Below are 62,586 nucleotides of genomic sequence, written 5' to 3'. Positions count from 1 at the left end.
ACTTATAAATATAATAATAAAATAACTTAACATATCGATATATCGATATTGATATCTTTATATAAATAGATAGATAGATAGATAGATAGATAGATAGATAGATAGATAGATAGATAGATAGATAGATAGATAGATAGATAGATTAAAAAAACTAGTATGGAGGACAAAGGAAAGCGTTTGGATGTGTTGTAGGGCAGCTGATCTGGACAAACCTGTATGTCCTGTTATACTTTTGCTGGCAGGTTGTTTTGCATGCAGGTTTATTCATCTTCAGTGTCAGTGGCGTTTCCAGCAGATGTGGCATGGGCCTCACATTTTAACAAGAGAAATGAAAGAAAGAGAGAGATGATCTTAGCAGATACATCACCGACAAGCAAACATATCTGCCTAGGGACTTTCCCATCCCCAGTGATCAATGTGTTACCGAGTGACACACTGCAGGCAGACATGAGGGATGAGGGAAGGTCTCAAGTTCTCAAAGCCAGTGACATAAAATTATGCTACATTTTCATCAATAGGAGTTTGATTTAGTTAATTTTAAATAAATCAATATTTTCTTTAACCTTAAAATGTGTGCAATGCTATATATATATATATATTTTTTTTATATAAATACAAAATATATTTAAAAGGATACTCCTCAATTAAGTCATTTCTGAATATAAAAACTGTTCTCATGTTTAGTTTGCCATTTTTATATATTAAAATGGAGTATGTTTTAATACCCCTGCTTTATGTATCTGGGTCACCCATTTTGTTATTTTGCATGTTGTGTTTGTCTTTAAATACACAGACAGTGTTTACGGTCATGGTCATATTTATATTTAGTAATAAAGAGAAGAAAAAAAAGCTTTCATTTAGCAGATGCCTTTTATTAATAAGGACATATTTACAGTGATAATCCCCTTGGAGCAACCTGGTTACATGTACAAACAAAATGAGTTTTCCGCTATAAGGATAACGACTTCTGTTGTTTTTAGATTAGTATTAGTTAGTAGTTCTACCCTAATTAAATGCACCTCCAGCTAATCATTCAATCAGGCTTGCTTGAAAACTATATGGTTTGTATGTTGGAACTAACTCTGCAGGTCCACCAGGAACTGAGTTTGACACCTGTTATTTATTCCACTCACTACAGAAGCAGAGGCAAAGTCCTTGTTAAGTACATCTTGGCTAATACATTTTCTGATTTGAAAGTTGTGCAGTTATTCCTGAATTAATCTTTTCCTTCTCAATCTAATGCCAGCTGTTTGCATGATTGTAAACCTATCAAAACAAGTTGGCTTAATGCAGTCCATGCTCAACCTTTGTGACTCCAAGGCTCCCCCTTCTGTCTAAGACAATGTTTGAAGGGATATTTCTGACACTTCTGGTGAAATGACAATTTGCTTGTTTTCAAACTTTACTTACTGAAACTAGGAATGGTATTATGTTAAATTAAAACATTTTTTGTCAATTAATATAAATTATAACAAATATATTTATTATAAATATATTAATTTCTAATACTTTTCCAGGGCTATAAAACACACTTCTAAAATGATAATGGTTAGCCAAGACCATGAGAACCATGATTCATGAAAATGTCAGTTCAGGGAAAAAACAAAACAAACATTTGTTCAAAGTTTATATTTATATATATATATATATATATATATATATATATATATATATATATATATATATAAATATTAATGGAAAATACTATTTTCTACTTCCGAATTTCACATTTCTGTTACAATTCTGTTTTTCTGCATTTCAGCTGACTGAAGTAGTACACTGATTCATCTAATCAATGCATCTATTCCTTTGATGAATTCCACTGGTTCCCAGTTTATCTCTGCAGGGACAGACATATTTTATACTATTACACTGAACTAAATGCTACAGAACAGACACTGAAGCAGGGGGATTTGGAGTTTGTTTATTGTTGTAGTCGACATCAGAGGTGCATCTAGGACATGGAAAAATAACTATCTGTAGGTCTCTCACACAAACCACACTACAGTACTCCAGTCCTTCATGAGCTCGGTCACAGAGAGGCTCTTCTGTCATGACCATTCACCATCAGATTACAGTGTGCAAAAGGGATTATGAGGAAATCATGGGAAGTCTTGTCCACAAGAAGATGAAGGGACAAGGGAGAAGTTCATGTTCTCACCTTATATTTAAAAAATAGCCATCTCACCATATAGGCTACAAACAGAAAATGCGTCAATTCAAAACTAGACGATTCTTCACAGGAAAGTTTGTGTTGTTTATCCTCTAAAATTCTTGCAAGACTTCGACAGAGATTCCCTATGTTCCCGAAATGCTTCCAGTTATGACACATTAAACATGAAGAATTTAACAGTGGAAAGATGTTCTTTTAAAAAAAAGGGGGAAAAAAAACAAATCAAATGTTTACAAGTCAAAGAAATCAAACAGTCTTTTTTGCCCTGCTGATCATTTCCATGCACTTCACTTGAAGTTTAGTGACAGGACAGAAAAGCGCTTTATTGTACAGCAGTGCAAATCAAAAGTTTCTAAGTAGCAGCGACGGTATTGCACCCACGCAAGAGGCTGCAGTACAGGCTACAGACAAAGAACGAGTTTGCTTTATTTCCACCATATCTTAGAGAGATGCAGCAGAGGACATGGCCAGGCCGACTAGCTGCCTACAGTATCGCACGCAAACATTCATACACATGTGCAATCATATGCGAGTGCACACCTGGACACAAGGGTCTGGCCACAGTACTAAAGCAAACACCACTTGCTACATTAGATTAGAAACCAAAGAAAGTGCACTTCCTCACTCGCACAAACACAGTCGCTTCAGAGGGACAGATATTATAGAAGGTACAAAACATCCTCTTAAAAAAAACAAAAAATAACACAAAAGACAGTAAATAATACACACACACACACACACACACAAGCACACTATTATGCTGCAGTTTGTTCCTGGGCTCCGTTTTCATCTATTTCAACTGCACTACCATTCTCTTTCTTTTCCTGCTCCTTTCCTTGATCTGACTCTTTCTGGAAAATAAAACACACACACACAAAACAACAACATTAGATGGAAGACAACAGCTGTCTGGTGGGTCAATCTTTTGTGCAGGGACTAAGAGCTAGTAACCGTAGACACTTACTTTGGCGTCTCTCTCTGCGAACTTCTGGAACATGTTGGCATAGAGGCGTTTGTCCTTCTCATGTTGCTCTTTGATATGTTTCTGGCAGAGCACAATCTGGCTCTTTGCGGCCTTATTGGCTGGATACAACTGAGTGACCCGCTGGAAGTCTGCTCTCGCCCGGTCGAACTCCTTCATGACAACCAGTGCCTCTCCTCGCCTAAACAAAGCCTTCTCGTTATTTGCATCCAGCTCCAGTGCCTTTACACAAAATACAGGACGCAAAAAGAAATCAGGAGAAATGAGAACAGTTTGGCCTCTTTTTAAGATTCAAGAGTTAATATCAATAAAGAGAAACTCTGTCCAGTGCTTTTTTTTCTTCTTTTGCTATTAAACTTGCTAATGGTGATGAAAAGTAAACATGAAAGGTTTAACCGAAATAGAACATTCAACAATAAATAAGTACTAACATAAAAAAAAACTTGTTAACCATTTTAAATGAAAGACATTACAAATCAAGAGTTATTTATTAACATGTTTAATAAACGTAATCTTTTGACTTTTGCAGCCATGAAATATGACTGTGCAAGCATGACCATGAGCAAGCTTAAACAAGGTTGTTCATTTTCTACCTTGTCACAGTTCTCGAGGGCAGGATTTGGTTCCTGCAGCTTTAGGTAGCACATAGCTAGGTTGAGATGAGCAGCCAATCGCAGAGCTTTGGCTTTCTCTTCCTCATCCGGCTGCATAGTAGACTCGTGCTCCAACCAGGACACAATGCGTTTGTATTGCATGACTGCCTGCTTGTATTTCCCCTCCTGTGCACAGAAAACACACTCCAATTCTTAAATGTACTATTAGATTAAAATGAGACGTTGTGGATGGATAACATGTCAGTGTGTATGACATTTCTGCTACCTTAAAATACTGAGTTCCTTTTTCTTTGACGATGGCACTCTGTTCTAGTTTCTCAAACGTGTTCATCTCCCAGGATTCTTTTGCCTGTATGAGAGAACAACATATTAAACTCATATCCATTCATGACAATGACTGTGTACAGACATTACTGCTAAGCTGATCACTTACAGACTGTAATTAATCTTAAAGCATGATAAAAAATAAAATAAAATAGCGATTTCCTGATTTCCTGAGTGAATTCTGCTGGTTATTTTGGAGCACACACTGACCTTCTCAAATGCTTTCAATTTGATTTTGTACTGCAGTGTAGCATTAGGTGGGATGTTGAATTTGTTGCTGCCAGCAGTTCCAAAGCCATACCTAAGATAGATGCACACGCATAAATAAACTAAGCATGGACCTCAACAGACACTGCTTGCAGTTGTAAGAAATGTGTGTTTACTTTGGTTTGATGGTGAAGAGCGCCTCTTCTCCCTGTTCCATCGCCTGCAGGGCTCTCTCCACACCTGGAGGCAGACCCAAACTCTCTCCATCTCCCACCTCAAACTTCAGCTCACGCTCGTCGAAGACACGGTCCTCGTGACAGCCCTCCAACCACACTAACCCAAAGAGATAGAAAGATTAACTACTGCAAATACTGCACTAACACAGAATGAATAAAGGAATAGTTCACTGTAGAAAGCTGCGTATTTTCGGGTCAACTGTTTCTTTAAATTAGTTTTGTTTCATTCTTCGGTTTACATTTGCTGTATTTTTTAATTGAATTGCTCTCCATTTATTGACTGTTGGAGGAATAGGAGCGGTGCTTTACCTTCCACAGATGCACCCTCATTAGGCTTCGTGTAACCCTCCCCCTTAGTGATGATCCTGCGAATAATCCCACCATCTTCTTCACCTGTGATGTCCTCCCCATGAAACTCAAACAACTCCACCTGCCAGACAAACAAATAGACACGTCAATAAATACACAAACTCCTCACAGTTTTTTTATTGATACAATACAATATTCTGAATATCCTGTTCACATGCATCTTGACCTCACCTGGAACACAAGGGTAGCGTTGGGTGGGATTTTGGGTGGGCTGCCAGCGGCTCCATAGGCATACTCAGGTTTGCAAATCAGTTGGCAGATCTCGCCAATCTTCATCGTGGCCACACCGATGTCCCATGCTTTGATCACCTGACCTGTGAGACAGAGCAAACAATGGTTTAAAATGGTTGACTGGCATGCTAGACAATGTCTTAACTCTTCTGTATTTTCTAACTACATCTGTCCCTAATCCCTGCAGTTCCCACAATGCACATGGTTAAGTTCAAGATTGGTTTAAAGTTGGCATGTGTGAATGCATGTTGTGAACGATCAATTCATGTGTGTTACATTTTTTTTAACCTAACCATTTTTAATCAATATGTTGATGTTTCAGTGAAACGACTGACTTCTCCAGTCATCCCGTCCATTTAAACCCCAGCCCTTCCAATACAATCAACTGCAAGCTCGTGTTAAGATCTGCCTCCATCTGATCAACAAGCTATGCACTGAACCATATCCTCATAAAATCCATCTTTTTTGATTATTTATTTCACTCAAATGTACAACACAATAGGCATTACATATTTCTGAATGCAAAAACCCGTAAACAAGTTAACATTTTTGCATATCTGGTTTCCATCATCCCCAAGTCAATGTTTTTTTCTAAATGGATTTTTAGTTAAATGCCTAAACAAGTCTGTGGTTAACACAAGCTCAAGATATTTTGACATTTGTGATTTTTATAAAGCTTTTAATTGTCATGAAAATGGTTTTTGCAAACAGGTGTTTAAATGGGACTACTGAAAAACAGTAATTGGGAACATTAACGCATTTACTCAATAAGCGCTTTTACATCCTCATTATGTTTATAATGGCTCTTTTGCTAATTATTCTAACTCGATGTAGTTTGACGTGATGAAGTTTGTATTAAAACGTATCGGTGTACTAATATGTATTTATAGCCTATGTTTAACTTTTTTTCTTATGCAGACTGTATTTAGGGTTCAACATTTTAAAGTTCACAGTGCTTATTTGCTGCAATAATCCAAAAGCCAATGTAAAATCCTACTGGGGTTTCATCAAGGGGGATAAAAGGTGATAACTTCCAGGTTGGCAAACAAAAATACGTCATCACGGACGTAAGAAATTATATGTCACTACTTACATCAAATCACTACTTTAACCAATTACAACAGGTGTTATTTCCATATAAAACTACAGCACCAACACCCTGTTTAAATGTCAGAGAGGGTAGACAAACATTCAACCCACTTTACTCTCACAACACCCACCTTTGCCCAGCTCAAAGGAGAACTTCTCTCCTCGATCACGGCTGGAGTCGAACTGCGTGCCATCAAGCAGCGTCCCAACATAGTGTACAAATACTTTATCACCGGTCATAGGCAACTCAGTGCCTGTGCCTTCCTTCTTGACCATCTGCAGAAGAGAGAACAAGATTAATCATCGATCTGTTGGTCACTCTGCATTTCACCTGTGATCTGTCAATCTTCTTCAAAGACTGCAATCAGAAAAATGTTTGCGCTTACATTCATGATACAGTTACTCAAAAACAACAAATTAATCTACATTTGCATATAATAAATTACTTTTAATTCGCATAGGTGTCATATTGCGAATTATAATTACAGCTCATTCAGATAAATGTTTTTAATGCATTACACTGAAAGTGTTCAATTATCCCAAACAAGTAATTCCTGTTTGTATCCGTTTCCACTGAGAAGTTTCCAGAAATTACATGCTGACCTGCAAGTGCATATAGACTGCCACTCATTTCATTACATTACATAAACGTGTCACTTGCATAGAAATGCAACATAGACGACATTTGAATGTTTGCTTGACATTACACATTGTTAATCTGTACAAATAAAACAACAACAACGAAACACACCTAAAGAAAAAGTAAAGTTAATCTAAAAATAAGATTTCTATCATCGTTTATTCGCACTCATGTTGTTCCAAACCTGAATGACTGTATTTGTTTTTGTCTATGGAACACAAAATTACAATTTAGAACTTATGAAAATAACAGTCACCATTCGCTTTCGCTGTATTAGACAAGACTGCAATGAAAGTGAATAGTGACCGGAGCTGCCAACAACTAAATATCTAATTTTGTGTTCCACATAATTCTCAATTTAAAAAAAACAAACAAAAAAACAAAGTCATGTAAGTTTGGTTAGATATTCAGATAGTATATTAAGATGAAGCTGTCATTTTGTTGGGTGAACTGTCCCTTTAAACAGAACAAGCTAGCTTAAACAGATCCAGCAATCCTGCAAAATTAGCAACAGGCGGTGTTTGAAACCAATCAGCAATGTATGAAACCCATTTATTCATATTTCAGTGCATACAACAGCTAGAGCTGCAGTAAAGTAATCTAACACTGAAATATTGGCTCTAACATGCATTCAGTCAAGTCACACCTCCTTCATGGAGTCAATGCGGCTCACGGCACTGCAGTATTTACCTTTAAAACACCTCCATCTTTCTTCGGGGTGATGTCTTCACCCTCGATGGAGATGCTACAGCCTTCATTCACCACCTCTTCTGCAGTCATCTTTGATTTGATCCTCAAAACAGCCCCAAAAATAACTCCTTACAGAGCGTCTAGTATGAGGTCTTTCCTTCACAGAAATCACTGGACACTCGACGTCCGCAGGGCTAAATGGAATTAATATCGCGATTAGGAATGGATTTGGTGATCCACGGTTAATATTTGGACGCTCGGGCTTGTTAAATGTAGTTTTTGAGTCCGGGGACGAGCTGTGAGAGGCGTTTATATAACAATCGGCCCGCCGCTGGAAACTGAAGCGACTCGACTACGAACTTTCCAGAGCTGCGCGAGATTGAGGAGATGGTAGCGTCTAGAATCAGGGTTGCCAAGTTTTTACAACAAAACTCTCCCAATTTATACTCAAATTCATCCCACTTGCGTTTCGGTGGAGAGGTCCTGCAGTAATAATCGCATTCCGCTGGGTAAACTACACGTTTTTCGGCGTTGTTACCTTGGTAAAATTCGCGTTCTAAATATTACGTTATTTGGATCGCTTAAGGTAGCCAATTTACGCGGTAAAAACGCGGACTTGGCAACACTGTCTAGAACTGACTGCAACCATAGGCACCATCGCTAAACTATTAACCACATCCAATAACTAAAAAATGGTTACGCGCGTTTCTATGGTAAAATTTTTATTATTATTAGTAGTAGTAGTATTATTAGTATTATTATTATTAGTCTTTATTCATGCAACTAAAACATATAAAACAGTAAATTTATAGTAAAAATTGTAATTATAAAATAAAAACCAAAATAAATAAATTTTTTGTCTAGCAAAAACAAAGCATAGCAATTATAGTCTACCAGAAAAAAATGACATTAATGGATTCTAACCCCAAAAAATTGATTTATAAATAAAAAGTTACCCAGAATACTAAATTAATAATACATTAACAATGTACTGTACACACCTTTTATATATCTTTTAACAATGTTTAAAGACAGTAAGTATATGTTGCCTGCTTTACTATGATAATGACAATGTTTATTTCCCCCACTGTATAATGTTTTAAGTTTTGTTAAAGTTTTGTTAATTATAATAAATTGAATAATACAATTTTGTTTTATGATACACATTAGTATTTATACTGCACACTTTCAACTTTTTTTAAATGTGAACTATTATATTAAAATATGTACATGTATTTATATTGACCAAATTATTTAAAGGAGATAGACAGATAGATAGAGAGATAGATAGATTGATGATAGTGAAAATCAACAGATAACATTCATAAAAGTAGTGCTGTATACTGTTAACAAAAACTAGTAAAAAACTTAATAATACTTAAATTATAAATGTAAATTATACATATTATAAAATTATAATTATAAAAACAAAAAAGACAAAAGCACATACAATTACTTTTACTCATACAAAAAGTATAAAAATAAAAACAAATTAAAATATGAATAAATACTATAATAGTAGATTAATAGTACTTGTTAATAATTAACAATAAGATAGAAACCATAAAATACAGTAAAACAGAATTATTACAATACAAATATTAAATATAAAAAAAATTTTTAAATAAAAGAACTATAGTTCTTGAAAATCAACAGAAGATTCTAGAAAGGGTGAAAAATCTGGAGTTTCTTTTTTCGGTTTTCATGAAAGATTGACATTTGATCCGGGTCCCTGTCCTGTGTGAAGGTTTCCCTCGCTTTCATTGGCTGAAGCAGAATACTGGCGCGAGGCACATTCGTTCGAGAAAGTTTACGCTGTCAGAACGAGTTTTTCTTTGATGTTAAATTACATGTGATACAGCCATCTGTGATGTCAATATAATTACACCGGAATAGCGGTAGATATACGGACTTAAGTCATGTTCCGTTAACACTGTGATGAGTTTTTTTGTCAGTGTGTAACTCGGCCAAATTCAGTTTGTGTGGTGTATGCAGCAGTCTGGCCTGATCATGGAGAGCAAGAGCAGTCGGTTTCCTTTCCCTTTCCAGCCCTATCCCATCCAGGAGAGCTTCATGGAGGCCCTTTACACTGCTCTGGATCAGGGTAAAATCGGTATATTCGAGAGTCCCACAGGCACGGTCAGTCTGCGCTCGAGATCCGTTCATCTCGCTTTCTCAGGTGGATGGTTGAGCTTTCATGTGTTTGATCCTGCAGGGAAAATCTCTGAGTCTTATCTGTGGTGCGCTGACATGGCTGAGAGACTATGAGGAGCAGAAGAAACTGGAGGCTGCTAGACTCTTGGATGGACCGGAGAAGAAGTGTGATGCTGTGAAGGAGAACAGCACCGGCCAAACATCAGAGCCAGACTGGGTGTCTGAGTTTGTGCAGAAGAAAGCAGAGAGAGACATGGTGAACAAGTTAAAGGTATGAGAATTTTGTGCCTTTTTTTACAGGTCATCAGATCAGGTCATGTGCTTCTAAGCGGGATTTTAAATCTAGGTCCTATCTAGTGTAAGAAAAGTGATGAAAGTGAAAATGTGCAGTGTAAAAATTACAAATAAATAAACAAAAAGAATAAAAAAAAATGCAAATAAACTAATAAATAATACATCTAACAGTAGTGAGCAGAAAATTTAATTATAGTTTTTACATAGACAAAAATAGCAAATAAATGAAAAATAAACAAATTTTTCACACACACAAAAATAATATAAATAAATATTACATCTAACTGTATAGTACTATAGAAAGTAGATAAATTAAAAATGCAAAGAAAAAAAAGTAAATATTTAACAATTACTATTTCATTTAATTATTTATAAATTGATGGTGATCATTTGCACTAGGATTATCATATATTTATAATATTTATAAAAATTGGAAACCTATTGTCTTAAGTGGTTTAAAAAAATCATGCTTTTTCTCAATTTCATTCAGGATGAAGAGCTGAAACGGAAGAAGCGAGAGGAAAGACTGGAGATGATCCGTCACAATGCCCAGCTCAGATATGCCATGAAGAGAAAAGTGAGTGCATGAACAGTATTATTGATTGACCTGGAAATAAACAAGGTTTTATGATTTAGAAACATATAAAATAAAATTAAAAAGAAAATAAGAAAGAATATTGTTAGTATGGATCTGCTATTCCAGGTTCCGCTATTCTGCTGTACTCAGACAGACATTACATTTAACCAGTAAATCAGGTTGCTTATTTTACTTTTAACAGGCCAACGAAGATGATGAGGCTGTAAAATTACTGCAGCTCAGCAGAGAGGGGGCGGAGTCAGAGACATTCAATCCGGAGGAGGAGGGGCTTATTGTAGCAGAATATGAGAGTGATGATGAAGCCACGCCCAAGAGCAGGTATTGATTGTGCACAAGTTTGTGTGTCTTTTCCAGCCTTGATTTCTCATAGGGTTTCCTCCACAGGGTGTGTGATGAGGACGATGATGAAGATCTAGAGGAGGATCACGTCACTAAGGTGCATGTTTAAACTTCCCACCCTGCATTAGTGAAAAAGGTGTTTGTGCATGTTTAACAATCATTATTTTTTTTTTACATCTTTAGATTTATTACTGTAGCCGAACTCACTCTCAGCTGGCTCAGTTTGTCCACGAGGTGCAGAAGAGTCCATACGGGGCCGCTGTTCGCTTGGTTAACCTGGGCTCCAGACCGGTAAAGATGCCCACAGAGTTGTTATTGGGATTCTTTTATCCCTATTAACACTTTAACAATTATTATACATGTACCATGTAAATGTACCACCGTTTAGATTGTGGTCTTTTAATGTTTCTGAAATAAGACTCTTAGGTTCAACAAGACTGCACTTGTTTAATCAAAAATACAGTAAAAACAGTAATACTGCTTAATATTATTACAGTACAAAAAACTGTTTCATATTGTAATATATTTTAAGATGTCATTTATTCCTGTGGTGCAAAGCTGTATTTTCAGCATCATTCCTCACATGAGTCACATGATCCTTCAGAAATCATTCTGATATGCTGATTTGCTGCTCAAGAAACATGTATTGTTATTATGGATGTTGAAAAAAGTTGAGCTGCTTAATAGTTTTATGGAAGCTTTATAGTTTTATAGAAAGTTTAAAAGAACAGCATTTTCTTGAAATCAATTTAATGCATCCTTGCTGAGTACAAGTATATATCTTACTGAGCCCAAACTTTTGAACAGTATTATATAATAATATAATATTTTATATGATATAAAACAATTTTATAATGAGTGTCCATAACAAGAATTATGCTTTTACGTGTTTTTACATTTTAGATTTGGACTTTTTTTTGTTTTGTAGCAAATGAGTGCTGCCACAATGCTAGGGCAAATTTAAACAACAAATTCTCATGCATCCATAAAAGAGCCAATTAGATGAAGTGTCATGTTGTCATTTACAGAACCTGTGCATTAATCCAGAGGTCGTCCGGCTCGGAAACGTCCAAATGATGAACGACCGCTGTTTAGAAATGCAGAAAAACAAACACGGTCAGAAACCCCAACACAATCTCTGCCAATTCTTAAAATGACCCAGTGCTAACATAATGACATGAGCTCGATGGTGAAGGATTGACCTCCATCTGCAGAGAAACAAGAGAAGGCGTCAGACTCTGAGACCAAACGTCGGCGCGGCGCTCCCAAGGCAACTTGCCCCTTCTCAGGTTTTGAAAATTTGATGGCGATGAGGGACGAGGTGCTGGTGAAGGTGCGAGACGTGGAGCAGCTCCTGCAGCACGGCCGGGAGACACACACATGTCCTTACTACAGCACACGAATGGCAATACCTGCAGCACAGGTACACACACACCTGATGCAACACACCCTCGCTCATATACACCCTGTGCATTCAGTCTTTCTCTCTCTTTCTCAGGTGGTGGTGTTGCCGTATCAGTCGCTGCTCCATGCTTCCACCCGTAAAGCGTCTGGGATCAAACTAAAGGATCAGATTGTGATTATAGATGAGGCTCATAATCTGACGGACACCATCTCAGCCATACACAGTGCAGAAATCAGTGGAGCACAGGTGCACGGACACACTTACTCACTGATCAGATCTAGCGTAGTCTGATCAGACTAGTTAACTGATGTGTGTTGGTTATGTTTCAGTTCTGCAGGGCTCATTCACAGCTCTCTCAGTACTGTGAGCGCTACAGGTAACACACGTCAAACATTCTGTGCATCTAATTTAGAGGTAAAATTTATTATTTACTCATGATCAAGTTGTTCCAAATTCTTATGACTTTCTTATTCTGTGGAACACAAAAGGAGGACTTTTGCAGAATGTTCACACAATGAAAATAAATCGATCTGATGCTATCAAGTCTCTTGTGCTACCAAAGCTTGTTTTAAAAATGCATTCAAAACAGTAATATTGTGAAATATTATTACAATTTAAAGTAACTATTTTCTGTTGTAATATATTTTTAAATGTCATTTATTCCTGTGACGTAAAGCTGTATTTCCAGCATCATTACTCCAGTCTTAAGTGTCACATGATCATTCAGAAATCATTCTAATATGCTGATTTGCTGCTCAAGAAACATTTCTTATTTTTATTCTGTCAAGCTTAAAAAGAGGAAAAACAAAAGTTAATTCAAAGTGAAATTTAAGTCTGCTATCTACTGCTACTATCTGGGATTTAATGTAAATATCATTGTGTTTTATGGTTGCAGAAGTCGATTGAAGGCCAAAAATCTGATGTACATTAAACAGATCCTCTTTGTGCTGGAGGGCCTTGTGCGCACACTTGGAGGTCAGCTGTGTGACATTGTTTCATCTTGTTCCATCTCATTTATCTAGCTGATTTATTGCTGTGGTTTCCTGTTAACAGGTAAAGTGGGTCAGAATCCCAACACTCAGTCCTGCCAACCAGGTAAACAAACACAATCCGCATGCAAAGTTTAGTGTTTTATTTTTTTTTCATGAAGTATATATTTTTTTTAATGTTATTTTGTTTTGTCATTTTTTTAAAACAGGAAGTGAGCTGCTGACTATCAATGACTTCCTATTTAAGGCTCAAGTTGATAACATAAACCTTTTTAAGGTACTTCACGACTTCATATTATTTATATATTATTATATTTATTCATATTTTTAATTTGCTTATATTTTTATTTAATATTTCAGTTGAATTCATTTTGTATTTTTTATTTAATATTATATTAGCTTTAAAACGGATTACTCACATATTTGAACATAGACTTTACAGTGCACGATCCAAACTTAAATTTTTATAATTCATGAATGAAAACATTTTGCAACATGATATTGATGTACCATTTACATGGTAATGCAATGTCTGATTTTAAAATGGGTTTTAAAGGATGAATTTTTAGATTTTAAGTTTTCAGTTGATATATAATTTCTGGTGATTTCTAAAATGTGATAGAGAAAAAGGCAATGAAGAAGTCTTTTAAAAAAAAAAAAAAAAAAAAAGGTCAGAACTCCTGTTATAATGTAGATTTTTGAGGGTGCACTCTTGTCAAAAATTAATCTATTACTTTTCCTACATAATTCTTTACAAAAAAACATTGGTAAAATATATATTTGGGAGACTTAGACCTTTCCAACGATATATAGTTTGTCAAGATTAGATTCGATTTAATTGTAATATAGTGAAGTAAATGTAGGTGTCCCGTATACGGGACGGGGTGACAGTTAAAGGGTTAATATATTTTTATTTCAGTTTTAGCAATTTTAGTAATTCAACTTAAACATTTCATTTCAGATATCCGCCAGTTAGGGCGGATATCTGAAATACATTTCTCATTCTCATTTGTTTTGTTTTTTTCATCTAATATTTGTATTAAATTTTATTTCAGCTTTTTTCAGTTCAAAAAATATATTTTAAAATAGTTTATTTTTGTTGACAATAGCAACACTGCACCAACTTCATTGACTGTTATTATTATTTTATTTTCATTTTTCAGTTAAATTGTTTTAAATTCATAGCTTTAATTTTTTATTAAATTTTTTGTAATTTTAGTACCGTAATTAAACTAAAACTTAATTTATTTCAGACAGCTGCCAATGCAACATTCTCATTTGGGTTTTATATATACCGTTAGTATACATGTAAAAACATGTATTAGTATTAATTATCATTAAAGTGTATTATTATTATTACGTTTTTTTTTTTTTTTTTTAATTTGGCATTGGTAGAGTTATTAATATGGATGAATCTTTTTTTTGTAGGTTCAGAAATATTTTGAGAAGAGCATGATCAGCCATAAAGTGAGTACGAGAACACACTTATGACTCCATTTCTACAAACACACACTGATGATCCGTGTCCCGTGTGTAGCTGTGTGGGTTTGTGGAGAAATACGAAGGCAGTGGTGTAATCACACACTCGGGAACTAAGAACAAAGAGAACCGTCGCACAGAAGGACTCGGACGCTTCCTGCAGACACTTCAGAACAAACCTACAGGTACAGCCCGGTCTCAGTCAACATCTTCTTCCTGGTTTTACACCGAGCAGCAGTCAGTGTGGATTTGATGTTCTAGATGTCTCAGAGCAGCAGATGGCAGTAGAAGACAAACCAATCATGGCTTCTCCAATGATGCTGGTTGAAAGTTTCCTGTTTGCCCTCACTAACGCCAACAAAGACGGACGAGTCATGATACAAAGGCAGGGTTAGTGAGTATCCGATCGCATGCACAGAGATGAACACATGAAACGGTCCTCTCACACATCATTCTCCTTTCTTCCTCCAGAATGTCTTTCGCAGAGCAGTCTGAAGTTTCTCTTGCTGAACGCCGCAGTTCACTTCGCACAGATCGTCCAGGAGTGCAGGGCCGTGATAATCGCCGGGGGAACCATGCAGCCCGTCAGCTCACACACAAACACACACACACACACACACACACACACACACAGCTGTCTCAGTTACAAAACCTTAAACAGACATATTAAAGACTTTCAGAGTTTAGAAGACTGATTTATGTTAATGCTTTGCAGGTTGCTGATTTTAAAGAGCAGCTTCTATTTTCCGCCGGGGTCACAGAAGACCGTATTTTAGAGTTCTCATGTGGTGAGTTTACATTATTGTGCACATTTCTTCTTGCAGTTCATCTTTTCCAGTGTTGCTGATTATGTGTGTTACTCTTGCATAATGGCTTCAGGTCATGTCATACCCCCTGAGAACATCCTACCCATAGTCCTTTGCGCCGGCCCCTCAGGACAACAGTTGGAGTTCACTTTTCAAACTAGAGACACGCCACAGATGGTAAAACTACCACAGTTGGTTGCATGCAAACACAACATTATGGCCACAAAGTATCATCAGTAAAAAGTCTTAACTTGTCATTAAAAGGCCTTAAAAGTTCTTAAATAGGAGCAGAACGTCTTAAATTCATAGTCATGGCATTAAATGAATATCTTTATCAATATTTTTGTCCTGTTTTCCAGTACAAATATCTAAACATCTTTAAAACAAGATACAAAATGCAAAATGAAGATATAACGTCAAGCTGAAATCGAAAAGAGTGATTCTAAGTTGTAATAATATTTCACAATATTACTGTTTTTATTGTATTTTTGATCAAATAAATGCAGTCTTGGTGAGCACAAGAGACTTCTTTCAAAAAATATAGAGTAGAATGGGAAACAAATGTAAATAACCCCAAAATATGTTCTGCCTGATCTTCGTACCCGTTCTCTATATCAGATGGAGGAGACGGGTCGTGTTCTCTCAAACCTTTGCAACATAGTGCCGGGGGGCGTGGTCTGTTTCTTCCCCTCCTACGAATATGAGAAGAGGATTCTGGGACACTGGGAGAGCACTGGCGTCCTTCAGCGGCTCCAGTCTAAGAAGAAGGTACACAAACGCTGCAACTATCATGCCAAGTCAGTTTATACTCGAATTAAGGTGCTCTTTGCGTTTTTCAGATTTTCCAGGAGCCGAAAAAAGCCAATCAGGTTGAGCAAGTGCTCGGTGACTATTCCAAGTGTATACAGGTGTGTTCGTGTGTGAATAATACTCTACTAAAAAGTGAATTAGCTCAGGTCAGGCTGTTTAAAGCTACAGTTAATGACGTGTTATGGTTTGTTATGTCAATGCAGCGCTGCATTAATGCCGGAAGTGGCCTGACAGGGGCGCTGCTATTCTCTGTAGTGGGAGGGAAAATGAGTGAAGGAATCAACTTCTCTGATGACCTGGGCAGGTAAAAGAATAGCATGCCAAACTATTTTTGCAGTATGCATAAATACCCCAAAATGTGCCATGTATAATGAAGCACCCTACGACATGACAACAATATAGGATGTTTCATTGCATATACAATATAGCATACATTACTATTATGTCCATTAATTGAAACTAACACTATTTAAAAATATAAACCGATACTCATTTCAATTAGTTATTAAAAAATGATCTTGAGTGGTTGCAACATTTGCTTTTTTTTTTTTTAAGTTTCAATTACTAAAACTAAAATAAAGAAAATAACTGAACTAAAAATAAAATAAAAAATAAATCTACAAAAAAAAAAATCAATCAGAAAACACTTAACACTTTACAATAAGGTTCATTAGTTTACAATCCTTTAGTTATTGTGAACTAAGAATGAACAATACTTCTACAGTATTCATCTACAGTATTCATCTTCTACAGTATTCAACCTTTTTCTAATGCATTATTAAAATCATTATTAAAAAAGTGTAAAGTGTTACCAAGAAACCCAACAAAATTGTTTTTTTTTTTTAAACCAAGATAAAAATGTAAAATTGTAATTTATTAATTCATAATTTTATAATGATACTACAATTTTAAAATCTATCTTATTTTATTTCAATTATTTGCAAAGGCAGCTTTTTCAGTGTCTGTTTAGTTTAAGTTTTAAGTACTTTAATGAAAGAAAAAACTAGAACTGAAAAAAAGTTAAACTAAAAAAAAAACATGAAAAACAACTAAAACTTAAATAAATGGAAAATATAAAACTACTACTAATATAACTAAATACTATATTATACTAAAAAAATGCTTAATGAATACTGCTTCACTTTCTGTTATTTAAATATTTCGTGTATTCTGCACAGCATGTAAAAGGGTATTATTTTGCATGTGTGTTTTTGTTTAGATGTATCGTTATGGTTGGAATGCCGTATCCCAACATAAAGTCTCCAGAGCTGCAGGAGAAGATGTCTTACCTGGACAAGCACATGGTGAGACTAACTACAGGATGGTGCATATGGGAACTTACGGGACAAATCTGCCGTTTCTAACTCTCTCCCATCTGTTTCAGCCACACATTGGTGGTAAAAGTCCTGGGAAGGCACTGATTGAGAATCTGTGCATGAAAGCTGTCAATCAATCTATTGGTAGGTGGAGCATGTACTTCTGTAATTCAGTGCTGTGCTTAACAGATGCAGATTGTTTGATTTTAGAATAGCATACTAGCATAATTCATTTATTATATGTAAGACTAGTATGCATTCAGCTTTCTAACAGTCTTTGAGATGTGTAATAGTGGAGTAAATCTCAGTTTCTCACTTTGTTTTGGCCTGTTCACCTCACACAGGTCGTGCGATCCGTCATCGTGGTGATTATGCATGTATTGTGCTGTGTGACCACCGGTACGCCCGATCAGGCACGCTGCAGAAACTTCCAGAATGGATTCGATCCAGCACGCACACGCACACAACATTTGGTCCCGCCTTCGCCAGCATCAGGAGGGTAAGCGTACTGTGCTGTATGAATTATATACTGCCTATTTAGTTTTTTAGTTTTTAGTTTTTTTCTACTATTTAGTAGAAACAACATGCAACACTTTCAAACGACTGGTCAAATGATTTTTTTTTTATGTTGCATGTTTATACAGCAAGTGTCCTGTTGTTATCTCAGAAATTAATATTTAGCATTTTCAATCCAGTTTTTGTTCAAATGTCTTAATATTTGAAAAAAGTAAATAGGATTTAAAATTGCAGTTGATATCACTTACAGCTCATTCAGTGGAAATGAAAGGTCAAGTCAAGCACATTGCATTGTGGGATACCAGTGCTCTGTAGTTAATCCAGGAATTCTATGCATACTATGTACATTATGCATCAAGGATGGGATTTTTTCCATATTTAAATGGATTTTCTTTTTTTTTTTATATGGATTTTTGTATTTTGTAAATTATTTTCCTTGAAAATAAACAACATTTGAAATTAAAGAAATATATAATTTTTTTTCTTGTATAATTAATTCATGATCATAATGCATAATGCAGTCTACATTGAAAATGGGATGGGTTTTTTTTTTTCTATCTTCAGCGGATCACTTGCCTGATGCATTCAGCTTCATTTCTAACATAATAGACAGAATGTCATTGTGATAGACAGGAGCATGTGAAGTGTGAATGAGAGCTCGTGTGCGTGTCTTTTAATGAGACAGACGTTCTCCAGCTGTGCTCTCTGTAAGCAGGTCTGTTCTAATGACAGGAAGTGAAGGATGACAGGATGAGGATGATTTATTAGCCATATGCTCCCGGTCTGATCCTGTATTTGATTCCGCAGTTCTTCCTGGAGAAGCGACAGAGACCGCCGCTCTGAGGCCATCGACTCAACAGGGCTGTGTACAAATACTACAGTGTGTCCTGCATTATGGATGTCTGTCTGAATACTCTGGCCTTGTGAATTATTGAAGAAGAGTTCTGCTGCCTCTGTCCTCGTGTTCTGTGTTTCAGCATGTGTTTTTGGTTCAGTTGTTGACTTTTATTAAATTAAAGCTGATTGTTTACAAGATGATTGGTTTCTGTGTGTTTAATCTAAAATGTGAAGCCAAAAGACTCGCTCAGATGGGCTACAACAATCATAGTAGATTAGAGTTTATTGACTATACTGAAGCTACTAATAGCAGAGATGTTTTAGAGCATGTAAAACACAATATAAAAAAATACAGAATTTTTACATTCTTTTCTTCCTTAATGGAACATTAGTTATTTCACCATCAACTTGTCACATTATTTTGAATGTGCAGCGAGTACTGAAAATTGTTCATTAAAAAATGCAATTCATTATTAAATCAACATAACCATAATGTGTATTTAAAGTAACATCAACCAGTTGCTCGTGTGAATGAGATGACATCAGATGAAAAGGAAAGTCATTTAGCTACAACATTTTGATGGAAGATTACAAAGATGCATCTTGATATTTTTGATAAATCATACATAAATGATCTGAGTGTGCAGTAAGATGAAGCTCAATCATTTAACATTTGAAAGCCAAGAACCTAAGACAGTCAGAAATAATAGTATTATTTATTAATAATGTAATGTTTTGTTGTTCTTTAAAATAAATTATACTTATTTATTTTTTATTTTACAATATAATACTATTATTGTAGTATTATTATATAATATATAATATTATATTATAAAAATATTTATTACATTTGCTTGAAAGATTGCATTTTCAAAATTTTTGAAATAATTTGCACTAATTTGCGTTGACTTTAATAATATAATCTTCCAGACTATAAAGGATTTAATGACATATAGAACACATCCTCTTACACTTTTGTTAATTCACTGACCTTCAGGATACAAAACAAGAGAGCAGACGTCTCACTCGACACTATCTCCAGACCCCGTCTATGAGGATTTCAACTCTCCAGTCTTGAGTTTCGCACTCAACTCTGAGTCACAATGGTTACGCCTCCCAATCACCTTCATCGTCTGCAGTGGGTTGCTGTGGCGCTGGAAGGGGCGGGATCACATCTGACATCCTGGCGAACGCGCCATTGGAGTTGGCAGGAGCTTCGGATGAATCTCCGCCCGCTGGGCCCTTGCCAGAAATCCCTGTCAAATATTCAAAATGAAAAATGCATCAGGTAGGAACAAAACACGGAGACTGAGGCTAAAACCAAGGTTTCAAATGCACCTTTCCTGCGCATGGCCAATTTATTGAAGAGGTCAGACATCAGGTCTCCACCGCTCACCGCTGCCCCAACTGGAAAAAACACAACTGTTAGGTCATGCAACGAGAAAAATTACTATTTTGTTGTTTAATGAATGATGACCTACAAGGATGCAATAAATGTATCAAAAGTGAATGTGCAATGTTACTAAAGATTCTAATGATCAATTAATCCTGAAAGAAATGTTTCTTGAGCATCAAATCAGAATATTAGATCGACCTCTGAAGGATCACATGACACTGAAGACTGGAGTAATGATGCTGAAAATACAGCTTTATCATCGCAGGAATAAAATACATTTTGTAATAATATAATTTTTCAGTATTTTGGATCAATGGTCTTTGTCATTTTCTGCAGCAAACATATATATGCATATTTCAGGAGAATATCAAGTAGCAAAGATTATTACATTGCACTGGTTCAAATCTTAAGTGTGGCACCTCCTCCCAAGTCCTAAATCATTAGAAATCACCTCTCAGAGTCGACAAATTCAAAAGACCACAAAGTTTATCCATCAGTAATAAATCAATGAAGAATCTGAAATATCCGAGACTTTGTGAGTCCAGAGCCAGTCGATTTCAGAGCAAATGTCAAGCAGATTTAAAAAGGCTTAACCGCAGATTTAATGAAAGTTAATTTCTCTTTTGACCTTTCCAAATACCACAGCGCTCGTCCTTATATCAGCGATACTGGAACACAATGAATTCCGCTTGCTTTAAAAATGAATCCTCTTGTACACTTAATATGCTCACCTTGCAAACTAACTGCATGAACAGTTTTACATATATTCTGAATGGTTGCCAGGGTGTACCTATGTGGTTACTAGGATGTTGCTTACTGGTCCAAGGTCTCTACATATAGCTTGGCTTTTTTAATGCTACCATTAGCAAACACTACTAACAAGTTTCTTACCCTAATAACAGTTACATAACAGGGCTAATGTTAACACCCTCTAATTGACGCTGTTTGGCAGAATGCTTTCAGAAGAGTGTAAACACTGCTGGCATCTGACCTTGAACTTGCTCCTTCTGTTTCTTCTTCTCCATCTTCCGCTCTTTACATTGCGGAGGTTGGCTTTGCCGATACCGCCGGCGTTTCGGATCGACTCCAGCAAACTGGCTCGGCCGTCTGACGGCTGTAAAACTTCAGTAGGGGCGCCCTTCACCATACCTGATACACACGAACACAAAAGACAGTGGTTAAAATAGATAACGGTTATTATACAGTATTACTGTTTTTAATGTATTTTTGACTAAATAAATGCAACCTTGGTGAGACTTAGCTACCACCAGCCTAATGTTAGTGTATATGGACAAAAAAATATTTTTGAACACTCAGCCATCGCTAAAAACACTGTAGATATTTCTGAAAATGAATCTTTTACCTGTGGGAGGGACTTGACTTGTCGTGGCATCAGTGCTGTCTGCTGTGATAGGTGGAGGAGGAGGCGGAGGGGGCGGAGCTGGAGTTCCAGGGGGCGGGATTGATACGTGAGTTGGCTCTGGTGGAGGAGGAGGTGGCAGAAGGGGCGGAGCCTCAAGCCTAAAATGAGAGTCTTAAAAACAACCAACGCTTAAATAATAACAAAGTCAAACGATTAATCATGATTAAATCGTATCTTAAATAAAAGTAGCATGCATATATTTCAGAAAGATATGTTATGTTTATATATTAAATATATTTATTTATAATATAAATTGTAGGAATATAAATATTTTCAAAATATATACTATGTGTATATACATAATAAATATAAACAGAACACACATATATTATGCAAACAAAACTTATTTTGTATGCGGTTAATCACGATTATTATTTGACAGCATTAGTAATTACATGTATTTTAATATTTTAAAAAAATTATATATAATTGTAATAAATTTTTTAGTTGAATTACATCACAATATAAATTTTTCTAAATTACATAATTATAAATTAATTTCTCAAAAATAATAAATAATGATCCCACCGCTAGATTCATCGTGCTCTGTGCCAAACGAAGGTAGTTCAGGGATGCTGTTGCTGGCAGGAACAGATGGTGCGAACCCTGGGCCGAGGTCAGCGCTGTACATGAGGTCATCAGCGATGCCAGGTAAGTCAGGCAGGTAAGACGGCACGTCGATCTCAGGCACTTGCCCCAGGTCTGGCACATAGAAATAATTCTCTGCAGTCTGAGAAGAAAGCATATAGAAATACACGTAATCAGCTGAGCTTGCGTCCTGTTTTCAGTGCATCACGTCATTATAGATGTGACTGAACAGCTCACCTGTCTCTCTAGCTGCTCTCTCTTGGTGATCGACAGCGGCGCATCAAACGGTTTATCTTCCTTTTCCGTCTCTAACGTGGTGTGTGTTTTAGTCACGGCGCCCGCCAGAGGGTCAAGAAACACATATTTCTTATAGCTGAAAATACACAAACACACACAGTGATGATTAAATGAGCGTTAATAAGGTTGCAACGGCAGTGCAGCATTCAGTCAGTATGTGTAGGAGTTTGGATACTCACAGGTTCTCTGTTGTGTTGAACAGCAATAAGGAGCTGACTGAGTTGACATTTCTCGGCAGACTTCCCAAACCCTCCTCTGTCTCATCCTCAGAGCGCTTCTTAGTGTTGACGCATACTGGCAAATACATCAGCTTCTCCTATGAAACACATTTGTGGGTCATTTCAGTAAATATTTGTAACATAAATTTGAAACTACAAAGGACTTCTTATAAAAAGAATTTGATGCTGATAGTTTCACAAATATCCACAATTTATAATAGTTAAGTGCTTGTGTGGCAGATAAAATCCAATGGCTTTTTTTTTTTTTTACTTGGATGAAGCAAATATGTAAAGCATATAACATAACAATGAAAAGCAACCTGCCAATGGTTTATCAAAATGAAATTTAAGGTATGACATTAAACATTTTTAAATAACATTTTAAAAAGATAAAAAAATTATTATAAAATGTATTTAAAATTGTTACAATTTTATTTTAATTAAATAAATTAAACAGTTTTAAATAATTTAAAATATTTAAATTTTTCAATAGAAAATGATGTAGTAATTATTTTAACTGCATTTATTCCTTCATTTTATTTGTAAGTGACACTTTCAGTCTTCCACAAAATCGTGGTAACAGAGTTGATATTGTAACATTACCATGATTTTTGGAAATACAACGGAAATAAATCACTTTTTAATAGACAAATTAATAGACATATTTAAAAAAATTAATGTTTGAAATTTTGTTAAAAAAAATTTTTTTAATAAGCCAAATAAAATAAAAAGAGGAGAGAATCCTGCATCTGTAGTGGAAGAGCTGTCTTCTTCCTCTCATTATGTGTGATTTTTTTTCTTTCTCACTTTCTCTCATTATGAATTTTTTAACAAAATATGAGCCATATACACTTAAAAGTGAACAGAAAAGAAAGTATGAGGATAAGGAGCTGAAAGGCAGATGACTAAATTTGTTCACCTGTGGGGTCTTTTCATCCAGTGGGCGGAGTTTGCTCTGAACTTTAAAGCGAGGCCGCTTTTGGGAGGCGGGATCTACTGCACCTGTAAAGATAGACGAATAATCCTGCAGTTTTTCTGGAGCGGGGTATTTGGCACTGGAGAACACCTACACAAACACATCAGACATATAACCACGTTATCCGTACTGTGCAATAATTATTCATTAGTCATTTAGTTGGTGCTTTAATCCAAAGTGACTTACAGTACAATTATTATAAGAACAAAATTTCAGCAGTTCAAACAGTAGAGCAGTACAAATCTCAATAATAAAGTGCATTTTCTTCATTTATTGTTTTTTGTTTGTTTTTTAGTCAAAATACGACCCAGACATTTTAACCATTAGCTTATGCCCACCCTACAACTCCAAATATATGTTGCAGAAATTGTATCTCTTCTACACTGTGTGAGTGACTGTCAGATTCTCTGTGTCTGAATCATCTGCATCACCTTTGTGGCTTTCTTGCTTCCTTTGATCTTCTGGACTCTGGCCTGAGCCAGTTTGATCCGGTCTGTGACAGACTGAAGGTGTACACGGTTCTTCTCCACGCTCTGAGACACCCTGTCAAAACCAGACCAAGTCAAACTATAGCAGCAGAATACAGGTGAACACAGTTAGATAATAACTTCACAAAAGTGTAATTCAGTAAAAAAAATTCAGGCCTTTCTCAACTAATTTGTTGGTGATTGAAACCGTTTCATAATGAATCCTGTTTAAAGCAGTATGTTTGACTAATTTTGACATCCTCAACATTGACAATTTAATCTTCAAAAAAAAAATAATAATAATTAAACATTACATTTCAAGATTTCTAAATTAAGTCTATGTTAATACTGCATTAAGTAATTTAATTTAGAAATTTTGTGTTTCATTTGCTATGAGCAATAAGTGGATAAAAAATTATATCATTTTTTATAAAAAAAAAGATTTTATTTCATATAAATACTGTTCTTTTTATATTTCTATTTAAAGAATCCTGAAAAATGCATACTGGTTTCCACAAACTATGATCATGTGACACTGAAGACTGGAGTAATGAGGCTGCAAATTCAGCTTTGCTTCACAGGAATAAATAAAATTTTAAACTATATTCAAATACAAAATAGTTATTTTAAATTGTAATAATATTTCAAAATTTTACAGTTTTTACCGTATTTTTCTTTTTTATATATATATATATATATATATATATATATATATATATATATATATATAAAATAAATGCAACCTTGGTGAGCATAAGCGACTTCTTACAAAAACATCCTCCAAACATCATGCTGAACAATGGTGTACTGCAGCACATTAATAGCAGATGGAACAGCAAGTATACTGTGACCTTGGTGGCTCTACGTCAATGCCATTTGCTTGGCTGGATATTATAATGTCTTTTTATTATACCTATTGTAAGCCAGTCAGTGTTTACCAGCCACATATCTCCTTTGTTTGTCCATTCTACACTGTTTCTGTGGACAAACATTACAAACAGGAAAAAAGATCCCTTGATTACAGGAGGCAGCTACAGTACGCCAGCCTGAAAACATCAACAAAATGCAGCGGGAATGAGAGCGTAATCGTGCATGTGTACAGTCCTATCATCACTTCTGAGTCAGTGTAGCCTATGGCACTACACGCTGTCTGAAAAGACCCTCTATTAGAAATAAGGGAAAATGACAGAAGAATGACTAAAAGAGAAGGGGGGGAAGGAGAGGCTTAATGGAGCTGACCTAGAAACGCACTGCTTCACCACACACACACACACACTCAAATATGTTCCCTGGACCCCTACATGCCATGTTGTCATGGTAACACTGTGGATGGTTTTTGAGCCTGTTCAGCTGGAATTAGCAATTTTGAGCACTCACTCCCTCACAACTGCATCTCATGGAAAACACACACCTTTTATTGTGTTTCTCTCCTTTGTTATTTTGAAACGGTCTAACCATGCTCTCTCCATCAGAAGCCAGGTGCAACAATATGGAAGGCCCAGGGTTTTTGGGCCAGTGGACAGAGCTGTCACTTACCTTATACACACACCTTGTTGACTGCATCTTATGTTTGTTGATCATGTGCATGTGTTTTTATGCCTTGCACGAAGAAATATTTACTATGTGTTATTCAATAAAATTTTGTCAATTGATAAGATTTATAATATTTTAAAAGTACTTTATGCTCATCAAGGCTGCATTTATTTGATAAAAAAAGAATTTTAAATACCTGTTTTCTATTTTAATGTATTTGAATATTTGAATATTTGTCTGTGATCCAAAGCCGGATTTTCAGCATCATTACTCCAGTAACTCCAGTAGAGTCACATGATCCTTCAGAAATCATTTTAATATACGGATTTGCTTAAGAACCATTTATTGGAATAGAAAGTTTGAATGCTTTTATCTGAAACAGAAATCATTTCTAACATTAACATTCTAAATATTTTACTGTTGGTTTTGATCAATCTAATGCATCTTTGCTGACTTAAATTTTTAATTTACTTTTTTTTTTTGTTTTATTCTTTTATAATATATATATATATATATATATATATATATATATATATATATATATATATATATAAATTATAAAAAAGCAGTAGTGTATATAAACTAGTATATATAATAATTTTTTTAAACATTTTTTATTTAACATTAAATTATATATATTTTTTATAGTGAATATTTGTTTGGTAAAGAACCTAAGAATAAATGTGTGTTTACCTAGAAAAGATGTCTGTTGATATCATCTCCAGGTACTGTAACGCATCAGTGATCTGATGCACAGCCTCCTCTCTCCTCAGATCCGGCTGGATGAGCGGGACAGAGTACACCTGTCCCTCCAGGTAACGTTTCTGAATCATCCTACACACATACACCAACACAAACCAAAGAATCATTCAATCAGCATAAGTAAATTAAAAATAATTTTCAATTATCTAGTGTTAGCATTTGCCAAGGTAATAGATAAACTCATAATATAACACTCAAATACTCTGCATACTGAAGTTGTCAACACACATAACGTTACTGTTTATAATGCATTGAACAGTGTATGAAAATGAAAATTTCGTATCCTTTGGAACAAGCCTCTCTAGTCAAGGTATCTACGGTATACTTGGATCCAATCTAGAGACTCTGATCTAATACAGAAACATGGCAACTAAAGTGTTTAAACAGAGGTTTTTAAACCTAAACAGAGTCTTAACCGAATGACAGTCACATGATGACTCGCACATGGATTCGGATAAAGCTGAATTAACACTGTTGTGCTGTGTGTCGCAATGCAAACCCTTTAATAAGAGAGTATAATAATAATAATATGACAGTTATCTGAAACAAACTAACGTTAGCGGATTAAGACACGTATTATGATTTGATATAACGTTAGTCTACACGACGAGTTCCTCCTTCTATCTCCGATGGAGAAAACACAGCGGCCAGAAGCTCAAATGGATGATTATTAATATATCTATGAAATATCGCAATGAAAACAGAAAGGAAACATTTTACCTGACCATTTATATGTCAAAAACACAAACGTTTATATGATCGAAGGCGCTCAGACTTTCAGGATCAAAACTTCCGCACTCTCAGATCACGTGACTCCTAACGTCGGCGCGCAACAACAGTAAAAAAAAAAAAAAAAAATTAATAAAATAAAATAATACAACATAAATGTTTAGTAATATTAATGAATTATTTAAATATAAACTCATAGGAATAATAAATTATTAATATTAATAAAATGTTTAATGTATATCAAAAGGCTAAAATAACTCGTGATTGAGACATAATGACACTTTTGAGCATCTGTTTAATAATTTTGTTATTATGATTTAATTTGTATTGTTTGTATGTGTTATAACTGTTGTTGTAGTAGTTGTTGTTCTAATATCACTTATCATTATGTATACATTTGTTTAGGTCGCAAGAATATCCAGCTTTCATAAGTAGTTTGTCTTTGTATAATCCATGTAGGCTATATACGAAAGCGTTTTGATCAGATTTGTTAGTAGTGAACCATTCCCATCATTAACTTTATGATTTTTGCCTCGTTTTCTCTATTATTATTATTTCTTGTTATTATTGACGCTTTGGCGAAACAGTCATACTAATAATAAACTCTGAAAATAAGGTGGAAAAGAACATTAATTTGGTAACTAAGCAACAGAAATCTAAATTTGTAGCAATATAATAAGACACTAAACATGTTTCATGTGTGGGAATGTTATTTTTTATTGAGCGTTGAAAAGCAAACAGATCCATGTAGAGGTAAAAATATGTAAATAAATGATTGATTACAAACAACAAATCTAAAAAAGACATAAACTAACCAAACTCTGTTATTGACGTCACTCGCGAACGCGGCCCCGCCCCCTTCAATCCAGTGTTTAGACATCCTCGCCTCAGCACCACTCCGCGCATCCCTTCGTGCGCGCTCTGGGCACAGAGGTGGAGGTGGAGGCGGAGGCGGGGGTCTCTCGCTCTTTCTGTCTCTGTCTCTCTCTCTCTTTTCAGCCGTTTAAATATCAACCCGTGCAACTGGTCAGGGGTTCTGAATTCAAGACTCTCCGCTTGGATCGGATCATTTCTCTACTTTTTCAAGAGGAGCGTCGCACCGGGATGTCGAGCCTCCTGGAAAACCCTCTGCAGGCTGTGCTCTATTTGAAGGAGCTCACCGCCATCGTGCAGAACCAGCAGAGTCTGATTCAAACCCAACGGTACCGGATAGACATACTCGAGCGCCGGCTGGAAGATCTAGCGGTTGAGAATCGGCAGCTCCGGGACTCCAGCAGTCATCACCGGCACCCTCCCCGCTATCATCCGCCTCCGCCTCCCCGGACCTCCAGCCTGCCCCGAACCAACAGACCCGGGACGCCCCCGGTTCAAACCCAGCAGAAGCAGCAGCAGCAGCAGCAGCATTCCCCCCTGGACATGCAGCTCGTGCCTGCGGGACCCATCAATGCCAGTCCGGACTCTGCTGATGAAGATGATAATGACGCTCAGGACCCCTGCTGTCGGTCCCTGGTCCCACAGACACCTGCCACCTTGTGCCGAGCTGTGGGACTCCCACGGGCATCTGAGTAAGTTCTCATCACACGTTCAACAAATCAGTCTTTTTTTTTCCTCTAGGAAAACACGAGATCGGTGAGATGTTGAGGCAGATTACATGCGCAATCAGGATTACATAACAGAGGAATTTAACTCTATGTAGGCCACAGTGTATATTTCATAATCACATATTGCACATCAATAACATCACAAAAAGCATGATAATGCATTTATCAAATCTTTCATCAGTGTCTTTGCAGGAGTGTGTGTTGCAGTCTTAAATAAACTTGACATTGTAAAACGGAAGAAAAAAGATTATAGGTCATCATTAGTTCAGCACATTCACTCTTTCCAGGGCAAAAGGTCTTGAGCAAGAGGTTTTTAATGCACCTGATTAATTTGCAGCAAGAATGCATTTTAAAAAGCACTTAAAAACACTTTATCAGCATGCAACTCATGCGCACACACAGATTTATGCGTAAAGTGAGGCTTGAAGTGACATTCCCATAGTGCATGTGAAGTTGATCCGCCAGCTGGAATCTAATCCAGAGTAAGAGAGAGAAAGAATGGGAGATTGAGTGGGTGAGTGAGTGTGTGTGAGTGTGCGTGTGTCTTGCCTATTACGACTGCTCATCTGCTTCAGTGCACATCTCATGCTGCATTTGTAGAGTACTCTGTGTGTGTATACCACAAGCAAAACTGAAATTATACATTCTGCTTTTATTTGTTTAATGGGAGCATTATCTAGGGTACCAAACACTTAGCCCTGAGTCTGAGAGTGTTACCTTGTTTTATGTTATTTATTTGATATTTTTTTATGGCAGAATGCACTTAGTTCTACTGGAAGTATGAGATGCCCATTGCCAATGAGTTTAGGGCTCAATTATACTCATGTATGCAGCTCATTAAAGCTAATCTCACATCACTTTGGTTTTGACAGGTACATTCAGAGACTGTTGCATCCTTATTAGCGAGTGAGACAGAGTTTTGGCACCAGACACTTTTAATAGTTCACAAAAAAATGAACATATGCTGAAAAATTACTCACCTTCAGGCCATCCAAGATGTAGATAGCAAGTTTTTTTTTCTAAACAGATTTAGAGAAATTTAGCATTACATCACATGCTAAACAATGGATCCTCTGTAGTGAATGGGTGCCGTCCGAAGGAGAGTCCAAACAGCTGATAACAACATCACAATAATCCTCGAGTAATTCAAACCACTCCAGTCCATCAGTTAACATCTTGTGAAGTGAAAAGCTTCATGTTTGTAATGAACAAATCCATCATGATGTTTTTGACTTCAAACCATTGCTTCTGGTTAAATATAATCTATCCATAATATTGCTTTCACCAGAGATAAAATCATCTCATCAAATGAGGAGAGACATACAGATCAGATATAATTTACAAGCACAGAAATTATTTTGGTATGAGAGGACAACAGGGGACAGACTTTATCACAGCAGGTAGCATTATTATGGAATATGGACATTTCTATATATTTCATGCAAATTGGCCAGAAGTGAAACTGGCATGAATTTCTTCTGTTGAGCATAAAAGAAGATCACAAAAATGTAGTGACACACTTTTTTTTAACCAAGGAAGCAGCTGGGAAATTAAGACAACAGAATATTACATTAATAATGAATATTGCATAATAATAACAATACCAGGACTGCAGGGAAGTGATATGCAAATACGATAATATTATTAGCACTTCACATTCTCATGTTATGCTTGAGCATGAAGCAAACGTATTTGATGTGCTGTCAACAATGGAGGGCTCAGAAAAAACTCATCTTGAGCTTTCAATTTCCCTGGACTCCTGAATTAGAGACTGAATTAATATATATGTATATATATAAATAGATTATTAAAATAAATCAGGAAGGAGTTCTTAAAAAAATTATAGCAGCCATTGCTTTGTGATTGTCAGGATGAACTGTTCTTCTAAGACTTCATTTAGAACTTAATAAATGAAACAAGTAACAAACTGATTTCTATAGTAGCACTAATAAACTAAATGTGTTTTAAATACACAGTAACCAGGTTTATATATTTATCATCAAAAATATACAATTCGTTTCAATCTCCTACATTTGTTTATTTAAATTCAATTAAAATAGATACAAATAGTTAATAATAAACTATGCCATGATTTTTTGAGTGAATAAATCTCACTAATTTCATGTATGACTGACAGACAAATATGCATCAACAAATTAAGTTTACTAGTTTATATTAAAACTGTGTCTTCCAATTGGATGGACATTCTATGTGCATTTCAAATACATAAATATGAAATTAATCACTAAATACTTTTTGTGGGTATTTTTGAGTGCCAGTAATGTGGATTCTGAATTAAAACCAGTTGGGAACCAACACACTAAGCTACAGCAATCTCTATAAGTGATCAAGGAACTAAAATTAAGTAACGTGTAAAGAGTATTGCATTGCATTTAATTACAGTAATGTGGATTCGAACCTTTACAGGAGCCAGACCATCCTGCACCAGTTCTGCTGTCCAGCACCTGAGGCTCCAGAGGGAGACTCCCTAATCTGCTCCAGGTGAGGATGTCATCTTCTGTAATGAGAGTTAGTCTTTCTACATGCCAAACAAATAATATGTACAATATGAGCAAGTGATGCAGTAAGGACAGTGTGAATCTACGTGTTTACAGCAGCTGTCTGCATTAGTAAAGTATTCCATTCTTGAATGTTAGTGGTTTCTGTTTGCAGCCCCTGTTCTCTTGGCCTGAGGCATTCTGGGTGATGGGATTCAAGCTAGCAGAGTATAAGTGTGTGTGTGTTTGTGAGAAAGAGAGTTAGTGCATGCTGCAGGTGTAGTTTAACCCTGGTCCGTTCCTCTGTCTGATAGACTAGAAAACTTTCGGCATGGATAAGCATCATCACTCAGGTGGGTAGAGAGTCTGTGTGCATGTGTGTGTGTGTTTGTGTGTGAATGTGGCAGTTCTGCACTATTTCGGGAACTTCAAACCATCTGAGCTTTGTTTACTGCATATTTTGTTGCCAACAAAACCATGTCTTAAAAGCTATGCTTAGTTAAACAGCACATGATAACTGCGAACAAAATCAGTTCTATACAGAAAATCTTTACTTTTGTATAGAAATTTTAAGAAATCATGACCTAGTCTTTGCAGCAAACTGATAAAGTGGAAAGTGCTCATTATGTTTTGACCCTAACAGGAATTTTTGTGGTAAACATTAAAGAAGAGCTTTATTTCTGCAGAACATTCTAATTTTGTGCCAGTTATGTCTTGAATGGTTGAAAATGGACAAAAAAGGAAAGAAAGAACCAAGATAAACATGCAGTCAGAGTGCATTTTGTTTCTCACCTGCAATACAGTGTAAAAATATTATATTAAATTGACAGTAAAAAAAAAAAAAAAAAAAAAAAAAAAAAATTCTGGTTGTGACAAATTCACTGTAAAAAATAATAACACTGTGAACCTATATTTCATTAAGTGATGTAATATTAAATATTAAATTACCAAAATCTACCTTTTATCTAAAAATAATACAGGTGGTTCAATTGAAAGCCACTTGACAAAAAACACACGCACAAAAAAGAAGAAATAAATAGAAAAGAAATATATAATTTAAATAAAAATAAGAAGAAACAAAATCAATTATACAAAATATAGCAATATATGATGTGTCACGAAGGGTCTTTCCTATTATTTTTCCATTGTAAATTATATTATTGTAAATGAACTTTTTTTTTTTTAACATTTCACAGTATATGGTTTTTATAGTATTTTTCTATAGAAATGACATTACTTGCAAAACAACAACAAAACATAATGGCATTTTTTTAATGGTACATTGTTACAGCTTACCAAATATTTGTACTGTAGCATTTTTACAGTATTTTTCTTTAGAAAGTTTGTTTAAATCACTAAGTAACCAGAAGCCTGAGTAAGCACCACTAATAAGGTTTTATTGATGCCAATTTGATGCCAATATTGATGCCAATTTGAACAAACTGATGAACAGGAGAACAAGCAGCTAATTTCTGCAGAAAAGCCTGTAGTGATTGTGTGCAAGTTATTTCCCAAATGATTAGGAAGGGGGGTTGGTGAGAGAGAAGATGGACTAATGGAGAAAATATAAGCATGTAGTAGTTTCTCACCTCTTATTTGCTGAAATCAACTACCTAGGTTTCTGCTTGATATTTAAACCTGTTATAAACAGCTTAAGAGAGACAGAGAGAGAGAGCATAAATATCCTCTCATAACATAGGAAATTACATCAAACTCTTTGCTGCCTGCATCACTTCACACACACACACTTTTTCTCAAACAAGGAGTGATTTCAAATTGTGCTGACAGTGAAAGCAGTCAGAAGTGTGCTTGTGTGTGTTGTTAACATGTCTACACTGAGGGACAACCTGGAGAAAATGGTAATGGGCTTGAGCTGTGTTAAGGAGAAGGAACGTACTTTGTGACATCTCTCATGATTTAAACATCTGCTTTCCATTTAGAAATGCTTTTTCATGAGCTCTGCATAAGAGGAAAATGGCTTTGTCATGTATGGGCTTATGTAAGATTGTGTGGGGTGCTAACCTCGGATATTTGGTTTTGATTTAGTATATGTTTAATATTTTTATATGAAACCTCTGCATTGCAATTTTTAAATATGTTTGAGCAGACAAATATATATTTGATTGTATTTAATAAATAATTAAATTTTAATTTAAGGTTTTGCAGAAGCAGTGTTTTTCAAAAAGATGTGTGTGTGTGTACAGATACAGTATATAATACATGCATTTTTATACATATGAAGTTCACATTTAAAATGTATACACATATTTTATTATTTACTGAATATATATATACACACATATATATTTAATAAATTTAATTTTAACAATTTCTTGATTTAATGACTTCTATAATGCATAATTGTATAGGCTAAAAAATGTAAAAAATGTATTTTAAAACTATGTAATTTAATGTAATTTTTGTCTTATTCATTGAATAGTTCAAAAAACAAAAATGAATTCAATTTTCGCTGTCTCATTCATGAACAGTTACTGAAGATTAAATCATGACATGGAAATATGATCTCAAACCTTCACTTGATTACCTAATTTTCCATTGAATTTGAAATCTGTGAAAGCCTGCATGTAGTAATTAAGCAGAACTAATTAGTCCTGAGTGCACAGTGGGTTCTGATCAGTCTAGATTAAAAGACGGTGAATCTGGGTCAGCCACTGCTCACTTGTGTCATTTGAAACGCAGCCCGATTCCTGCTGCAGAACAAAAAGATGAGAAAAAATATGGCCAGCATGAAGCACCACCACCCTGCTCACATCCTCCAGAATATGAGCTCTCTCCTGATCTCAAACTAAAACAGGTACAGCCCAACGGACATGCACTTATGCATGCAATACTGATTCTTTGATATTAAAAGCATGAAACGATAAGTTTTTGTCTCAATGTTTTTGTGCCTTCTTTTTTTATCTGCAGATAGAGGAACTGGAGCAGAAATACGGTGGTCCTTTGATTTCCCGGCGTGCGGCCTGTAAGATTCAGACGGCATTTCGTCAGTACCAGCTCAGCAAGAACTTCCAGAAGATCCGTAACTCGGTTCTGGAGAGCGGGATACCGCGGCGCATGTCAGTGCGCAGGGTCCGAGTACAGAGGGATGGTTTCTCCGCTGAACGAGCGCTGATGGAGGGATGTTCACTCATGGGCATCCCGCTCACACACTCCACCTCACTGCCGGTGGCTACAACAACCACACTCACACACCTGGAGGACACATTCACTGAACAGGTACAGTTACACCATCAGCATACATGAAACAGCATGAATTCTGTGCTATCTATTCAGTATATTTCTATTACAGTCATTGTAATTGGTTTAATTGAAGTACACAAACTATTATGTTCTATTTATTCTATTTTATTGTTTTATTCTATTGCATTGGCTTCTGTTCTGTCCAATTCTACTCAGATATTCTCTTCTGTACTATTCTATCCTGTACTATTTAAATAAGTTGTTCTGTTCTGTTGTATTCCATTCTATTCAATTCTATTCAAATATTTTGTTCTATTCTGTTGTATCTGGTTCCATTCTGTTTGGTTCTTTTCTATTCAATTAAAATATGTTATTTTCAGTTGGATTCTGTTCTGTTGCATTTCAGTTTATTCTATTCTGTTCAATTCAAATATCTTAGTGCTGTTGTATTTGGTTTCATTCTGCTCCTTTCTATTGAAATCAAATATCTTGTTCTATTATATTCTATTGTATTCCATTCTATTCAGTTGTAATTGGTTTTATCCTATTTGTTTTTCTTCTATTCAGTTTAAATATGTTGTTGTTTTCTGTTGTATTCAGTTCTATTTTATTTAATTGTATTCAATTTACATGTTTTTTTTGTATTCTTGTTTTGTTGTATTATATTTTATTCTATTCTATTGAGTTTAAATATGTTGTTGTATTCTGTTCTTTTGTATTCAATTCCATTCTATTCTATTAGAATGTCTTGAATTATTCTGTAGTATTCGATTCAAATATTTAGTTTTATTCTATTCTCTTCTGTTCAATCCTGTACTATTCAAATATGTTGCTCTATTCTGTTCTATATTATTCACATATTCTATTCTATTCCATTCTGTAACATTCTATTCCATAATATTCTATACTATTCTCCCTGCCAGGTTCAGTCATTAGCACGATCTATTGACGAAGCTTTGAACAGCTGGAGTTCTGTTCGAGATGGGGAAGGAGAGAAGTCCACTGTGGCCCCTCCCTCTGGATCCCATCCTGAGGGGCTCCTGATGGACCCCGCTTCCCTACAGGATACCACACAGAGCAGCTGTGGAGAGAGCATGCCCCGCAGCGCCAGTAAACTTATGATGGCTTTCAGGGACGTGACTGTTCAAATAGACAACCACAACTTTCGCCTCTCCTCCTCAATGCTGGAGTCAGTTTCTCTTGGTAATGGTGTATCCAGGGACACCAGCTCTGAACCCCAAACGGCTGGACAGAACGCAGGCCAGTCGGCATCTTCAACCACAGCGGAGCCTGAGTTCCCAGCTCCGCCACCCAGTGAGGAAGAGATAGAGAACCTACAGCCAACTGGAATAGATGTACCGACAGCAGGGGCGGGACTGGAGGGGAAACAGACCAATCAGATTGCACCAGAGATAGCGGAAAACAGCTCAGAGCCCGTCAGTAGCAGCAGCACCTCGACATCAGCGTGTGAGACGATGATTCTGTCTCTGCCCCGCCCACATTGCCAGGACACACCCTGTGGCACGCTCTCGACGGATATTGCACGTAAACGTCTTTACCGCATTGGACTCAACCTCTTCAATGTGTGAGTACAAAGGTTAAAGGTCAAATCTTTCCATTTAATGTGGCTTTTTAAGCGTGCTACAGGTTATGCTTTATATTTGAAAAGCCTTGGATGTCCCAGTAAAATCTACTAAATCTAGTTCTATTGTAATATTATTTGTATACCATCTTAGTGTTTGTTCAAATTTAATTCGCTTTCAATTTAAGTAAAAAAAATTTGTTGCTTTGACATTTTATTATTATCTTTCTATACTTCTATATAGCTTATTATATTTTTGCATTTATTGTGTTAATTTTAATACTTTAAAATTGAGTTAGTTCCCAAAGCTACATTTCTAATGTATAAGTTTAAGCTTTTCAACTAATATTTATGTTATTTCAGTTGCTGAAAAAAATCTGTAGTTTTAGTTACAAAAAAAAATAAAAAATACTGCAGATCTTGCCATCATTATGAGGAAAACCGCTTCATAGATGGATTAGAATATAAATGTCATATTTAACTAGAAATGCTAAGTTTGGCAAGGTAAACTTTACATTTTGGCTTGTCAAAACCTTGTTTGGAAGTTTTGAAAGAACTTTATGGTTTAAAGGTTTTATTGGCCTTGCAAACAAGCAAGCAAATTTATTATAGAATTGTTCAAATGACTAATCCTAAAGAAAAGAGCTTTTATTCACAGGGTCAGTTTGCCCATGACTAAAACGTAGAGTGCATTTTCATTATACCTGCTGATACACGCTGACAAAAACACACACGCTTGCTTACGTATACATACACAAATACTCAAGAAGACTATATTATACTCCCTCAGGGGTGATTGTGAAGCTCTTTCTTCACTCCATTTTGTGTGTGTATCTCTTTCAAACAACACACACACACACACACACACACACACAGAATAAAGCCAATCGTCAGAGGCTTCAGAGTGCATCAGCACTCAATTGAAATCACAGATCAGATTTTCTTTGACTTGCTTGACGTGAGCGGCACCACGGTTGCCAAGGTAATCAGGCGATCCACACACACACACACACACACACACACACACACACACACACACACACACGGTTTTACTCAGGCTGTGACTAAGGGACACTGTTGCTTTTATAAGGTTTCTGTCAGGATGTATGAGGGAATTTAGTTTTTTAGCTATTTGCTCACAATGAGTAAGTGGCATGTAGCATGTTTCGGGTCATGCACGTGTGTGTGTGCATGTGTGCTCACCATATAAGGTCAGACAGATTTTCATTTCCCTTTTTTTTTTTTTAAGTATCTCATGCTTGAAATCAGAATTTGGTTTTAAGTGACCATTTTCAGATTGAACAGGCCGTTTCATTTCTGTATCTTTATGATTTCACGCCCCCAAGATTTAAGTTAATCATTCATATTTGATTTTTTCAAAAGAAATTTTTTTATTAAATTTTTATTGAGAGAAATAGATTTAACGACAATATTTGGTTTTCTGTGATTAACATTACATTATTAGCAGCAAAATTTGTTTAATAGTCTAAACCTGTGGGCTACATTTTTATCGTAATCTCTAAGAAAAAGTGTTTAAATATCCTTTTAGACTGTTGTACTTTCAAATGATTTTAAATGATTGGCATCAGTACAGTAGGCCTCTTTCAACCACCAAGGCTGCATTTATTTGACTCAAATTACAGATTTTGTTTGATCAATTTAATGCATCCTTGCTGAATAAAAGTATTAATTTCTTTAAAAATTGACTGACCCCAGACTTTTAAAGAGTAGTCAACATAAACATGAATATAAGCTTCTCAGTCCTGTTTTTATTGCCTGAGGGCTGCTCATATTCAGTAGATATTGTGATGCACATATGGACGATTGCATCTCTGGAACAGAATGCAGACATGATGTGAACTGACATGGAAAGAATAATGTGCATTTAAATACTGCATGTTTGTAGCTATGAATATCTCTCTTAACACACTTATACATGTGACCCTGCACACACACACACTCATACCTCTTCTGTTTTTTTCCTGGAAACAATTCATAATAACCAGAATGAATGCAAACTGAAAACAAAACAGAACAAAAAAACTTAAAAGCTAAAAAAAAATACAAATCTTAATGATTCCAAACTTTAAATCGATAGTGTACAATAAATAAATATGAACTTGTACAATAACATTAAATGTACAAGCAGCATATTATATCATTACGTAATGTAACATTAACCAACTTTCCTAATGAATGTTATTATAAAGTGCTCTTGAGAAAAATGAGTTGTCAGTGCTCACCTACATCTTTCTTGACCTTGCTGCAGAAATCCAGACAAAGGCATCCAGTTCCTGATATCCAGGGGCTTTATTCCGGACACGGCCATCGGTGTGGCTCACTTCCTGTTGCAGAGGAAGGGTTTGAGTCGACAGATGATAGGAGAGTTCCTGGGTAACAGCAAGAGGCAGTTCAACAGAGATGTGTTAGAGTGAGTGGTCTTCCTACAATTTTATGCACTCTACTTTTCTCTGTATCATGGTGATTTTGCAACTAATGAGACAAAAATGTAAGTCATATAAAACATTTATAATAAGCCCTGAAAATGTAAATAATAACAGTTGAATTAAAAAAATAAAAATACTCGGGGTTATGTTTACAGCATAGTTACAGTATGTTTGCTTTAGGGGAGAAAAGAGGCTTCCAATGCACTGGAACAACAACAAAAACAAGACACATATAATAAAAAACAAAATAAATAAAATAATAAAATAAATAAATATACACAATATAAACACAATAGACAAATTATGTATGAATAGAAAAAAATAGACAAAATGTAAGTAGAAAATATAGTTAAATATAGTATACATTTATTTTGTAAATGTAGTAAACAAAGTAATATATTTAATTAAACATACATTTAAACATATTTATTTGGTTAATCTCTTGTTGCTTTTAAAACAAATAATAATAATAAATACATAATCCCTTTTAATTAAAAAATAAATATACACAATATAAACAATATAAACAAATAACATATGTACACAGTTGACGGAATACACAAAATATATATACAAATAAGCTTTTTACACAAAATTATGTAAGGAATGATCAAGATTATTAAAGAAATAAGAATATTTGTGACTGCCAATACAATGTAAATCTAAACTAAAAAATACTGTCTGAAATATGATTAAACTGCAGTATTTTTTTATTTAACATATTCTAAAATGATATTCTTGTTTTGAGTTATGAATATGACTGAATTAATCTGGCTGCATTAGTGTTTATTAGCCAGAGCATGAATATAACCACATATATTCAGGATCGGGGTTTTCATATAAGAACCAACCACTGAAGGTAATAATGGCACATTTTCATTTCTTTCAGAGCTGGAGCCTCATAAATTGGGCTCTTAATGTCTGAGTTTTATGTGGTCTCTCTCTCTCAGCTGTGTGGTGGATGAGATGGATTTCTCCATGCTGGAGCTGGATGAAGCTTTGAGGAAGTTTCAGGCTCATGTGCGAGTGCAAGGAGAAGCTCAAAAAGTCGAGAGACTCATTGAAGCATTCAGGTGAGAATTAGTTCTTAATTAGTAATTAAGTGTCATTTCCTAGACACACATGCAATTTTCCAAATGAACTAAATGAATTAATTTGATACATCGGGTGCTGAACATTCACTATAATGCATATAAATGTTGTTCTTTCTTTCAGTCAGAGATATTGTATGTGTAACCCAGACGTGGTGCAGCAGTTTCATAACCCTGACACCATCTTCATCCTGGCCTTCGCCATCGTGCTGCTGAACACAGACATGTACAGTCCCAACATCAAACCAGAGCGCAAGATGCTTCTGGAAGACTTCATACGCAACCTCCGAGGTGCATTATGTGTGCTGTTCATTAAAACCAGAGCCTGTTTGTGTGCTGATGTCAGAGATCGGATATTTGATGTTAAATATTGCCAATTTTAATCAGCTTTCCGTCTTCATGTTTAAATTTGCATTTTTTTCTATATCAAAATTGACATTTTGATTATCTCCTAGGAGCGTAGGCAGTGTTTGTGTGTGTCTTGGACCGATTCCTGGTCTCTGATCAAATAGTTTTGATCTGTTGCCTGCTTTCTGCAGATATAACAAACATATACGGTGAAAGAGAGCTGCACTTTAAAGGGCGATGAAAAGACATGGGGATTGGAACAAAATCAGAGCATGCTATTAGTCGAGCTCTGGTTTATGATGGGACTTTTCCATAAACCAAATAAATCCTCACTTCAGAAAAATTACACAGTGACACTTCTGCTTTTTATGGAAGCTTTATTCTCTCTCAATTAAGACTTGTTTTTCTTGCAATTGTAAGTTGATATCTTACAATTTTAAGTAATAAACTCGTAAGGTTTTTAATTCTGACTATTCAGACTTTTTTTTATTCAAACTTTTATAAATGAATCCCTCGCAATTGCAAGATATTAACTTGCAATTCTGGAAGAAAAAAACATTATAAAGGTTTTTTCAGGGTTGCAAGTTTATATTATATATATATATTTTTTTGAATTCTAAGTTAACGTTTAACATTTCACAGTTAATTAGTCAGAATTACCAGTTTATAACAAATTATATAAAAAATAATTCCCCCCCTCATAATTCTGAGTTAAGATCTCACAACTAATAACTCAGATGAAAAAGTAGTCTGAATTATGAGATTGAAGTGCAATAAAAATATCCAGATCCTGAGATAAAAATATTTTTATTCTATGGCTTTCCATTGCTTCTCCACATACTTTGGTCCTTGTCGACAAAAGATTCATTCCTATTACAGAACAGGCAATCCAGAACATTGTACACAGCAGACTTCATGTATTCTTGCATTACTATATAGTAAATGTTAAAAGGTAATAACTCATTTCCCCCTCAGGAGTGGACGATGGGGCAGATATTCCACGGGAGATGTTAGCCAGGATTTATGAGCGGATTCAGCAGAGGGAGCTGCGCTCCAACGAGGATCATGTGACTTATGTTACCAGGGTAGAGCAAAGCATTCTTGGAATGAAGACGGTGAGTCAGTTCTCTACCAATTAAACACAAAGGTCATGTGAATGTGAGAAGTGCATCACCTTTCAGTTCAGTTTGCACTTGATTCATATTTGAAAAGGTGATAGAGACAGTGAGATCTCTGACCGAACAGCTGGCATTACATTTATTAGTGAGCCAAAGATCAGCATTACTATCACTCACATTTGTGTAAATGAATTCAGTAACCCTAACACAAAGTCTTGAACTTATCCTGAACTGATCTTAATCTTATCCTGAACAATCTTAATGATTCAGGTATCATAACAGTTTTAAGTAATTCTTTTTTGGAAAAAAGAAGTGCAATTACATTGCCAAAAGATGAGATTGTTTACATTTAAACAGTTTTTGAAAACAGTTCGTTTACACCTTATACACAGTAGTTACATATTTCATTCATTAATTATAAAGTACTGCTGAGAAAAATGTGCAATGAGCATCTTTAACATCTTCAACCACATGTTGTCATATGAACAAACGATGAAAAAGTTGAAGTCTGGTCACAGCTTGTAAGCTGTGTGTGTTTGATTCAGTAAAATAGACTCATTAGTTTGTGAATCGGACTACACTGATGGCATTATATATTTCTGATTTACTAAAAAGAACCAGCTCAAAAGAATGTAATTTCATTGGTTACAATGAATGTTTTTTATTATTTATGTATCTCTATCTATCTATCTATCTATCTATCTATCTATCTATCTATCTAGCTATCCATATATATATATATATATATATATATATATATATATATATATATATATATATATATATATATATATATATATATATATATATTTAAATATATATATATATATAAACTTTTGCCAGTCTCGTGTTTGATGAAGACGATGAGGTAAAAATAAACTTTGCTCAAAGCAAAAACAAGTGCAGCTCGATCACTTTAGAGTTTCTGGTCATTCATTTTCCCCACCTCTGTATGCTAACAGCTGTGTGAATGAATTTATCAGTACGTGAGCTATAAAAACAGGAAACTTGAGACTAAAACTGCTCATTAGTTTGGTGTTATCATTTCAGATTTCACATGACAGCACTGCAAAACCTTCTACCGCCATATGAAATATTAATTTCATTCTTCAGCCCATGCTGCTTCAGACATCCCTCTTTTCAGCGCATTTCCTGTGCTGATGGAAACTGTACCTTCTGAAATGAATTTACCCGAAATTTGATCTGTGTCTTTCTTGGTCAGATACTGTCGGTTCCTCACCGTAGGCTGGTGTGCTGCAGTCGACTCTATGAGGTCACCGATGTGAATAAACCACAGAAACAGGCCTCACATCAGAGGGAGGTGTTCCTCTTCAATGACCTGATTGTGGTGAGAGACACACGTGTTCATACATGGAAAGATATTCCAACATGTACACACAAACAGCAGAACATAAAAACTGTTTTTTATTCTTTCTTTTGTTTTGTTAGATCCTAAAACTATGCCCTAAGAAGAAGAGTGCGGCCACATACACGTTCTGCAAGGCCATGGGCTTACTGGGAATGCAGTTTCATCTGTTTGAGAATGAGTGTAAGAATACAAACAAACACAAAAAATAGTTATATAATAATATATAGATTCATATTTGACTATATTTATAAATTTAGAGAAGAATATAGTATAGTTATAATTAAGAGTTTTCAACTGGGTGACCATGAAACTACTAAAATACAAATAAAATACTATTTCTAAATGTGGTTACTCTGTTATATTGCTTTTTAATAATCATACATAAATATTAATATTACTAATAAATAAACAAACTGCTTCTGAAGTTTAAGTCCAAATTTATAAAAATGATATTATTATAGTTTTTACCCAATTCAAATGGATACATTAAATAATAAAAATATAATAATATTTAATAATAATATGAACAGTGCCTTTCAAAAGGCACAGAGTGATTTTGGATAATATCAGCATTAATCTTTAAAATGTGTAATAATGACTTTGCATTGATAAGGGACAGCATAAACTATGAACATATATTTTATTAAATATAAAATGTATGGTTTCAGAAAAATACTAAAGCTATTTAAATAGCATCTCCAAACTGTGTTCTGATTTGTCGGTTGCTCTCTCAATCAAATAGTGAACCTATAAAGATTGTTTTGATGCAGTAATCTTCAAAAAAATAAATTTCTTGAGTATGAAGTTAATATGCTGCCATTTTTTTGTAATCAAAAAGAAAATATTTGTTATATTTAGTTACATGAAAATGCAATCCAAAATGTATTTATTTTTATTTCAAATGTATCTTTTTTCATTTTGATTTCTTTTTTAAATAATAAAAAACAGAACCTGACAGAGCAGAGCCTTGTTCAATATTTGCAGTGTCATAGATGTGTGTTTTCTGTCACAGATTACCCTCACGGAATCACGATATTGTCTCCGTTCTCGTCTGAGAAGAAGCAGGTAGTGAGTTTCTGTTCTCAGAGCGCTGAGGAGCTGCTCAAGTTTGTAGAGGACCTGAGAGAGAGCATGGCAGAGGTGGCAGAGATGGAACAAATACGGATTGAGTGTGAGTGTCTTAGCATGTTATTGCATGCTCATTTACTTATCAGGAGCATGCAAGTACTTATTTACTTTTACCTGCTCACACACTTTAGGCTAGTGATAGTCACATTTATTTCAAATTTGAATATAAAGAAATCCCTGGGTTTCTAGTTGTCCATGTTTTGTCCAAAAAAAAGAAAAGAAAAAAAAGACTAGCATTAAAAAGTCCAAATCTAGACACTTTTGACCTGGTCCAGTAACAAACCACCTAGCAAACACATTGCAACTTTTTCAGTTCAACATCATTGGAAAAGCATACAGCATATTTTAGAACAGTTGATGTTTTCTTCATTTTAAGTTGTTAGCACTATAAATAATTTATTCATAATTTGTAACATTTTAACTCCTTATCATTACTTAAAACTTAGCATGAAATATAATGAATTCTCTATATTCCTCAGTGGTTTGAATGCCACGGTTGTGGCCATCATTAAAGTGAATTATGTATGTGGTCCTCAGGGGAACTAGAAAGACAACAGGTTGTGAGATATCAAACTAACAAGAACGGCACACAACTAGACATCCATGCTGGACCTAGTTCTGCTTCAGGTACACACATACACACACACGTATACAAACACATGCTATACACAACAATAAGCCTGTTTTTGATGTCTTGTGCATCTGTGTGGCTTGCAGGGGATGATATTTATGAGAAAACGGGAAGCAACACGGTAGAGGTTTGTATCAATACATCGTGGTCTGAGTGCAGTGCAAAATTATGTTTCGATTCTCGGTGCATGTACTGTATGTACAGTGTCCTCCAAAAGTTTGGGCAAAGTGGGGTTTTGGATATCAGCATAAATCTTTGTCATTTTTAGTGATGTCTTTGCACTGATAAGGGACAACTCAAAGTATGAAAGTATATTTTATTAAAGTAATAATTCACCTAAGGAGAATTTGCTGAAAATCTACTCAACCTCAAGCCATCCAAGATTTAGATGCGTTTTTTGTTCATCAGAACAGATTTGGAGAAATTTAGCATTAAATCACTTGCTCACCAATAGATGCAGTGAATGGGTGCCGTCAGAATGAGAGTCCAAACCTCTGATAAAAACATCACAATAATCCACAAGTAATCCACACCATCCAATCCATCTTCTGAAGTGAAAACTTGCCTGTTTATAAGAAACAAATCCATCATGTCTTCATACAATTACCAGCCAAAATATGAGCTCATAATCCATAATAATGTTTCCTCCAGTGAAAAAGTCCTTCCCTGTTGCTCTCTCACATCAAAATCCAATGAAATATTTGTTTAGATCTGTTTTGGACTGTTTTTGCTTGTAAACAGTGCTTGATCTGTGCATATTTCTCTCCTGATTCAGACGAGACAACTTTTTCAATGGAGAAATCAATATTATGTCTTAAGGACTCGTATCTAGGCTGGATGGCAGCTATTTTAGCAGACTGTTAAGTTAAAAACGTTTTAATGGATCTGTTTATTTCAAACACTCAGCTTTTTCCTACACAAGATGTTAATTGATGGACTTGAGTGGCCTGAAGGTGAATACTTTTTCATTTTTGGGTGAGGTATTTCTGTAAATAAAGGAAGTAAATAAATAAATAAATTCAAAGCATAGAAAAATGCCATCACTGCCAATGAAGAACCTTTATTTTAAGGAGTGTAGAGCTGGACATAGAGCATCTCTAAACTGAGTTCTGTTTGGTCTGTTGTTCTGTCAAACAATCAATCAAATAAAAAGAAAATTACCTTCAATGATAATTGTATAATACCTTAATGCATTCGCCATTAAAATGTTGAGGATTTATGCTGATATTGGACCATTTTAAATCCTAGAGTGTTTCAAAATATTTTGGGAACATTGTAGGTGGTGACAGCACGTATTGACATTTTTTAATTGTCTATTTAGTTATCATCACTATCTCCTTGCAGAATCAGAGATAACCTCCCCACCGTTCCCAAATTCCTGCCCTTTACCCTTTGACTCCTGAGCTCACCCTGATCCCGTTGTCCATCAGATTGGAGATGCCCGCCCTCGGTGTCTTCACTGCAATCTCACACCACTGGTGCAGAGCAATAACAGCACTGCCGCCCCCTAGAAAAAAACACAATCCACCACCCTGATATCTATGGCCTTTCACTCGGGCTTTAGCTGAATGCTGTGTTTTAATGGTGCATACAGCTGCTGTTGTTGTGCGGTGAAATAATTTAAAGATAAAATCTTTAGTGGAAATGATGTCAGCAGGGTATTAAAGTAAGACACACTAGATACACACATTCACACATACAGCTTTTGCCTTTAAAGGAAATGTTGTGGTTAATGTTTTGACTGCAATGCAATGGAATGCAGACACTGATACCATGCACGAATTAAGCCCAAATGTATATCCTGTTACACTCAGGTGTACAAAAATTTGGGGTCAGTATTATTTTATTTTGTATAAATTAATACTCTCATTAAGTAGATATACATTAAATTGTTTAAAGTGACAGCAAAGACATTTTTAATGTTTCTAAAGATTTCATATTTAACTTTCAACTTTCTATTCACTATGAAAACAAAAAGCATCAGGGTTTACACAAAAATATTTGGTATTGACATTGATAATCATAAATGTTTCTTAAGCAGCAAATCAGCATATAAGAGTGATTTCTGAAGGATCATGTGACATGATGATGCTGAAAACATCACATGAATAAATTACATTTTACAATAGATTTAAATAGATAACATTAACTGTAAATTATACGAATATTTCAAAAGTTTTCTATATTTTTGATCAAATAAATGCAGTCTTGGTGAGCACGAGACACCTTTGAAAAGTGTACATTAAATCACAGAATATCAAAATGGCTTGCCTACCAGAGGCAAAAAAATTAATAAAATAAAAAAATTTATTGCTTGTGGAAAAACAAATATAAGATTTGCAATGCACGTCCAGAAACACCATTTTAATAGTTTCAATAGCTCTTGCACTGAAAGTCATTCAAATTCAAATACTTCATTAAAAAGAGCCGAAATGAAAGGACCAAGCTGTGGTTACTGTAGAGAGACAGGCTACACAAATGCTCTTTCACGAGATGCCAAACACATCATGACAAGGTGTAAATTGCTCAGCATGCAATAAGGACCCTCGCTGCCAAGCGTCCAGGCCCTCGAGGGGCACTTTAATGCTTCTTACAGACAGATAAAAATATAACCGTCTGATTAGCAGTGCAGTAATGAACGGAAGTGCATAAGATAGCAGTTAATTATTCACATCACGGCAGTTTAAGTAGGAAGTCAGCGTCGCCCACTTTCACCCACTCCAACTGCACTGTATGTAGTCATGATGTGTTTTGCCTGCATGCTCTGGCAGATTATTTGCATTTTCATTAAAAAAGAAGAAATAAAAGAAGAAAAAAATTTTTTTGGGAAAAAAATCTGCCATTGCAGTAAAGCAAAATACACTTTGAGATTTGAAATTTCTATTAAAGATACAGTCTATTATTATTATTATTAGATATGTATAATATAATATTATAGAAATATTATTAGATAAAAATAGACAGAAAATAATTACATTTTGAGTATAATCTTTTATGTACAAAAAAGGGCCTAATACAAATTTTACTTTGCATCATATACAGTTTTGTTGTTTTTGTTGTTTTTACAAAATAAGATTACATTTTCTTTTCTATTTTTTAATATTTAGATTACAGTCTTTAATGGATTTGGAAAATATGTTCACATTCTCAATTTAATTCTTCTGTCACTGGCCATAATTCTGACACTGAAATCAAGATTAGGCATAAAATAATGACTTCAGAAACATTCATAATAAAAGGAAGTGATATTATAGCAATTAATTATCCAAATCACAGCAGTAGGAAGTCAGCATCGCCCGCATTCACCCACTCCGACCGCACCGTATGTGTGTCATACCGTCTTTTGCCGCCTGCATGCTCTGTGGCATGGCCTTTTCATGTGTTTCCGCACCAGAGGGCCGTGAGAGTGCAGCAGGCCAGGCTGATAACGCTTCCTGCTTCTGGCTGTTTCTAAACTAGGTGTCAATTCACAACAGGCTCCAAACGTACCAACTCAGCTCTGCTCTGGCCACACCCAGCGCTCAGCAACACCTGGCCGTCCTGCCTAGCCCCGCCCCTGGCTCCGCCCTCACCATCTCCCCCGACACCTTGATCCAGTGCCAGCAGATCGTGAAAGTGATCGTCGTGGACTCTGCTGGGCGTGGCCACGTGGAGGCATTCCTCAGCCACAGCCCCGCCCATCGCCTCATCCAATCGGCTGTCTCCACGCCCACCAGGTCACGGGAGGGAGGCAAGCAGCAGCAGCCGCCCCTCCCTCCCCCGCCGCCTCCTTATCATCACCCACATCAGTTTTGCCCCCCGACCCCTCCACCACCACGCCACCTACTGAGCCAACGCAGGTACTCCAGCGGGACGCGCAGCCTAGTCTGAACAACACACACTCAGATGAGTTCACAGCTGTTAATGGGATGGTTCACACTATCTTTATAGAATCACTTTCATGTCATTCCAACTTCATTTTGAGTAAAAAAAAAAAAGATTTTTCAGAACACACAAAAAAAAAACATTTTGAATAATGTTTACTTAGTTTTTTTTTTCAGTATAAAAATATTTACAGTGAAATAATTTAATGATAAGCACAATAAAATGTAGTCTGTACATTTTGTGGACTTTGAAGTCCTCTTAATTAAGCCATATGTGAGCTGAAAACTGATGTCCATAAATTTATGTTCACTGAAAACTGCCAGTGGAATTCTAAAATGTCTTTAATAGAAACATTTAGTGCATTATAATAATAATAATAATAATAATAATAATAATAATAATAATAATAATAATAATAATTATTATTATTATTATTTTAGAGTAATAAGAAGAAAAAAATCTGCCAGTGCAGTAAGACCAAATACACTTGTCTATGAATAAGAAAGCTTAATACTTTATTAATTTGCTTTTTTATTTTATTTATTTGTTTTCATTTTTTCATAGTTTTAGCACTTCGACTTGAACTATTTAGTTTGTAGACAAGGCAACATGATAATTTTTATCTACATTTTTAAAGTTCAGCTAATATTTATATTTTATTTTTCAGCTTTATTTAAATTAACAAAATTAATTTTTTAAATGTTTTTAACTGTTACTGCATGGAAAAAAACTGTATAAACATTCTTCAAAAATTCTCTTTTTGTGTTCTATGGAAAAAATAACAGCATATGGATGTTAAGCAACATGAGGGCGAATAAACCATGTCATAATTTTCATATGTGAACTATTGCTTGAAAACTAAACTGTTGTGTACACTATTTTTGAAGACACAAAATAGCACAAGCAGCCTGATCTGAACTGTTAGGCTCACATCGCGCAAAAGAAAGCTACACTTAGAATTGTTAGGTCTTCATGGCCTTAAAGCCTGTATTTATTTAAAGTGAGCAGTATTTTTTTAAGAGGGATTTTTTTTTCTCAGATCTTTTTTTGTGTGTTCACCACGACCCCGTGTACAAATATGAAATTTTAATTTCTCCTGAAATGCCCACGTCTTGTGTTGCCCCTGACCTGAACGACCATACCATATACTACCATAGAACAATGTTTTTCAATTATATAAATGTTTACATTGTATTTTGTGTGGAAATAGAAAATCACCACCCTCTTTCAAAGGTCTTACCTGTTAATCTTTCGAAAATGAAATCCAATATCAGTATTTGGATATAAATCAGACCTCAGAGCATTTCTGAAAAAAAAAAAAACAACAACAACAAAACAAATGCAAAAGTACAATAACTAGGTTAGAAAAGAGAACATCCCCTTGAGTTGGTTTAGATGCCTCAAATAACAATTTGCACCAATAATAAGACTCTACTAAACTAAACTACAGTAATCAACTGTATCAGGAGGCAGGTCATGTGACATCTATTTACACATTTGCATTAATTAAGCTCAACTTTTGTTTAAATTGACAGCTCCTGAAAATGAATGACTTTATCGCTGCAAATCAAATCATCTTCTAGATAATTATTGCAGCTGTGTTGTGAATGCCCTGAACCAATAGTGTTGGAAGAAATTTAGGTTTTCTTACATTTCTAATGCTTTTTCTTTAAAACAACTTTAAAATTTTGAATGAGGGTGGTGAGACAGTTTACAATCTAGAGCCAGGGGTTGGCTTTAACCCAGCTAATCGTCTTAAATCAACCTTTTTATTGTGTCTGGTCCTCTGGTGTTACTGTGATCAAGCCTGGTGCTCAGGTAGCTTCATGTGAAAACCAGGTGCACATCAAACCTCTGAGAAAATATCAAATGTTGCATACTACAAGGCTATGACTGATAAATTGTATTTTTTTTTTACTTATCACTTAAAATGTCTATTAAATTAAAATTTGGGGGGGTGATCTGTGTTTTAAAATGCTCTGGTGGATTATGTTTGTGTTTCCACTTAGAATTCATGTTTTCTGTATTGCATGTCATAAGAGATTCCTATGTTTCTGTGCAGAAATCTATAAATAGCTTTTATCAGGAGTATAACTCAGATGTACAATACTAATATTTATGTTTCTATTTTCCTGTTCAGTTTTGAATGACAAAACTTGTTTTTAATTGCAAATATCTACATATCTGTTTTTTCCAAGACATTATTGGAAATGATGTCATTCTGTGCTTAGACACAGAAGTTACAGAAAAGCAGCAAAAAAAATGTATTTATAAATCTATTTATTCATACGGAGTAGGAGAATGAAAAGCTTTATTGTATAGTTTGCACAGCTGTTTATTCATTAAGATGCACTGATCAAATAGAGTCTTTTGATGGGACTGTTCAACTCACATATACTCCTCTACCGCACACAACAGTGAGTCAGAAGTCTTTCATTCGCTAGGTTAAATTAGCACGTATGACATATTTGTTTCCAAGAACATAGCGACACATTCAAACCCAGCGAGGGGCTGTATTCTGGCTGTGAATTTGTGAAGTTGCACGGCATTTTTGGGAAAATGCACCATAAACTCCTTCCTAGAATCCACAGTTTTAGTCTAACCTGAACTTCTTGAATTCATTTTCCAGAAGTTCAACAAAAAAAGAGAGAAGCTAAAAATATCATTAAGAAGAAAATGCAGATTTTCATGTATAACTTGAATATGAAAATATAACCTTGTTACGGTCAAATCAAATCAATGGTCCCATCTAATAGGTTTTTATGATCTATATTTGTATTGAAATCTATTATGACGTTTTATATGGTGAAAAGACACTTGATACACACATTTATATCCTGTATATGCAATGTCATGTAATCATATCTCAACAATCAATAAACGAAAATAGAACAGATCTTGTTTGTGTTTATTTGTGTTGCAGTACCACTGGACTTAAATATCACAATGATATTTAAGACAGCAATCAGCAGCCTGGTAAATATAATATATAATACAGTAAATCTATTGTTCAGTTAGACCTTCTCATGTTATAATTTTATCAAAGGCACACTTTGAGATGAGATTAGTTGTTGCATGCACTGAGAAAATTGCCACCCAATAAGCAATATTGGAAGAAAAATGTAACTCAAAAATAAATTAAATAATAAAAAATAATAATGAATGAATTAATGAATTAATTAATTAAATAATTTATTAAAAATAAGAATCTTATAATCATCCTACTTTAAAAAAATTGCTAATTCAAAAAGTTAAAAAGTTTTGGGTTAATAAGATTTTTAAAACTAAATATTAAAAATTAATTGAAGAATGCACTAAATTGATCAATAGTGACAGGTAAAGATATTTGCATAAGTTTCAATGCTTTTCTTTTTAACTTTCTGTTCATCTATATCACAGTTTCCACAAAGTTTGCGCAACGGATTTAAACATTAATAAAAATGTTTCTTGAGCAGTAAATCAGCTGTCAGAATGATTTCTGAAGGATCATGTGGCACTGAAGACTCGAATACAGATTTGCATCACATGGATAGATTACACAATACTAGCGGTTTTATTGTTGTTGTTGTTTTTAATTAATTATCAAATAAATTTTCAGCTATGGTAAGCATAAGAGACTTATCTAATAAACATAACCAAAATGACCAAAATGTTAGATGTATTGAAATACTTTCTTTTTCAATAAATATAAAAGAGTAGATATATGTACACCTGTGTCCTCATATAAGTTCAATTCTTTAAGATTTTTTTATTTATAGAACATTTCATATTGCTGTTGTTGCACTTCATTTAATATCTAATGACACTTCTCACTCATGCTAAAATCATTGTACCTCTCAATTAGGGACCTTGTGCTCTCTCAGCGTCCTCCCTTTGTTTCATCTGAAAGCTTCAGTGCTGCTCTCCATGGTCCTGAATTGCTGCTTTCACACCTGATGCTCTCTCACTCTTCAAAGCAGCCACATGGAGAGACAGTCCGTGCACTCTGGGGTGTTCCTGTAATGATTTCAACAATCAGATATTTTGAAAACTTTACATTAATAGTCCTGATTTTCTTTTTTTTTTTTTCTTCTTTTTTGAACATCATCAACAGAACACAATTTTCTTTACTGTAACTATTTAAAGAGAGAGACAGAGAGAACATTAACTTACCCTCATGTCATTCCAAACCCATGACTTTCATTCTTTTGATTTTGGTGAATTTTAGACAAATATTCAGCTCAGTCTTTTCAAGTATAAAATAGTGAATGAGGACCAAGTTCACAAAATCACAAAAAGCTCTATTCTATCATAAACATATCTTAAAAGGACTATATTCTTAGTCATGCAATAGTTTTATGTGAAGAACAGATCATGATTTATGTATAAAGGTCTACAGATTGGCTTTGTATAGTTAATTCTGGGGCTGTCATTTACTGTCCATTGTAAAGTCAAATTAAATTAAATTACATTAAAAATAATAAACATCTATTCAGTGAAAATCGTGACTATTTATTTCAAAACACAAATACTGTTGATTTCCAAATATAAACACAACAAAACTGTATGTCATCTTCTGATACTCATTTGGCTTCATAATTATTTATGCTAAAGATAAGTAACTTCTGAAAGAGTTTTACAATTTTGTGAAATTACCTCACTTCCTGTGTAACATGAACAAATGTACAAAGCAACAAAAGGCATATGAACGACTTAAGTCATTATTTGCAAATAAATGTACATATAAAGTATGTGTTACCTCACTCTCCATCAGCTTTAGGATAAGTTAATGGAGGGTTAATAACAAAATAAAAGTATTCCGACCGAATAAACAAAAAAGCACCACTGTCTGCAACTTCAGAGATGATTATGAAGAGATGCTGTGTGACAAATCTCTTTCAAACTTCACAGTTCCTGATTAAAAAAACATTTGCCATAGACATACACGTGACATAAACAATAAGTGCCGTTTTCTCCCAATCACTGTGGGTAAATCGTTCATATCAGACCTCAGACTGTCTAGACTAGCATAATTTCCCGTTCACATCAAGAATGGTAACAGTTAGTTATAAAAGTCGTTCTAACTCTAGTGTGTTGACTTCAGTCCCTGCTTAGAGGAGTCCAAACCAGACCACAACTGTAATAATGACGTGGTGGAAATATATCTTTGGGTGATGTCCAGGATGCTTCTTTCCAGTTAATAAATGATAAAAAACTGACCGTGAATAAACTAAATTAAAAGAACATTTTTGTGCACATATTTGAATTATTTACAGTACACAAATACATACATTCACTATCCTATTTTAGTTGTATGTTTTCTGTCTCAAATGGCTAAAATAAATGGTAATGCAACTATTTTGCATGCAGTTCATTTACAAACTTTCCTTGTTCTGTGATGTGGCTTGCTTGCAGATTTGAGCGTTTTACTGGATAACTCAGTCATAGCAGTCTGTGTCAATTACTTTAATTAATTTTGCATGAAATAAGAGATCACTGTTTGGTCTACTAAGCACATATGAGACCAATCATCAGAGGACGCTCATTCTGTTGCAATTCAAAACTTACTATCATGGCCATAGCCAGGGTGTGAAAATTAGTGAGGTGAGACAGAGATGTAGATGTTTATGAAAGATGTTTTCTGTTTTGAAAGGATGAACACTGTAAAATGATACCATAGACTATTTATTGCATTGTTAGTATTTACTATAGATTGGGGGTGAATCATTGGTATGAATAGGCCTTAAAAAAAAGGATAGTCTACATTTACTTTTAAGATAACGGCGTGGAGTTTGTTTGATATCGTTGGAATCTCTTTCAGAGCAATTTTTCCATATGAACGCTATAAACATTTACAGATATCTCATATCAGAGCAATAAACATAACGTTAGGGATATGTACTTGTTCTGTGTGAATGCTATAGTCTTCTTTTGTAATCATCTCATAATTTGACCAAATTAAAAAATAAAAACATGAACAAAAGAATTGTTAAGGGAATAATTTAGCAAAAAAAATGTATGACTCTCATCCGTAATACTTGCAGTAATAATACATTTGACTACAGGATATAAAATCCCCATAATTTCTCACTCCTGTCTGCTGAATATTCCTACTTTCTTAAGAAACAGACATATTTTGAGTCCATAAGTAGGTGGTGTACCATATTCTAGGTAGAGATAAAATAATTGCAGTAGTTGTACAAGAACTTGAGACTGTCTGGTGGATGTAAATGTGAGGTTGAGAGACAGAAAATCCGTTTAGATGAGAATATTTGTGTTTGCTTCTGATTCACTTGTACTCCTCGTTTATCCTTTGTTTAGCGTGTTTGTCCCCAGGGTCCAAAGTCCCAGCGTCTGGATTTTTAATGAGTGTGTCCCATGTCTCCTCACAACCAGACCTTCAGGAAACAATGTCCCTGTTACATAGTCATCTCTTCCCACTCCAATTCTACATCACCTGAGAGAACAAAACATGATAAAATATGTTTCCATCAAGACGGAGATCTTTAATCACCAGCCTTCACTTCACAAGTCATTGACTGAAGGCTATGTATTTTACCTTCCATCGCATCCAGCGAGTCCATCTTCTCCAGAGCGGAGTAATTTACAAACCATATGGACTGACTGTTTCCTTTTGCAGACAGCAGATCCAGAGTGCACTGATGCAGAAACATCTCTTTGAGACAGAGGCATGCAGAATATCTACATCTACAACCACATCTGAGCAGGAGAACATGATCATCTCACACAAGTCTAACGACACTTCACTATTTTTGGCATAAAAAGTGAAATGTGTCCATTTTAAAATATGTTTACCAGATTTTGCACCATGCACATCCTCTCATTGCAGAGCTCTGCGACCAGGCCATATATATCCACAAAATCATGATCCCTCGTGATCTATATATAATTAAAAAAAATAAAAAATGATTTTTATAAGATTATAAGGTAAATTAAAATTGTGCATTTAAAAAAAAGTGAGATAAAGTAGAAACTGAGAAAGAATTATAAGAAATAAAGTAGCAAAAATGACATAAATTAATTAGCAAGATATAAAACATAAACATGAACATAAAGGCCTAATCAGAAGATATATAATATTATTTGTGAGATATAAAGTCACATTGTCACAATACACAATTATTATAACATGACTATATTGATTGTGAAATAAGTCAATTTTGAGATATGGATTTGCAATTAACGTTTTGAAAAAAAAAAGGACTTCAATGCAACTCAAACTCAAACATAAACATGTACCGATAGCTGACTGTAGAGTAAAGCCTCAAGACTTCCTATTAATCTAATTGGCAGATATATGCACCTGCAGTGGACTGCGATGGTTTTGTTATCATGGCCTCTGTGTGAGCAAACCGCTTTGACAAACCGGACGAGTGTGGAGCTGGACACCGGAAAGCAGTGTTCTGGCCATGAGGTGTAGTTATAATGATGATTAATCATGTAACTTCCATTCTGGAGAGAGAAAGCGAAAGAGGAAGGGCTAAATGTGTTCTTGGGGATTATTAATCTAACTAACCATCCACATCTGTGTTATCGTGCACTCATAGTAAGGCCACAGACATATTCAAGCATGCATATGCAGACTCAGCTACACAATCAGCACATGCAAGCATGCAGCCCCATGCAGCAAATATTTCTATGGCAACAAAAAACTCAATACTTCAGGGGGCAACAGAGGTTTCCTTAGATTAAACTGGATGCCATTTAACTGGATTTATATATTCAACTAGCTAGCAAATAAACATGTCAGCAACTTCACTTCAACTGATGCTCTGCTATGACAGCAGTTCACCTAAAAGATAAAAATGACATTGTTTTACCCTCTCCTCTCTGAATGCCCGGACCATCCAGTCAGGATGCTCGTCTTCTGTGAGTTTAGTGATTATGATGTCAGCAAAAACAGTGACAGGTTTATTGTCTTCTAGCCAGTACTGATGATAGCGGATCTAAAAGATACAGCCACATAACATGTATCGTTTATTATGATGATGCATGCATATATTTCAGCGGATCGCTGTCATACATTTATTTAATTGTGTTTTAGTTGTGTTTTGGATATAGATTCTTTATATAGACCTACAAGGACGTAAAATTAAATGAGCATGGTTAAAAGTCTGAATTAATGAACAGTGTCTACATATTACACACATGCTCTTAAAATAAAATAAAGCATGTACAATAAATAAAACAAATAATTAATTCAGACATATAAATTATTACCGTTTCTACTTTTACTTTTTAAAGGTTAATAGATGAAACAACATTGTTATGGTGGGTAGAAAATGTGCATATTTATATTTTTTATATCGATTTTATACATTAAATAAATACAAAAAATATATATTTTTCACTGTACAAATTTGAATAAATTCTTCTATTTAATATATAAAATCCATTTATGTAGTGAAAAATTTTAATATAATATATATCTGCCTTCATATTTTAGGAAGGAAGTCTCTCACAAAGACATTATGATATTTATGAGTCAATGGCATCAAAACTAAAGAAAAAAGTTATTTGTGGGACTCCTGGGACTCTCACTGACATCAGACTGTAAAACCGTAGAAAATATTTTTAAGATTGTATTTATAGAGTATATATTAACATATATGTAATGGCTATATTGTATCATTCAAACACACACATACACACCCGGCCCTTCTCAAAGCTTTGAGAGCATGACAATGGTTTTGGTCCCCATTTCCCAAATCATCCTCCAGAAGTCTGTGATGGTATAAGCAGAGGATCCTGAGTGGCTATAAACTCATTAGGACACAGATAGCCCTGAGACACAGACACAAGAGCTTGGGCCAATTCAATTAAAGTTGTGCCTCCGTATAAAAGAGAGAGACAGCTGATACTGTAAGTGGGCTGCTCTCGAGCTCTTACAGAGATGAAGCTGGCATTGATGTAGTCCGACCCCGGCATTCATGGCTCAGACAGTATCCAAAGAGCACATGTTAAAATATGTGTTAACGTTTATAGAAAGCAGGCCTGGTAAGTTTCAAAGAAATAAATATCTTAGAAATTTAAATTCTGTCATCATGATCATACCTTCACATCATTCAGAGCCTGCATGACTTTTTTGGAACAAAAATAAAACATTCTGAACAACAACAACACAAAAAGCATATAAAAATAGTTCATGAGATCATTTCTAACTGTGATATGATAATCTGTAGTACTAGTAGCTCCATTTTGCATATTTAGATTTGAGAAGATTCTCAACTAAGAACGGGTAAAATTTGCTCTGTTCATCATGCAAAGCTATCAAGATTTTATTTATTTTATATTATTTTTGAGAATTGAATACTTTTATTCTTTTATTTGTAACTTTTTACAAAAAGTGTATCATGGTTTCCACAAAAAAAGAAAAAAAAAGGGAAAAAAAATTAAGCAGTACAATTTTCAACATTTATAATAATCGGAAATGTTTCTCGGGCAGCATATCAGCATATAAGAATGATTTCTGAAGAATCATGTGACACTGAAGACTGGAGTAATGATGCTGAAAATACATCTCTGCTTCACATGAATAAATTACATTCTAAAAGAAAAACTGTATTTTAAATTGAAATATAATTTCACAAAGTTCCTGTTTTTTCTCTAATTTTCTTTTGAATGTTATGGGACACTATCTGAGGTGCATTTATGTCCTTTATGGAGCTTGACAGCCTGTTAACATTCTATTAAACCTCATCTTTTGTGTTGCATAGAACAAAACAAAAAAAGTCAAGCAGGTTTGAAATGAGTTACTAAACAATGACAGAATAAAAAATTTTCATACGGGGTTTAATGTTTGTGAATCAATTTTTGGAGCGATTCCACGGCAGGTCAGCGTCTGATGTGGCCAGATCTTGAAGCAGTTTCTGCAGCTTCTGCAACACAACAGAAAATGTCCTATTAGGAAACACACCAAAAAGAAAATCAATCAACCACAAAATGTCTACAATCAGAATGAAGTTTCACCGAAACTCAATTTTCATTTCACTAGTACTCTCTTTCTCTCTCACCCACCTACACACATTTAATACGAAAACTCACAGCAAACTCCTCCTGAAACTTGGCATTGTCATTGGCACAAAGATCTTCCACATGCTGAAGAAATGATTTCTTACTGATTGGCCTGCAAATGTGTGAGGGAGAGATAAACAGAGCATAAACATACCAAAAACAAAACCATAAATAATCATCATCTTTAGCAATACAGAAAGCATTATTACAGACAAAGGAATAAGAAAAAAAAAGAAAAAAAGAGATCTCTTTCCCTTACTTAAGAAATTTCCTGTAAGTTAGCAGCCAGGTACATTAGACATTAGAGAACTTTATGGCCTTGCACTGAAAAATTTGGTTACTTTTTCACTTCCAGTGATAAATAGATGTATAAAATGTTCAAGGTTCAGGTTTATTGTAAGCCCATGTGAAGTTCACCACACCATCTAATAAGAGTAAGACACAAACATAAAACCAATCAGAGAGTCACTCTATGTGATCTTTCAGAAGAAATACACAAAGCAGAGCAGAACTGCAGAGTAGCATTATGAAAGCGAAAAGCCCCAAATTATGGCAAAGCAGATAATTTAGTGTGGCATATTCATTCATATTAAAACATTCAACACCAGGTACTAACAGCGCAACATGCAACTAGGAAAATAAAATGTGTTATCGTGAAAACGAATGAAAATACTGATACTACCCGTCACATGGGACCATGCATCATCTAAACACCAACATCTGTTCATATATGTTTGGGTAAGGGCAAAATGCACAAGATATAGGCAGATGCAAAATGCCAGGATACAAGGGCATTATGAGAAGCAAGTGCTCCAAGTGTGCAGTTTTCCTCTGCTTTACTGCAGAGAGGAACTGCTTTTTTGACTTTCACAAGGCATGAAGAGAATGAAATGAAATGAAACTAATGAATAGTGAATTTCAATGAGACAGGTTCCAGGTTCCTGGTTATTATTACCAGACATTTCAGATAACTGTTGAAATTATATAATGTTTTTACTGTATAAATGTTTGTTTAAATATTTCACTAAGTATGAGATGGATTTGTTGAGTCTTGTTTTAAATAAAATTAGTTTTTTGAAAAAAAATGTTGATTTTATGGTACTTTCCATGATTGCATATTGTTGCCATATGGCAACAATTTACCAACAACCCCCCCTATAACTTTTTTTTTTACAATTTTTTTTTACGTCTGTTATTTAGCTCATTTTAAGTAATAAAAACATGCAAAACATTTTTTACCATGTCTAAGTAATATTTCATGCAATAGAGGGTTAATGTTAGTTAATGTATTAATTAACATGAACAAACAATGAACAATTCCTTTATTACTGTATTTATTAATCTTTGTTAATGTTAGTTAATGACAATACAGTTATTCATGGTTAGTTATTCACTGTGCATTAACTAATGTTAACAAGCACAACTTTTGATTTGAATAATGCATTAGTAAATGTTGAAATGAACATTAAGATTCATGTTAACTAAAGTAGTTAACTAGCATTAATTAATGGAACCTTATTCTAAAGTTTTACAGAGTAAAAAGTACAGATAATCATTCAAAAATGTAGTGAAGTAGCGAGTAAAAGTTGCTAATATCTTTGGTACTCAGAACAACTGCAAAGTACCCGAAAAGATACTTAAGTATAGTAAATAGATACATTTATTCAAGTACTTTACACCTCTGTAAAAGTCTAATAAAAGTTGTCCATACGACAAAACTATGACAGAATTATTATTTTTGGATGACCTATCTCTTTAAATCAATGTGAAACACCTGACAGTATACAAAAAAACAATACTGAAAGTATGAAAATCTGAGAGGGAAAGAGGGAAAATGAGAGTGAAACATCACGGCTGGGCTCGGTGCAATAATATTGTAACAGTCCTTGTGTGCTACACGCATTCATACCTGCGGTTCTGACCCTTTCTGAGTACAGTACTCACAGTCTGTGTACTGGACAGATAACCGTACTTCATCACTGCATCAACATTACAACAAAAGTATAACAAAACCTTTCAAATGTTTTGAAAGAAGTCTCTTGATCAAAATTTAAGTAAAAACTGTAATATTGTGAAATAACAGTTTCGATTTTGAATATATTTTATATTATATATTTTATATTATTATTTTATATTTTATATTAGGGGAAGTCATGGCCTGATGGTTAGAGAGTCGGACTCCCAATAGAAAGGTTGTGAGTTCTAGTCCTGGGCTGGCAGGAATTGTACGTGGGGGGAGTGCATGTACAGTTCTCTCTCCACCTTCAATACCATGACTTAGGTGCCCTTGAGCAAGACAGCGTAAATGGCTGCCCACTGCTCCGGGTGTGTGTTCACAGTGTGTGTGTGTGTGTTCACTGCTCTGTGTGTGTGCACTTCGGATGGGTTAAATGCAGAGCACAAATTCTGAGTATGGGTCACCATAATTGGCTGAATGTCACGTCACTTTCACTTTTTTCATATATTTTAAAATGTAATTTATTACTGTGATGTAAAGCCAAATTTTCAGCAGACTTTAAAAATTATTTATGCTCAAGAATAATTTCTTATTTTTATCAGTGTTCCAAAACGTTTTTTTTTTTTTTTCAGGAGTATTCGTTTGAATAGATCTTTCAAAAGAACTAGAAATCTTTTGTACCATTATAAATGTCTTTACTGTCACCTTTGATCAGTTTAATGCATTCTTGCTGAATAAAAGTATTAATATCTTTAAAAAAAATAATAATAATAAATGTAAAGTGCCATTACTGCTAGTGTTAAATGTACATTTATAATACCTGCTGGTTCAGAAACAATGACCTGGACTTTTTGGATTGGTTCATGGTCATCTAAGAAACATTCAGGCATCTCAATGGTGATGGTCTTGGAGGTAGAGATGATGATTGTTCAGAACAGCCAGTGGCCTCCTCAACTTTGGGTGGTGCTAAATAAACCCGCCAGAATCTTAAAATGAAAGTCACTTCAGCAAAATAGTACGGCTAACTTACAAAGCATTGAGTTTTTCACACCTGTGGTGACCTGAACCTCTGAACTTGGTCCTAAACCGGCTCCATTCATGGCTGCTATCTGCAACAAGTACAAAAGAAATGCATTTAGCCTAAGTGTGAAAGTCAGCAAACAGCAACAAGTACCATTCTGTGCAAGTAGAGTTTCAGTATTTAAAACCAGAGGGAATAAAAACATAATGCAAACATTGCTTTCCATTTTTCGGCACTGCTTCTCTGTTGTTACCTAGATACAGCTTTAAATAGCTGCTGCCAGTGCTCACAGTGGTATCAGATGATGCAAACGTACCATAGTTCAGTACAATCTCAGTAAAAAAGGTACAAAAGCTGTCTTTGGGGAGGTACACTTTCAAAAAGCACTAATAAGTAACATGTACTTTATTTACAAATAATGTATTTTTAAACTCTTAATATGTACCTTTGAGGTACTAATACAGTATGTACTATTTAGGGAAAATAGGATACAAAGATGTACTTTTTAGTTTTTGTATCTTAGGGTACTGCCCCAGTGACAGCTTTGTACCTTTTTCATTTGCCTTTGAGTTTGTGTAAAGGCTCCTAAAATGTTTAGGTTTTAGTTTCCTACCCTTATGCTGTAATTGAATTCACCCTTCAGTCCATCTTTAATGGCCGTCATGGTATTATTAGGGTTGCTGATCACAGGAAGGCTGTTGATGTAGAGTTGTCCATTGCGATAGACGGCAACATAGTACAGTATAGGCACTGATGTTTCCATTTGGCTTATTATCCAGTGGAGAGAATGCTACATAAATATGTGCCACTTCCTCTGGGATCACCGTCAATGTCACGTGGGTCTTGGGCTCTGGGAAAACATGACCATGAATGTCACAAATAGTTCATGCATGCATGCATTCAATGGATCTCTGATAATCAAGTATGCACAAACATCCTCACTGTCCTCCAGGGTTCTGACAAGGATGGGTTCAGATGCTTTGTCGTCTGTGCGAGCGTTGGAAAGCTGTCCCGTGACGGCGGTGATGACAATAGAGTACAGGGTAAATGCTGTCAGGTTCCTGACAACCACCGCTCCGACCTCCTCTAAATACCGCACTAGGCTTATGCTATATCGCAAACCTTCCAACTGGAAGAGGAAAAGGAGAAACTCACATAGAAACTTTCAGAAAGTCAACAAGATTTCTCAAGTTTATGAACTTGAACTGTGATGTGAATGATGTATGTGG

General features: G+C 35.0%; 4 protein-coding genes across 6 annotated transcripts; 2 read left to right on the top strand and 2 right to left on the bottom strand.

The window, feature by feature from the left end:
- Positions 1 to 2,257: 2,257 nt before the first annotated feature.
- Positions 2,258 to 7,991, bottom strand: LOC113079198 (peptidyl-prolyl cis-trans isomerase FKBP4-like). The gene is made up of 10 exons (XM_026251413.1): positions 7,556 to 7,991; positions 6,357 to 6,501; positions 5,077 to 5,219; positions 4,846 to 4,966; positions 4,477 to 4,633; positions 4,304 to 4,394; positions 4,035 to 4,118; positions 3,749 to 3,934; positions 3,138 to 3,377; positions 2,258 to 3,024 (listed from the first exon to the last, which is right to left on the bottom strand). The coding sequence occupies exons 1-10, from the start codon at positions 7,643 to 7,645 to the stop codon at positions 2,929 to 2,931; spliced, it is 1,353 nt and encodes a 450-aa protein (XP_026107198.1). The 5' UTR covers positions 7,646 to 7,991; the 3' UTR covers positions 2,258 to 2,928.
- A 1,284-nt stretch (positions 7,992 to 9,275) lies between these two features.
- LOC113079195 (ATP-dependent DNA helicase DDX11-like) lies at positions 9,276 to 19,296 on the top strand. Of its 2 annotated transcripts, XM_026251410.1 has the most exons (27): positions 9,276 to 9,694; positions 9,771 to 9,980; positions 10,494 to 10,580; positions 10,783 to 10,919; positions 10,986 to 11,037; positions 11,124 to 11,231; positions 11,969 to 12,056; positions 12,155 to 12,363; positions 12,439 to 12,591; positions 12,675 to 12,721; positions 13,241 to 13,320; positions 13,399 to 13,440; positions 13,544 to 13,611; positions 14,763 to 14,801; positions 14,872 to 14,998; positions 15,075 to 15,203; positions 15,285 to 15,397; positions 15,529 to 15,601; positions 15,693 to 15,796; positions 16,238 to 16,387; positions 16,459 to 16,527; positions 16,633 to 16,733; positions 17,649 to 17,733; positions 17,814 to 17,889; positions 18,090 to 18,244; positions 19,069 to 19,132; positions 19,164 to 19,296. In XM_026251410.1, the coding sequence occupies exons 1-26, from the start codon at positions 9,545 to 9,547 to the stop codon at positions 19,102 to 19,104; spliced, it is 2,688 nt and encodes an 895-aa protein (XP_026107195.1). In that variant the 5' UTR covers positions 9,276 to 9,544; the 3' UTR covers positions 19,105 to 19,132; positions 19,164 to 19,296. The 2 variants fall into 2 exon arrangements, with proteins under 2 accessions (XP_026107195.1, XP_026107193.1); XM_026251408.1 differs by having other exon boundaries at positions 9,278 to 9,694; positions 19,069 to 19,296.
- Positions 19,297 to 19,363: 67 nt separating this feature from the next.
- Positions 19,364 to 27,576, bottom strand: LOC113079196 (WASH complex subunit 1-like). Its single transcript, XM_026251411.1, is given in 12 exon segments — positions 19,364 to 20,354; positions 20,437 to 20,505; positions 21,486 to 21,533; positions 21,536 to 21,643; positions 21,858 to 22,028; positions 22,446 to 22,647; positions 22,743 to 22,878; positions 22,982 to 23,118; positions 23,940 to 24,086; positions 24,428 to 24,539; positions 26,690 to 26,830; positions 27,479 to 27,576. Coding segments are annotated over 12 exon segments (1,428 nt in total). The 5' UTR covers positions 27,487 to 27,576; the 3' UTR covers positions 19,364 to 20,205.
- Positions 27,577 to 28,237: 661 nt separating this feature from the next.
- LOC113079203 (IQ motif and SEC7 domain-containing protein 3-like) lies at positions 28,238 to 48,723 on the top strand. 2 transcript variants are annotated; one of them, XM_026251420.1, is made up of 15 exons: positions 28,238 to 29,052; positions 31,516 to 31,590; positions 34,287 to 34,401; positions 34,515 to 34,823; positions 35,711 to 36,372; positions 38,639 to 38,800; positions 39,767 to 39,889; positions 40,032 to 40,198; positions 41,231 to 41,370; positions 42,596 to 42,721; positions 42,823 to 42,922; positions 43,755 to 43,913; positions 44,408 to 44,497; positions 44,588 to 44,628; positions 47,978 to 48,189. In XM_026251420.1, exons 1-15 carry the CDS (start codon positions 28,592 to 28,594, stop codon positions 48,047 to 48,049), a joined length of 2,802 nt encoding a protein of 933 aa, XP_026107205.1. In that variant the 5' UTR covers positions 28,238 to 28,591; the 3' UTR covers positions 48,050 to 48,189. The 2 variants fall into 2 exon arrangements, with proteins under 2 accessions (XP_026107205.1, XP_026107204.1); XM_026251419.1 differs by having other exon boundaries at positions 28,592 to 29,052; positions 47,961 to 48,723.
- Positions 48,724 to 62,586: the final 13,863 nt, after the last annotated feature.

This window comes from Carassius auratus, unplaced genomic scaffold (genome assembly GCF_003368295.1).
Source record: "Carassius auratus strain Wakin unplaced genomic scaffold, ASM336829v1 scaf_tig00027323, whole genome shotgun sequence".
NCBI lineage: Eukaryota > Metazoa > Chordata > Actinopteri > Cypriniformes > Cyprinidae > Carassius > Carassius auratus.
Note: the sequence above shows the minus strand (reverse complement) of the source record. Positions and strands in the feature narration are given on the sequence as shown.

Bases quoted from the DNA above. Each gene is read 5' to 3' on its own strand.
- LOC113079198 (XM_026251413.1), bottom strand. From the start codon at position 7,645: ATGACTGCAGAAGAGGTGGTGAATGAAGGCTGTAGCATCTCCATCGAG. The intron at 3,935-4,034 runs GTAGCAGAAATG...TTCTGTGCACAG, and splicing joins AAGGAACTCAGTATTTTAAG to GAGGGGAAATACAAGCAGGC. The intron at 3,025-3,137 runs GTAAGTGTCTAC...TTTATTTTCCAG, and splicing joins TCGCAGAGAGAGACGCCAAA to AAAGAGTCAGATCAAGGAAA.
- LOC113079203 (XM_026251419.1), top strand. From the start codon at position 28,592: ATGTCGAGCCTCCTGGAAAACCCTCTGCAGGCTGTGCTCTATTTGAAG. The intron at 34,824-35,710 runs GTACAGTTACAC...TCTCCCTGCCAG, and splicing joins AGGACACATTCACTGAACAG to GTTCAGTCATTAGCACGATC. The intron at 41,371-42,595 runs GTGAGTCAGTTC...TTTCTTGGTCAG, and splicing joins GCATTCTTGGAATGAAGACG to ATACTGTCGGTTCCTCACCG.
- LOC113079195 (XM_026251410.1), top strand. From the start codon at position 9,545: ATGCAGCAGTCTGGCCTGATCATGGAGAGCAAGAGCAGTCGGTTTCCT. The intron at 13,321-13,398 runs GTCAGCTGTGTG...TCCTGTTAACAG, and splicing joins CCTTGTGCGCACACTTGGAG to GTAAAGTGGGTCAGAATCCC. The intron at 14,802-14,871 runs GTGAGTACGAGA...TCCCGTGTGTAG, and splicing joins AGAGCATGATCAGCCATAAA to CTGTGTGGGTTTGTGGAGAA.